Consider the following 58,255-nt stretch of genomic DNA (forward strand, 5'->3'; position numbering starts at 1 on the left):
CTCATTAGGGTATCTCTGACATAGGCCACCAAGGAACACAGGGAGGAAAGATGGGGTCCCGCAGGCTGGCTGGAGGACAAGAGGACCGTGCCTGGCTACCATATGATGCCTGTCCGTGCACAATGCCACCACCCACGTGGCCTGGGCTGAGGCTTAAGCTGCTGCAGCCTCCAGCTATCCATGCTTGATGCTTCCTGTCTCCCCCTACCCTCATCTTCCGTGGGGCTGCATCCCCAAGGAGAACCAGGTCAGGATCACTCATGCCCTTCACTGAACCGCCACCGTGTCAGGCTCTTCTTGGGAGCCCCTGGGGTACTCCCCAGGTGCATAATTGCTGGCGCCAAGCAGCCACAGCAGCCTGGCCCCGCTGCCTGCTACAGGAAGGCCCTGGCCTCCTCTGTGCTCCCCTGCCCTCATTTTGGTTCCACACCAGCCACATGTCCACAAGGCCCATGTGGTCTCTTCTTGGAGGCACCTGTGGACCGCTGTGGGACTTTCTGGGTGAAGGGTCTCCCACTCAGCAGGTCAGGACATCTGGCATGGTGACCCCAGCTCTCGTAAGCATAGCACTTCACAGTATAGATCTCTGCCTCGTGGCTGCCCTGGGAAACAGATCAGCCCCCGTCCTGGATGGGGACCATGACACAGGCTTAATCGGGGCCCTGGTGTTGGATCTGGCATGTTCCACCACATGCTGAACTGGGGAAGACCCCCAGCAGGGTCTGCGGTGGACAGAGGAGGGCTGGGGTCCTCCTAGAAGGCCGGCTCTGCTCTCAGGGGCTTCCAGAGGCCGGCTGCCTGATGCGGAGTCTATCTCATTGTGAGTGAATTAATTGTTGTGCAACCTAGAGCGGTGAGACAAGTTAATTACATAATTACTGCAAAACGACATGTTATTTCATGGCTGCAATATGGGAACTCTGTTGGAAACAATTGTAATTGCCCAGAAACGGCATTCGAGTGGCTCCGTTATCTCTCGATAACCATGTAATTAACTTGTGTTACAACTTCATCTGCAGTAAACTCTGAAGTTAGGAATTGGGGGCCCAGGGGTGGGCACAGCCCTCCTTGACCTGAGGGCCCAGGGAGGGTCTGGCACAGGGTAAGGAGTTCTGCTACCGATCAGGGAAATGATTCGCTTTTCCAAGCTGAGGGAGGAAATTCCTCACTACAGACTCCAGTCCTCAAATTCACGCACTCCGACTCGGTCCCCATCTCACACGGCCACACACAGCTCCCCAGTTCCAGAGTCACATCAGACACATCACACAAAAACCCCACTGCAGCCAGGCCACCTGGCTCTTTGCCACTCTTCTCTGTCATAAGAGGGGGACACGGCACAGATGAGAACCCCTGCGCCAAGATCTTTGGCAGGATCCTGCCCACGGATTGGGCCACTGACCAAAAAACCACCATGTGGGGAGGAAGCTGCTCCCAGGGCCCAAAAGGCCCACCCATGCTCCCACGTCACTCTCAGCAGAGGAGCAGGCCTGGGGCAGGGTGACACGCAGTTCCCCATCCATGAGTAGGTAGAGCTGGAAGCAGCGAGCAGGCTCCATCCGCCCTGGGCTCTGGGCCAAGTCCAGGGTGAGAACAGTCCCTGGAGAAGGAGGAGCAAGTGGCCTGACGGTGGGGTGGGGGAGCCTGTCCACACAGCCTTCCCCATCCAGGCTTTGGATCCAAGCAGTCCCTATTTGTCATACCATTCATTGCCGGGCAGGGCATGGAAAACGCCCTGGGCATCTGGCTGGATGGCTGTCCCCGCCTACTTCTGCCTACACACCCGTCCGCTTGTGTGTCCATGTCTCCTGCCTGCCAGCATGCACATCTGTCTGACTGCGTGTGTCCACTGGATGGGCTGTCTCTGACTCTCCGCGGTTGTCGCAAGTGGTTGTGGTCCGCGGAAGGCCACTGGCCCGTCCCAGGTTTCCCCGTGGGGTTCGTCCTCACTGTGCTGGACTCCGCTTGCTTTCTTGGCTTTCTCCCTCCTTCTCAAGGGCAGGGACTGTGTCTGATCCATGATTCATCCGCATGGCTGGTGCTTGCAGCACGGGGATGAGACAAAGTAGGTTAAGGTTTGCTGAATGAATGAATGAAAGCCTCTAGCCTGCGTGGGTTGAATACAGGCCAACAAGATTGTTCTTGGTCACCCAGGAGTGCAGAAAGTCGGGCCCCAGGGCAGGCCCAAGCTGCAGGGAGGAGACAGCAAAGGCTGTCCATCACCCTGAAATGGAAGAGGGGTTTGTGAAAGGTATTCTCAAAGTAGGAGGCTCGGGATTCGGGGTCTTACTATGAGAACAAGTCAAGGCTGGGTTCCTGGCTGGGGGTCTCAGTGGAGGGAGGTCACACAGGAACCCAGGGAAGGGAGGGTTTCAACTTGCGTCTCTTTATCTTGGGGGCCAGGGTATAGGCTCTTCCAGGAGGAGGGGAGGACACCCCTGGTCCCACCTCTGGCTGTGGGATATGTGGGCTTGTCTCCTTCCCCCCAGCTTCTACCCCCTAAAGCCCACCTGGAGCTCCCCTGCCCGGCCCATCAATAGCACACACTGGAGCCCCAGGTCCTGCTCTGTGCCCAGCTTTAGGGAGCCCAGGGGAGGGCCCTGTTCCACTCCCAAGCAGAGGAGAGGGACCCCCAGGTCTGTATCAGTCAGGTGATCAACGCACAGTAACCTCCCCGGAAACATTCATAAGTTTAATCCACGCCAGTAATAAAATCGCATTACATTTCTCATAAAATAAATGTTCCCATTTATATACAGAAGACAGACTGTACAGGCCCAGCCTGGCCCCAGGAGGGGTCACACACAGACGGGCAGCAGAGGAAGGGCCGTCCCTCCCATCGAGGACGGAGGAGTTCTAATCGGCAGGAGAGTGGCTGGCCGGCCAGGCGGGTGGGCAGACGGGCAGACGGGCAGACAGGCAGACGGACAGATGGGCCTGGAGGCCAGGCGCTGGGCATTACTGAACCTGGGATTCAAAGGTGCCATTGAGCTGTCCCTCCTCATAGTCCATCTGACACAAGATCATGTTGTTCTTCAGGAAGAATTTGTCTCCCACACAAAATCTGGAAAATCCAAGCAGGAGAGAGAGGCCATGGAGGGGTCCCAGTGGATGGTGGGGGCTCCAGACAGGCCCCAGCCCAGCCCAGGAGGTAGACATGTGAGAACTGAGGTCCTGGAGAGTTTTGTTCCTTCAACTTTCCAGAAGGGATCCCTTAAAGGTCTCATAACCAACCCGGTCAATCACCCTGGGTCAGCCCAGTCCTCATCCAGGCCCTGTAGTCTAGGGTGTAGGACAGACAGATGGACAAGTCTGGGCCATAGTTGGGTCTTCCCTGGAGGGGTGGGGTTGGTGGGAAGCTCTAGGAATCTCCTACCCCAGTCCCAGAGAGGGAGAAAGAGAGAGAAGGACAAAGAAACAGAAAAAGACTGAAGAGAGGAGACAGGTGGAGAGAGGTAGAAATGGGGGAGGAGGAAGGGGTAAAATGGTTGATTTTTCTATCCTTCTGCTCTTTTTCCCAACTTAAGAGGATAACTCAGTGAAACTCTTCCTTTGAACAGAATCTGTAGTTTTCCTGGAGCATCCTTCCAGAAGGTGACCCTGTCCTACCATTTTCCCTCCCACCCAGAGAAGGCCTTGCTTTGCTACCCGCCCGCACCCCCCACCCCTCTGTTCTTCTACAGTATGGGAGGATTAGGCTCTTTCCCCAAAGATGTCCCCAGGGTGGCTAGGCCTTCAGCCAGACCCCTGGGTCACAGGCTCAGTCCCAGAAGATCCCAATCCCACCACCAGGTGGCACTGCAACTTCACCAAGCCCTCTTAGCTGCAGGTCTGTCTGAGCTCCCCTCCTGCCCCCGCCCCCACCATCCCCCTAGGCCTTCCCTACAGGTCCCTCTGGACCTCATCCTCTGGGAACACTTGGAGGAGCCCCTGAGAAAATGGCTTGTCTTCCAGTGTTAAGCCCCCAGAGAGGGCTGAGAGGTTCCGGCCCCTTAGGTCCCTGGGGCCTCCCACGGGTCTGGGACATGGTGTAAGGGTTAGAAAGTGGCTGGGCTGGACCCAGACTCACAGGAGTGAGTAGCTGTTCCCATCAGGGCATTCCCTTCCAGGCACAGGAACTCCTCACTGAAATGTAGAAACATGCACATACGTATGGCCCGGTAGACCCCTGGCACATGAACATTTGAATATGTGTGTGTTCATACTCCTTTGTCATGTGCACACAGCACACTCATGCCTGTCCTGTACATGCACGTTTAAAAATCCACACACACGCGTGACACGATGTTCATACACAGTAAGCACGTGCATGCGTGACCCATCACACCCACACAGACATGGGCCCTCCAAACACATACACAACAGTGCCAGAGGGCACACATCCGGCTATGGGGATCAGGCATACACGAAACACACATATATGCACATGCATGCTCACGACCACACGACATCTGAGCCCGTGCATGTTTGCACGTACACGCCGGCAGTGCGCTGGCCCCGCAGGCGGTAGCTGGGGTCTGCTCTAGGTACGCACTCACCTCTGGTTGCAGAGCTGGCAAGCGAAACAGTCGAGGTGATACACATTGTCCCGGGCCCGCATCACCATCTCGAAGGCTGGGATCAGCTTGCTGCAGGCAGCGCAGTTGCCCGTGGTGCCAAAAAGCCTGCCAGGTGTAGGGTGCAGAGGGCTCAGGGGCTGGTCAGGGTTGGGGGGCAGAGGAGCGGGCTCTACCAGGGGCCCTGTGGGTCCCTACTCCTGGGTGCTTGGCAGGTGGGCCTAGGCAAGGGGGAAGGAACACAGAGGGCAGCCTCTGGATTCTGCTAAGAGATTGGGCTTCAGAGAAATCAGTTCAGCCACCCATGGAGAGCAGTGTAGGGGCTCAGGAGTTGGGTGACACTGTCCTTCTCTGGGCTGGGCTGACAAGATCCCCCTCCTAGGCTCCCACTGGGGCTGGACTACTGGGACCTAGGGCCAGTGGAAGAACACTGGGCTGGGCCATGAGCAAGGACTCGAGTCACACAAGCATGAACTCAGGGGCAGTCCACTGGCCCTCAGGCAGGTCCTAGGTCTCTCTGAGCCTCCTTTATTTTGACTATAAAACGGAGACTGAAGAACATTCTTTGCAGGCTTGTTGTGGAAACTTCGGTTAAGTTCTCAGTCCTGGACCACTTAGTGAATGCCTCTACTGAGTGTGTTTGCCACGTGCCAGGCCGTGTTCTGAGGGCTGTACTGAGATCAACTCATTTAATTTGACAACAGCCCTGTGGGGTGGTCTTTTTCAGCAACCAATTCACTGGGTGACTTGCCTAAATCCCTTTTTCCTCTTCCTACATCTCAGCATAACCTTTTTCAAAAGGGGGTTCTAGACTAGGTGATCCTGCTCAAAGATGCTTCTAAAATAGGACAAATGCCCAAAGAAAGTTCCAAGGCCATCTGGCCCAAGGCCTCTTTCACACAGGCATTCCCTCCCTCCTCCTAGCTGCTGGTTGCAGAGCTCTGGGATGGGGGTGCTCACTTTCTCCCCATGTAGGCCAGTCTCGGGCAGGGTATTCCAATGGCTGAAGCCCCCACCCAGGCTCCTCTTTGCTTCTTTTCTGCACACTGGCTGAGCAAGTCCCAAGTGAGGCAAGAGGGCTGAGAGGCAGGCGAGAGACCCCCTAATCCCTGATTTGTCCAGCCCAAACCCAGGTGCCTGCTGCTCAAGCTTGGCTCCATTGTTCATCAGCCTGAGCTGCCTGGTGGCTCAGATTAAGGCAAAGACTTGGCCGCAACATCTGCCTGCCAAGGGGGGGCCTCACTGCCCCCAGTGGCTGCAGGGGGGCAGCCTTCAGAGAGGCCTCTCTGGGGGGAGCTGCCCCAGGAAGCCCCACCCCTACCCCAGCCCATTGACCTACCTGGCCCCAAAGTCATTCCTTGGCCTCTGCCAGAGCCCAGAAACAATACCTTCAGCTCCAGTAGGTGTCAGGGCTCAGAATGCGTGTGGATGCTTAGACTCTGCTGAGGAGTCCATCCTACACTGTGGCCTCTCCCGCCCAGGTCCCCGGGGACCACTGGGTTGGTATGCCAATTCTCCTCAACCTGGGATGTCCAGTCCCCAGGGGCTGTCCGAAATCTTCCAACTTGGAGGTCATCGAGGGGGGAGTCCTCAGAAATATTCTTCCTTAGCCCCTCCTCCTGGCCTCAGCCCTTTCCTCCAGCCCAGCAAGGAGCACTGAGTTACACAGGTCCTAGATTATTGCGATACTTAAAAAACTTCTGGCTGAAGGCAGACGTTGAAAGAAAAGGTGCAGGCAGGTAAACCCTAGGCTCTTCCCGAAAGTAAGCCTGCTGATAACCCTGCCTGCTACCATGGTCCAGACCTGAGCAGTGGGAGGCCCCCCCGCGAAGCCCTTGCCTGACCTGTTAATTAATGCAATGGGCCTTCCTTCCTCGCAAGGCCCTGCCGCGGCCACCCAGCCAAATGTAGATGCTGGGTCTCAGCCAAGGCCCCCACTTTGTGGCCTCCTTCCAGCCTTGCTGATGTCATAAATGGCCTAAGGGAGGGTTAATTGGGGGAGACAGCCCCAGGGAATAGGATCTAGGTTGTGGGGGGAGGGCCGGTTAGAGCTCCACGGAATGCGAGCTGGGGAAGCTTTTGTCTTTATAATTAACTATTCACTCTTTATAATTAACTATTCACGGAGGGACAAACTGCTGCTTGGAGAAGGTCAGAAGCTAGAGGGTTCGGAGCTAGTTCAAACCCAGGTCTTTAAGCTCCAACATCAGTGGTCCTTCTCCCAGGGTCTGGCTACCTGCCAGATGCCCCAGGCACCCAGGTGTCTAATGCCAGGGCCCGCTGGGCACGGGGAAGAGGAGGCAAGAAGACTTCATCAGGCAGGAGGGGCCCAGGGAAGTCAGAGCTTGACCACCTGGTCCTGGAAGGCCTCTGAGGTGTCTCCTCCCAGATTCCAGGGACAGGGTGGGTCAGAAGCACCTGACAAAGACAGGCAAAGCCAGGCTGGTACCCTTGGGAAACTTATCTCAGATGTCCCCTGGTCTCGAAGGCTGGCTCAGGCCCTGTGCTGGGCGCTGAGCCAAGCAGCTGACGGTGTGGCTCTGTCTTTGGGCCTCTGTGGACATCTCGGGGAACAGGGCCGGGCAAGGATGGTCAGGAATGAGCACTTAGGGCCTGGGTCCAGAAGCAGGGGCAGAGCCACGCTGGGCCTGGGGTTGGGGTGGGGGGCGGGGCCGGCGGGAGGCGCACCTCAGGTAGTCGCGCCGGCACAGAATGAGGTTGGCCTTGGTGTAGAGGGTGGAGCCCACCTCGCCCAGGCGGCAGTCACAGCAGGCACACTTGAGGCAGTCCTCATGCCAGTACTTGTCCAGTGCCTTCAGCAGGTAGCGGTCCTTGATCTTGCGGTTGCAGCCCGCACAGCCCTTCTGCTTGCCTTTGGGCTGGACGGAGAGCATGGGCACGCCTGTGGATGGGTGGACAACAGACGGACCGACACGGTATTGACTGTGGCTCCAGGGCTTGGGCCCATCCCCTCGAGGAATGGGAGCCCACTGCTTCTCCCTGTTGCCCTCTCCAGGGTGGGGGCTCCCAGTCCTCACTTGTTCCCCAGCAAGCCTCCCACTGCCCGACCCTGGCCCCGGGGGTCCTGTCCTTTGAGCCACACGGCACAGGCTGTTCCTCCCGCCTGCAGAGGTCCCTTCAGAAGCTGCAGGCAGCCTGCGGAGCCCCACATCAGCTTGGCTGTACAGCACACATGTGGGCGCAAGGCCTAGCCCCCGAGCTATTTGTCCCCATCTGGCCACAGCCTCCTGCGCCGTCTGCTTGCCAGGAGGCCTGAACTCTCCTCATGCAGCCCCATCTGCCTGGCTCTTCTTAGGCAGCCCTAAGAACTGAATCTCACAGTGGACTTGGGTCCACTGCGACTCCCAGATCTTTTGGCTACCTCAAGACTTGCACCTGGGACCCTTTCGCCCTCACTCAGCCTACAGACTCTTGGTTCACTCCTGTGGAACTGTGGTGGTATCACCCCCACGACACTCCCAGTGGGGAGCAGGAGCCCTGGGGGTCCCTGCAGAGTGAGCAGGGAGACAGCAGAGCCTGGCCTCCTCTGGGCTCTCCTCAGCAATTCTTCCAGCTAGATTCAAACTTCCCACCTGCCCTGGCCTGAGGCTGGGGAGGTTCTGAGTCTCTGAACCCTTGCTCCACCCACCAGGACACAGTCTCTGAACCACAGGGTTCCCCCCACCCCAGCCCCAGGGCCCATGCATGCCTCTCAACATACAAGAAAAACTACAAAAGCTAGGAATTTCAGCATGGAGTTTACTGGAAGGAGAAGCTGAGCTCTCAGCAGGTAATGTGCACTCACGCACACCCCATGCACATAGGCCTAGCGTGTAGGCATGTGCGTGCGTGTGCACAGAGACTCAGACTCCTAGCCCCAAGCCATGGGGGCATAAGCAGTGACCACAGGGAGCAACAGCAAGGAGAAGGTGGGGACAGAGGTCATCCTGAGTCTGGACATCCAACACGGAGCCCTGAGGCATGACTGTGGTGAAGACTGATTGGAGTGAAATGCAGGGAGTCTCAGAGTCGAGACCCAGGACTGGGGCGGGTGTGGGGCACCAGTAGGAGCTGCCTGAGAACCCCTCATGAAGACAGTGGGGGTGGGGGTGCGCCTTCCCTGACCAAGGCTCAGGAGCACAGAGGAGTCCCCTCTGGAGGGAAGAGCCCACCCTTTCCTGCCTCCCTAGCTCTCCACCAAGCCCATGAAGTCTGCCCTCCTCCTGGCCCTGTCCTCTCCAAGGGACTCCAGCACTCTCTAGGGTCCCTGGGTTCAGTTCCCTCTCCCTGGTATCCCTCTTATCCTCCTATCCCTGCCTCCACCCACTGCCCTCGGCCCAGAGTTGGAGCGGCTTCCTTCCCCTTCCCTCTTCCTGGTGTCTGACCCTTCCTCAGACTTGAGAAGAGAAGCAGCCTCCAAGAGGCCTCAGCCTTAGAATCCACAGATGTCAGGCCAGAAGGGCTCTCCAAGCTCTTCCAGGCAAATGCTCCAAGGAATGGTGGGGAAACTGAGGCACTGGTCTGAAGGCAAGGTCTAGTATAAGCCACTCATCACCCAACAGGCTCCGGGGGTCCTCCCTGCTGCTGTGCTTTGCTGCCTCTCCAGACCTCTCTTGGGAGGCCTTCTGGGGCCCGGGAGCAGGACAGGTGACAGCAGAGGGGACGCCGCACTGACTGGCAGTGGACTCTCCTTCCTCCTTCCTCCAGTCCCTGCAGGGCCTGTTAGCTGGGATGCCTGCCGCCTAATTTCCTCAATGCAGCTCTAAAGGTTAATTGGTCTGAGAGTGATGAGGCTGAGGATGACTATGTCCTGAGGCCTGCCTGTGTCTCCTCTGCCAGGGTCCAGTCTGGTCACAGACCTCTGAGGAGGCCGAGGGAGCCAGCTGGCGAGCAGGCAGCCCTGAGAGCTAAGGGAGCTCTGAAGGGTTCCTTCCAAGGCCAGACCTACAGGGTGAGGGAAAATGGGGGAGGGGTAGAGAGAGCTGGATGTGAGGAGGTCTTTGGAACGACTGTCCCTGGGTCCTGTGGAGGGAATACCCAGCCAGCACAGCTATAAGTACACACTCACCAGCTTGCAAAATCTCAGGCCGGGTCTCTAGGATAGCCCCACCAAGGCTGGTTTTCCCCTTACGTACCTGGACAGGCAACAGCTTGAGCCCCCCTCCCCCAAGAGAGGTCTGGCATGGCTCCTAGACAGGCTGTCCTTTAGAGCTGAGGCCCCAGCACGCCCAGCCGCAGAGCCCGCCGAGCTGTGATCTGTAGCACTAGCTGGGCCTGGAACCGACAGGACCCAGAAAGGCTGTGAGGAGCAAAGCCACAAGCCAGCCCAGGTCCTCTGCGTCTTGCCCATGCTTGGGCTGGCTCTGGCCCATGGCAGGGCTCCATAAGGCCTGGGAGCTCTGTTTCCTGGGCCCTGGAGAACTTAAGAAGCCACAAGGCTTCTGCCAAATAGTGTCTGATGTCCACCGACACACAGAACTCCAGCCTGGCTAAGGAGCTCCCAGAACATATGGGGACCTTGGGCTTTCTCTGCCTAGAAAGACTGAGGTCCTGGGAGAAGTCTGACTCACTCCTTCCTTCTTTACTGAGAACCCACACTGTGTTTGCTCTTTCACAGGGCTAGTTCAGGAGACCTGAAAACACTCCTGAAAAGGCAAGGAGGTTTAAAGGGGGCATCTCTTCTGTTCCCCAAATGGAGTGAGATGTTCCCCAGAGGGTCAAGGCTTGCCCTCACCACCCTGCCTCCCCAACCCCCACCCAGCCCGCCAGTCAGCCCTGCAGACACCTCTTCCCTCCCTCCCTCCCCTGCCTGGCTCTGGGAGCTGAGCCTCGGGCCATGCACTTTCCATTAAGGAGATAGCATCCCTTTGCTGAAGTCCATTTGGGATCCATTTTAGTGTTATCTAAAAATCAAATCTACATGGTAATCCTTTTAATGTACTCCTGACTTTAGAAAAAAAACAGCTTTGCGCTCCTTCAGGAAAGGTTTTAAAGCATTACCTAGTAATTACTACTCACCCATGAAAACACTGATATTTTACAATGGTTGATGTTTGAGCCTGCCCGCACGCATGGGCACACGCTCAGACACACGTGGGACCCAGCAAAATAAACCAGTTCACAAAGCCCATGTGTTACCCCTACATCTCAGGGTGTGGGGGGGATGCGATTCGAGGGGAGGCAGGCCAAACCCCAGCCCGCCTCTATGCCAGGCAGGCTGATAGGAGGAGGAGGCAGCCTCCGGGTCTGACTCATCGGCTGCCAGACACTTACCCTCGGCTCTTTAATCTGGGGAAAAGCCAGACAGTCCCAGTGACCAGGAGGGACTGCCAGAGGTCATTCAGCTCTTCCTGTACCCACTCTCCAGCCAGGAGAGAAACCCTTCTCTTCACGTGGATCCCCCAGGGGTCTGCAACGTCAGACTCAAGTAAGTCCTCAGTAATCCCTGCCCAGCTATCCCAGGCCAAGCTGCCCCCGCCCCCATATCAGGTATGTGAACTTCTCCAAACTGCCAAGCCCACCGGGTCCCAGTCCCCCTGATGCCTCCCTCCAGCTTGGACAGCAGGCTAAGCCCAGCTGGGGAGCACTCCTGCTACCTCCCACAAGCTCCTCCAAAGCCAGTCCTCCACTAGCCAAAGCCCACCCCACCCAGCCCTGGGTCACTCGCAGGTATGCCCTGTGCCACTGCGGCCACTGCTGGCAACTCCAGCTGGCATCAGAGACCCCCCCTCCCACATGCTAGCTTGTCCTGCTTGGCACTGCGGGATCTGGTCCCTGTAGAATCCTAGAATAATATCCCTCTCCAACCCGCATATGGACCTGGTCTGCGTCTATCCCAGCACCTTCCCTCCACCACGGCTCCAGGAAGAAATGCCTTGCCCTCCCATCCCACCTGCCACCCAAAGTCAGAGTCAGCAGTGGCTGTGAGGTGCAGGGCACAGCGCTGGAAGTCAGAGAGCCTACTTTCCAGCCTGAGCGCTGTCCCAAGGAGCTCGAGGGCCTGGTGCAAATCCCCCATCTTTCTGACTTGGCTTCTGTGAAATGGGGAGCCAAAAAGATGGTGGCGAGGACAGAACAAGGTCACACATACTAAGGCTCAGCAGAATCTGGCTTCCAGGGGGAACGGACACAAAAACTGGTGAGTATTCTTAATATGTGTCCCGGGATGCCCTCCCCCTGTTCCGACCCTTGTTTCCTTCAACTTTTTATCTTGACACAATTTCAAGCCTTCAGAGAAGTTGCAAAATAGAAAGAATTCCTGTCCACCTTTTGCCTAGATTCCCTAAATAGGAACATTTTACCATATTTGCTTTATCCTTCTCTATACAGCTACCTATGATGTTTTCCCCTGACTCATTTGCAAGTTGGGTTCAGACAGGAAGGCTCACACTCCTAAATACTTTGATGTGTTTTTCCTAAAAGCAAGGACATTCTCTCATGTAGCCACAATGCAATTAACACAACCAGGAAATTATCCTTGATCTAACACTATTACTTGCGGACTTCATTCAGATCTGACCAATTCCCCCAATAATAAAATACCCTTTATGGCAAACTAACATTCTGGATCCTGCCTCGCTTTCGCTTGTCAAGTTTAGTCTGTTTAAATGTGGAAGAATCCCCAAGCCTCTCTTTGTGTTTCAAGACACTAGCATTTTTGAAGAGTCCAGGCCAGTGACGGAGTACCCTTCAGTTTGGGTTTGTGACGCCTCTGACGGTGTGACTTTAATTCCTCTGTGCTTCAGTTTTCTTTATCGTCCAATGAGTATGAAAACAGTCCGCATCTCAGGAATCAGGGAGCCAGTCTCTGCGAAGAGTATAGGACTGACGGGACCCGGCAGTCAAAGGTTAGCTCTGATCAGTGTCACTTCATCTGGCGCATGGGAAGGGATGACCTGAGTCACAGCTCCATCTCAGGCCCCTAAAATAGTGATGATCACAAACTTTGAGGCAAATACACGGATTTGAATGTGTGACCCTGGTTAAAGTCACATAGGCACCGGCTCGAGTCCAGCATCACCCGAAGAGCAGTCCTGTGGTCGCGGCAGACGTGTGTAGGAGGAAGCAGCGCTGCCTGGCTGATGGGCAAGCAGGTGGGAAGGGGTCACTATGGCAGCTCAGCGCAGGCCCCCTGGGGGCCACAGGGGGGTGTTCCCTTGGCAGCTCTCGTCATCTCTGTATGTGTCTCAGTGGTGCTTCTAAACCTGTCTCCACACACCGCAGCTTGGCCACCTGGGGCAGAAGCTGGGCTCCCCTGGGGCTTATTATTCCCATTTTATCAATGAGAAAACTGAGGCCCAAGAATGGTTCCAACCTGTCAGGGGACACATGGGTAGAATGGGACAGTGCTGGGATTTGAATCCCGGGTCCAAGCCCTAGCCTCGTTGGCTATGCTCTCAGACTGTGTGCTATGAACCTCTTGAGGTGCTTGTGGACCCCAGGCAGGAGGCATTAAAACAAAGAGCGACAGAGACTCAGGACACGCCTGCAAACATGCACAGCAGCACACGGGTGCTCGTGTGCAGACACGTAAACACATGCACGTACGCCAGCTCCACGAAAGGTGGGACTGTGCCGACTCTCCCCACGACGGTTTCATCCCGCAGCCTGGCACAACGCTGGCGTCTAGCAGCTGCTCACACACACCCCTGCATCTGCGCACACGCATGATGGGCGTGCTCAGGTATTATACACACCTATGCACAAGTGGTCACAGCACCTTCACTGTCTTTTAAAACACAACATTTCCGGGCACCTGGGTGGCTCAATGGGTTAAGCCTTTGCCTTTGGCTCAGGTCATGATCTCAGGGTCCTGGGATCAAGCCCCATATCGGGCTCTCTGCCCAGCGGGGAGCCTGCTTCCCCCTCTCTCTCTGCCTGCCTCTCTGCCGACTTGTGATCTCTGTCTGTCAAATAAATAAACAAAATCTTTAAAAAACAAAACAAAACAAAACAAAAAACACATTTCCAAAAAGTAGATGGTCTCTTGAAATTGAGCTCTGATTTTAGCAAAACCCACGAGGAAGAGGCCCAGTTCTCAACACTACCTTCCCAAGGAAACGGAAGAGTGGGAGCCCTTGGGTTTTACCCACACAGGACCCAGGGCAGTGCTGGGGATTCTCCAGAAAGGCAGTCCTATGCTCTGCACCTGCTCCAGCTGCTGCAGGTGGGGCGGGGTCTGCGGTCTTTGGGGATCTGGGTCACGGCCAAGCTGCAAGGTGCTTGTGCCCACGTGGGCCCACACCTGGGCCTGAGAGGGCAGAGGAGGGTCCCAAACAGAGCCAGCCAGTGGCCCCTCTACAGCATCAGTCCTGTTTAATAAGGAAATTTGAAAGTGTAATCTAATTCTGCAGAATCTCTTTAAATCTCGTTTTCTCAGAAGTAACTTCATTTCGCACGGACACATCCAGCCTTGTGAGAAGGCCTCCATTTCACACCAGTTTTATCTCCACAATTTCTCGTCTCACTGCACTCCTATCCCAGGGCCTTGCCATGCGGCAGGCGAGGCCTGAACTAATAGCATTTCCTACTCATTTGGAATCAAAAGCCAACGAGAACAACTGTTGAAACGCGTGGCTACAGCCACCTAGAGCACATTCATTACCACACCTCCGTGCACCCCTTTGCAGGTGGCGTGCTCATTGCGTGAGAAGAGGAAAAGAAGTCAGGTTCCCGTGGCCTCCAACTCCCCATTGGGCCAGGGGAGGGATGCTGGAATGGTGGCCAACTCACTGGAGGACTGGTCCCTTTTGCCCTGGCACTGCCCCTCAAAGGGGCTGGTGTATAGACAGGTGGTAGAGACACAAAGACGGGGGGCCCTGCAGAGAGAAGGGTTTGATTTGAATTCTGGCTCCATTGCTTCTCAGCTCTGCCTCACTTTCCCTACCTGCTAAATGAGGACAGCCCACTTTAAAGAATTATTCTGAGGGTTAAATTAATGGACAAAATGTACAATGTATGGACATGAAGCACACGGATATCAGCTAAGGGACATCTGAGTGGCTCAGTCGATTAAGTGTCTGCCTTCGGGTCAGGTCATGATCCCAGGGTCCTGGGATCAAGTCCCCCATCAGGCTCCCTGCTCAGTGGAGAATCTATTTCTCTTTCTGCCTGCTGCTCCCCCCTGCTTGTATGTTCTCTCATTCTCTCTCTCTGGCAAATAAATAAATCTTTCTAAAATATCAGCTAAGAAAAATGATCTATGTCTTACAATCCAATAATTCTCTTCCTAGGTATTCCCCCACCAGAAATGACAGCATATGCCCACCAGAGGCGATGTACAAGGACATCCAGGGCAGTTTTCTTCACAAGGGCCCCAACCTGCAAACACCACAAATGCCCATTAACGACAGCAAAATGGATAACACACTGCAGTGCACTCATACAGTGGAATACCACACAGCCATGAAGAAGATGGATCACGGGTACACAGCAACATGGAGAATCGGACAGCATGATGCTGAATGAAAAAAGCCAGCCAGACACAAAAGCTATGTATGGTATAATTCTATCTCTATGCATTACCCAAACAGGCAAAACCGGTCTGTGGTGAGAAATGTCAGAATAATGGCATATGTTATCATGGGGCAGAAGGTTTGAGGAAGCCCGCTGAAGAACTGGAAATGTCCTGGTCTTGATCTGGGTGGTGTTTAAAGGGGTGCACATAAATGCAGAAGCTTGTTGGACTGAACATTTGAGACTTGCACCTCTTACTGCATATACATTCCACCTCCAAGAAAAAAAATAAAGAACTGAGATGGACACGCCTCAACAAAGACTTTGGAGGCTTCTCCATAAAACCCACCATTTACTCTGTACTCACTACACCCGAGATCTCAGGGAATCCTCAGATTCACTCTGACGTCCTAATGATGACCCCCATTCAACAGATGAGGAAGCAGAGACCTAGGATGGTTCAAGTCCTTACCCAAGGTCAAACATCTAGGAGGCTGCGGGGCAGGGACTGAACCCTCCTCTCCTGGCCAACTCTGGGACTTCAGATTCTCACCCAGCCCACGGCCCATGGCTTCTCTGCACAGACTGGTTGGGGAACAGTTACTGGGGCAGCATCTGGGTCCCCCTCTGTGGCCTAGATGCCAGGATGATCCCAGGGTGGGGGCCAGCAGCACTCCTAGAGCAGGACCTGGGTTGAGAACAGGAGAAATGATGGCAGGGCACAGTCCCTATGCTCCGGTGAGCCACAGGCCACTTCTGCTCCATTGGTGGTTCCAAAGGAGCTATAAGCTATAGGTGCTGTGGGACCTTGGAAGGGCTTAGAGGTGGGGCCAGAAGGGGGACAGGGACCAGAAGGGCTGTGTAGTGGCAGATGTAAGATGCCTGCATTGCAGCCTTGAGAGGGACAAAGAAGCCCTGAGACGGCACATGTCCTCATATGTCCTCAGGGCAGTGGGCTGAGCTGTGAGGGGAGGACCGGGGGGCTTCAGACCCAGAACCCAGTTGCTGGGGGCGGGGGGGGGGGGGGACTCAATCAACAGCCAGGGGCTGGTGTGTGAACGAGGGAAGTAGGGGGCACCTAGAACAGGGCCCGACTCAGGGTGAGAAACTGAAAGGAGGTCCAGCAATAATTGCCTTCTCTAAAGTGTGAAGTCCCTTCCTGTGTCCATAGCCCATCACAGTAGGGCTGGTGGGAGCACCATGCAATGCTGTCCCCGTGTACCTGCAACTGCTACAGTCATGTTCAACAGCGGGATGATAGCCTTTACTGCCTACTCTGTGCCGAGTGCTTTACATTCATTAACGCTCGTCTTTGTGATGACCAGGAGGTCAGAGAAATCATACAACCTGCCCCATGGCAAGCCTAGGAGTGGCTAAGTGAGGGGGCCTGGGACCCAGACTGCTGACCCCAGCCCTTTCCTGCTCTAGCTCCTTGATCTGACGGTATGGCATCATGATTTTCCTAAGCATTGGGGAAAGTGAAGTTCTGCTTGGACTCAATCTGGTTGCTGCCAAAAGAAGAAAGTTCTAAACACATCTTGCAGGGTACATCAGGGCAGGTCAGGCCTCTGGGCCCCAGCGCCCTCCCGAGGAGCCATTTCCTATGAGGGTGTATTTCTGCAGCAGGTTTTAGGGGATGAAACCTCCTTAGGAATGGTGTGTCCTAAAGCCTGGCCCTGCCGTGACCTTCGAGTGTCTGGAGGTGAAGGGGCTGAGCTGTCTCTACACACATCTCACAGGCTCTCACTGTTGAGGGAAGCCAAACCCAGCACAGCCTGGTGGCTGGTGAGGGCTTTCGGAGACCTAGTCTAGACCACGCAGGGGCCCGAATGATGCCCTGGAGCAGGTGCAAATGGAAGCAGCTCCCCAGAGACACACGGTTCTCTGCAGATCTTCGGGGCGGGGGTGGGGGTGGGGACTCAGAGACGTCAGAAGCTGCAAGTGCTCTTTGGAGACTGTCACGGGGAATGACACTTCAGTTAACTGCCCAGTTGTCTACAGGATGAGTGCAGGCCTGCTCTCCCAGCTCTCTGATTGTTTCTGTAAGGTCCCAGCCATACCTCAAAAGCAACAGGTCCAAAACAGGACTCGATCTCTCCTCCCTGAAACCTGGCCCCTTTACCCATACCCCAGGCTTCCTCTCATCACGCTAACACCATCACCCACCCAGATGCTCAGGCCAGAGACTCAGAGTCACCTCAGGCCTTCCGTCATCCTCACTCCTGACTGCTGACTCCCACTTCCCAGACTGCCTCCCCTTTCCATTTCCGGAGCCACCATCATCTTTCGCCACGCTATCAGCATAGCTCCCTACCAGCCTCTCATGTCTACTGTCTACAATCCATTCTCCACACAGCAGCTACAGAAATCTTTCAGAACAAAGTAGGTCAGGTCACTGCTCAGCTTGAAACACTTCCATAACTTCCAGTGGGCTGAGAATAACATCCACCCTCTTCAACAAGCTTATGATATCCTCATGAAGTCTGGCCCCTGCCTCCACCTCCCATAGTGTGCACCAGCCACATTCCAGATCTCCCTCCTGCCTCAGGGCCTTTGCACATGCTGTTTCCTCACCACCCCACCCTGTTCCCAGAACACCCTTCTCTGCCTCTTCGTGTGGCTGGCTCCTTCTCATCCTTGGGCTTCAGCTTAAATGTCATCTCCTCAGAGAGGCTTTCCTTGATCACCTTATTTCTTTAGTGATATGACTCCCTGGTCATTTCCTTCTAAGTTTGTAAACATAATTTATAATTGTTTTAGGTTATGTGTGTGTGTGTGTGTATGTGTGATTGTACTTAAGACAATGAATGATCAGTCTTTCTCGTAAGAATGAAAGCACCCTGAGGGCCTATTTTGGGAGTCCTGTCTTATTCACCACTGTGTCTCCAGCACTTAACCCTATAAAAATCACTTCTTAACTATCAGTTCAGTTAATGAACAAAGAAACTGAGCGGAATCTATCCGAATATTATTGGTAAGAATCTCTTGGCCAGAGGGGGCTGATGCAGACAGCAGGCTTCCTGGAGATGGGAACCTCAGTCTGGCTTGTTGCTGGCCCATGCCACACATCGCTAGGCATCTACATCTCGGTGTCTCTACCAAAGCAGGTCAAACCGTGGCAGTGTCTAGGTCCTACCATCCTCAATCTGGAATTATGAGAGGTCCAGCCCAGGGCTCCAACTGACAGCTCTTTTGCAAATATAAGCCCTCTACCCCTTAGATCAAGGGGCAGCAATCCTCTTCTTCAACCCCTGCAGACCCATGAGGAATGAAGTCCCCCCTCTAAATGTCCCCTTGCACATAAATACACCATTTCAACCCTCAGCGGGTAGAGGGAGAGCCCCAAAGTTCAGTCATCTGTGTAACCTCAGCAGCTCAGGCTTCCCCTTTGTGCTTCGTACCTAGACACCCCTCTTCCTCGGCACAGACTGAGCCTCCCCTACTCGCCACCTGAGGGTCCTTTGGGCTTAGGGATGTGACTCCCTCCCTCCTCCCAGCCAAGTCTGAGCCTCTGAGGGCCACGGGGAAGAAAAAAACCCCTGAAGGTTACTACTGAAGAAACCCAGGCACAAGCCTTTCCCATCTGTAGCTTCCACCAAACCCTATCCTGTCCTGGGCTGCTGGAGCAAGCCCCCAGGTCCCTCGACAGGATGCTGCTTGGAGCCACACAGCTGTAGGAAATCAGCAGGGAAGTGTCTGGAAGCTGTGTTCCCCAGACAGCAACTCAGCTGCTCCCTGGGAACCCGCAAAGCCCACGTCACCCATCTAATGAAACAGGGCTCCCAAGGGGCCTGCAATCTCCGCAGAGGAGGAGGAGGGCACGGACTCTCAGACGAGTCTCAATTTCACAGCATCAGGGACGTGAGCACCAACGCGCTGAACCAGAAAACGAGAGTCTGGCAGGAGCTGCAGACACACCGTGAGCGCCAGGGGATCAGAGATTAGGGCCCTTCAAAATCAATTTTGAATTCAAACTTTTAAATGTGTTCTCCAGACACAAGGAGGGGACCCTCCAGGCAGGCTCAGCCTAGCCAGATGCCGGGTTCTGCTTCCTTCTGGAAGCATCCAGAACTTATCTGCTAGCCACAGGCTGGCTGAGGGAAGGGAGGACAAGAGAGCAAGGAGGGAGACTCCGTGCTGGCTCCCAGGGGCCACAAGGACAGGAGCCCCTTTGGCTCTAGCTGACCCAGCACTGCCTGTGGGGTACCCTCTTGAGGCTTCCTGTTGAGACCCTGGGGGCTGCCCCACCCTCTTTTGTAGAACTGGATGAGAGCCACGGAAGGCAAGGCCTGTGTGAGCCAGATCCCTCCCAGTCCACCTCCCAGCCTGGCTGAGGAGACTCACGGGGCACCAGTGGAGGAAGCCATTTAGGAGAAGACCTTGGGAGTCGGATGGGCAGGGTTTGTATATTAGACCAGCCACAGGGCCCTAGAGAGATCTTGGTTCAGAAGTGGATGCCCCTTCTATGGGAAGGGAGAAAGCTTGCTGTGAGTATGAGGGTTTTGAGAGCAGGCCTGTGAAGTCAGAGTGCTTGGCAGCCCCCAGAGTGAAGGGAAAGAAAACATTCTGCGTGCTGGTCAGGAGGGCAAGCTGGCTGCCGGGCCACATCATCCAAGGCATGGTATCTGTTGCCGAGGAGCTGACAATCTGCTGTCAACAGACAAACTATGTGTGGAGCACTGAGTACTGTGCTGGGCCCACACGGGGAGATGGGCAGGGACACACAGGGCAGCAGGCCTCACCAGGCAGCTGAGCAGAACAGACTGCTCAGCCAAACGCCGGAAAAGGGTCTGGGCCCGTCATAGGAAGGCCCTGGGGGATAGGGCTGGCAGCGGATGCTCTTGCCTTGGGTCCCTGATCAGCCCCATTTGTCCCTCCAAGGGTATGATCGGCCCACCACTGCTGCCTTCTCCATCTCTGCATGGAGAAGCAGGTCCACGAAAAGCCTCTCTGGCCCCAATGACCTCATAGCCCCATGCTCCCCCGTTCTCTGAATCTCTGTCCACTCCTCCTTTAAGCCACGCTCCCAAGACATAAACACGAGTGACTGTGAACTCCTCTTCAGCTGAGAGGCATCAGAAGGGGTGGCTGAAGTCTTCGGCCCACAGAGACCTCCAGGGGAGCCCCTTGTGGAACGAGGAGCAAGGGAAAGGGCTGGGGTTGCCAGACCCCATAAGGGAGGTGCAGCCAGGGCTTGCCACGCCTCCCGCCCCCTGGCTCGGGAGCGGGGCTGCCAGCTCGGCAAGGAGATTATTACAACACAGGCCTGGGTAATGCTCCTTTTAGTTACAGCATAAACTGCAGCAATAAAGCGTACCTGGGGAATGTTTAGAGAAAGCACTAATGATTTCTTCCCCAGTGGTTAATAAATTCACTTCCAGATCAATTTGTTCGCGATAGAGCCCGGCGAGCGGAACCCGCGCGGCGGGCACAGCCGAGTGTGTCTTTTTCAGTATAAATGATTTATTACGATGATTAGCGGCACATAAACAATTTAAAATACAACGCTAATTAGTTTGGGGAAGAAAGGAGGGGAAAAGCCACCCTGCCTCTCTCCCCATTATGTTCTACTTCCCTAAGTGTGTACTTTTTAATTAAATCCAAATGTCACAATAAATTTAAAGTGTTTTATTACCACTCGGGGTAAGAAAGGCAGTCATGCAGGCCCCCCTCTCAGGCGTCTATGGGCCTGGCTGGGGGAGAGGAATGGGGGCACAAGCAGGCCTGTCTACACGCTCTCCTCTAGGCTGGGGCTCTTTCATGAGTCCCCTGGAAACCCCTCCTGGTTTCTGGCAGCCCCAGGCTGGGGAAGGCCAGGCCTGCCTGGGAGACCGCCCACCTCTCACCTTCCTGGCCAGCCCAGATGATGCGTCCTCCCTTAGCACTGGTCCCGACCCACCCAGGCACTTCTCCACAGCCCGGCAATTCTCTGTGCCCTCTCCTCGCTCTCCACCTGGGCTAAGTGTGCAGGTAACACCTTCTGTCTTCCTGGCGGCTCACTTGTCCCTCCATATACAGCATCTCAGCACATTCCCCAGTGCGAAGAGTTGCGATTACGGTTTTAGCTTTACGGATGGGGAAATTGAGGCTCACAGAGGTAGAGTGACTTAGCCAAAGACACCCAGCTACAAAGTAGACTTTTGCTGAGTCCTTATTCCTACAGCACAGTTCTATCTTGGAGCCCTTATTGGGCCACATCCAGGCCCTCATTCCCGGCCCTCAAGATGGGGCATAAAACATGGTGGTGGCTCAGGCAGACCTCACCCAGAGACACATGTGAGGCAGGAGTTCAGGCAAGGGAGTTGGACTCTAATGAGGCCAGGGTCAAGATCAGGCTCTGCCACTGACCCCCAGTGTCACTTCAGTCAGGTCCGTTAGCCTCTCTGAGCTTCCCCTTCCCCATCAGCAAAGCAGGAGGGCTAAGGAACCAAAGCAGCCTACACCAGCAGAGTGCTTGCAATCCTTGATGTGCTGTGTGAGTAATAATTACTAACAAGGTCCCTGAAGGTGAGCAGGGATCCATGAGAACCCCATTTCACAGATCAGAAACCTGAAGCCAGCAGGAGAAAGGACTTACCCATGGTTCTGCCAAATCTCAGCACCCCGGGAGGGGCCAGGAAAGGATGCTCAGACAGCCAAGGATTTCTCTCTGATACACTCAGGCGCTGAGCATTAAAATGAAAACCAAATAGCCCTAAACACAGAGGTCCCACATGACCTGGCAATTCCACTCCTAAATATATACCCAAGAAAAAGTAAAACTGTGGGCCCTCACAAAATCTTGTATATGAATGTTCATATCAGAATTGCCTGCAATAACTAAAAAATAAAAATGATCCAAATGTCCATCAACCGATGAGTGGATAAATAAAATGTGGAACATACATACAGTGGAATATTATTTGGCCATAAAAGGGAAGTACTGATTTGTACTACGACATGAATGAACCTTGAAAACTTCAGGCTAGGAAAAAAGTCAGCCACAAATGCCATGTGTTGTATGATTTCACTTACATGGAAAGTTCAGAACAGGCAAATCCATAGAGATGGAAAATAGATCCGTGGTTGCCTGGGAGTGGGTAATGGGGAGTGACTGCTAATGGGTATGAAGTTTCTTTTCAGGGTGACGAAAATGTTCTTAAATTAGGTAGTGGAGATGGTTGCACGACTGTGAGTGCACTAAAAACTACTGAATTAAACATATTAGAAAGGTTGATTTTGCGACATGCAAATTATATCTCAATAAAGCTGTTATAAAGCAAAACAAAGCAAATACTGCTTTGAGAACAGGAGGAACAGTTGATAAGAAGTCCAGCTCTAGGGTCAGGAGTGGGGGCCTGGGAGGCAAAGTCTGCCCTCACAGGGAAGTCAGGCCCTGCTCCCCCCATCTCCCATTGGCTGCTCCCCAGAGCACCTCCATGCCTGCTTTCCTTGCCACCCCATCTAGAAATCTGGCTGAACCCACTTTTCCAGCCCTGCTTCCCAGGGATCCACCATTCTCCTCTGATCTGTCTGCTTTCACCAATGCATTCATGTTTTGTCTTTTTTCATAATTTCTGCATCTTCAGAGGCCTATGCCCTACCCACCAAATTGTGTGTGCTCGTGTATGGGGGGGGTGCCTCCCTTAGGTCTTGAGCTTGTCCCACATTGGGTACCACGAGTTAGCCTGTGTGCATAATGAATAAGATCACAGTGAGACCCTCCAGGCCCCCAGCCCAGGCTCAGTTACGGAATTGTTGCCCTCTCCTAGGGCCTGGGAGCCTCCTGGGACAGAGGTGTGCACATATGGATCCAGGCCATGGAGGCCATGGAGGACCTCTGCAAGGCTACCTCTGGATGAGCGGAATACCGCTGGAGAGAGCACACGCAGTGCCCAGGCTCAGCACCGCTTGCTTTGCAGCTCATCTGAGAGGCTGACTCAAGAAGATGAAGCGTCCTGGTCAACAGGGGGCGCCAGGCCTGCGCTGTGACAGGCATACCCAAGCACCCTGAGCCTAGAGAGATGAACAAGGTTAGCTTCTAAGTTTGGGCACCTCAGGCCTCATCTCAGCACACAGAGCAGCTCCGGGGAGGGGACAAGACAGCTCTGGTGACTAGAGGAGGCCATCTGTGCCATGGGCTGAGAGGACACAAGTCCGTGTTCCAGGCATGAGGCTGGTTCCATGAGCCTCCGAGGCTTCACCATGAGCTGCTGTCTCAGGAAGCCACCCCCTTGGAAAACGATCCCCCACTGTCCCTAAACTTCTCTGAAGTCCTACAGGTCCTGGGGCTGAGGGGACTCCTCAGGGGTAAGGGGTGGAAGCTACCCTTCCCTTTAGGCAGCCACCACGTTCTGACTACTCCTCAGGTGGGCACAGTGCTGTCCAGTTGGTGAAACACATGGAAACATATTCTCCCATTTGAGTTCTGTGCAAGGGACAGGGAGGCTGCTCTGAGCCCTAATGTCCATGTGAGGAAACAGGCTTGGGGAGGACACATGGTATGGCCCAGGGTCACACAATGGTGGGTGGACAAGCAAGACTTAGCTTGAGATCTCACTATCAGAAGGCAGAGCAGGACTGGGGTCCAAATCTCGTGCTGATTACCTCTCTCCAAAGTCCAAAGAAGGCCACCTCTGCCGTAAGTTGTCACCCTCTCCTGTAGCCACTGTTTCTCTTAGAGAATTGGAGAGATTTCTCCACCGGTGCCTGGGCAGAGGCTCTGGAGGCTCCTCTCCCCAAGAGGAGAGAATTAAAAGCCTTCCCTGCTGTAAGAGAAGGCAGAGCTCCTGGGAGTGTAGGCCCTGGAGAGCAGAGGGCGTGGCGCCAAGACAGGATAGAGTAGGCTAGGAGGGTTTTGAGGCCCCGGGCAGCCAGCCAGGGCCACCCACGGATGCCCCTGAGAGCCAGCTCATTGCCAAGGCAAGACCTTCGACTCATTTGCACCACACGGAGGTGCCCTGAGACACAAAGATTCTGTTCTTCTCAGGGCCCATCTTAGATATATATGTAGTTAGGGAGAGGACTATATTAGACACAGAGAAGGCAGAAATACTTAGCTCTTTCCCCCAAATCAGGAGCTCTCATGGAAGCCTATCTGAGAAAGCAAACTGGCCCAGAGCTGGGAGAGCCAACCAAGAAACTCTTTAAGGACGGATCACACGAAGCAGAGTGGTTAGGAGCTGGCCCATGGTGGTGGTTGGGCAGGTCTGGACTGGTTGCTTCCCTACCTTGGTGTTCTCCTGCCTGCCTCAGGCCCACGGGCTTCAGATCATTCCTTTGGAGCCTGGAAAGCTGGGATCTATGTCTGGTCATGGGGCAGCAACAGAAGAGGAAGGGGAGGGTCAGGGGAGGCCTCAGGCCAAAGCTGGGAAGAGCAAGCAAGGGTCCTTGGGTCAGAGGAAGGTGAGGCCCAGTTTGCAAACAGGACCTTGGGGCTGTTTTCCCTGGGGTTCAACTCCAGAAGTTCAGGCCCTGGTACTGGGATCTTGATCCCTGGGAGACGTCAGATGAGCCACCACATTCCCAAGGCCACAGCTCTGGCCATGCCCTCTACCCTTCTTTTCTTGGTCTTCGGCTGCCTCCTCTGATCACCCAGACCTCCAGCCCCACCAGTCCCCTCACATGCCCAGACTGCAGACTCACCAGGAAATGGAAGGAAGGAAGGGGGGGAGGGAGTGAAGGAGAAATGGAGTGAGGAAGGGAGAGAGGGACAGGGAGAAGTCTGAGGCTGGAGGGGTAGGGGCCGAGAGCCTGGAAAGTTCAAAAGGAAGAATACTTCCCCCTCACATCATGAGCTGTTTTTGCTGCTCCTAATGTTATCTCCTCTGATTTATTTTCCCCATAGTAGCTGTGGTATAATGTATTTGGTCTTTGTCTCTGGTTCCTGGCACAGAGCTCCTAAAACCCTTGGTGTTTCCTGAGTGCTAAGGCTATCTTCTGTGATTCGTGAGGAGCTCCTTCTGAGCAAACTTGAATTTATGCTCCTGAGGTGATTTAAGGTGAGCCCCCCAACTAGTCTCGGGATGAGGCTGGGCCTGGCCACCAAAAAGACTAAGCAATAGGAGGGCTGGAACTTCCAGTCCTATGCACTGACAGACCTCCAGGAAAGACAGGGAGGGTGCTGGAGGTTAAGCTTTATAGAAACTCTTGAACAAGACTTAATGAGCTCTGGATTGGTGACTGCATCCAGGTGCCAGGAGGGTGGTAGAACCCAGTTCCCCAGAGACAGAAGCTCCTGGGATCGGAACCTCACCCTATATACCTCTTCATCTGTATCCTTATACAGTGAATGGGTCAATGTAAGAAAATGATTCCAAGTTCTGTGAGCCTTCCTAGAAAATTCTCTACCCTGAGGAGGGGATCGTGGGAACCCTGATCAGAAGTAGAGACGACAACTGGGATTTGTGATTGGCCTCCGAAGTGGGGGCAGTCTCGAAGTGGGACTGAGCCTTCAACATGCAGGGGCTAATACTAGATAGCGTCAGAATTGAGTTAAATTGTAGGACACCCAGTCTGTGTGCCCTGAGAATTGGAGAACTGCTGGTTGGTGCCGGAAAACATGCCTGAGTAGTACAAGTCTTAATACACTGTAAGTCTGGGGCGCCTGGGTGGTTCAGTTGGTTAAACGTCTGCCTTGAGCTCGGGTCATGATTCGGGGTCCCAGGACTGAGCCCCATGTCAGGCTCCCTGCTCAGTGGGGAGTCTGCTTCTCCCCCTCCCTCTGCTCTCCCCCCTGCTTGTGCATTCTCTCTCTCAAATAAATAAAATCTTAAAAAAAGAAAAAAAGAGAGAAGTGTAAGTCTGTCCTCTCTCTAGAACAAAGATTGCTTATGCTTGTGATCCTCCTCTTTGCTCCCCTTCCAACCTCCTTGGCCTGTTCATTCATTCTCACTCACTATTGACTTAATAAATAAGTGCTAAGCATCTACTAGGAACTGGCCCCTAAGCCATATATTTTAGTAAGAATTATACTAACACTGATGATTTTTCATCAAGAAAGTAATTGTTAATGAGCTTCATTAAGTCAGTTTGATTCCTTGATCAATTTTCTATTCACTAATGTTTAAGATTTTTTTTTGCCCTTTCCCTATTCTTATTTTACTGAAGTTCCTCCCCCCGCCCCTTAAAACAATTAAAAAAAAATTCCTTATTACAATTATTTTCATTGGGATCGATTATTTTTAAATTTAAAGTGACTATTCGGTTCCTGATCAGTTTTGGCTCATATTAAATCTTATGAACTACAGCTTTTTTTTTTTTTTTTTTAAGATTTTATTTATTTATTTGACAGAGAGAGATCACACGTAGGCAGAGAGGCAGGCAGAGAGAGAGGAGGAAGCAGGCTTCCTGCTGAGCAGAGAGCCGGATTCGGGACTCAATCCCAGGACCCTGAGATCATGACCTGAGCCGAAGGCAGTGGCTTAACCCACTGAGCCACCCAGGCGCCCCTGAACTACAGCTTTTGACACCGTTGAGATTTCTTTTGTGATAATTATTTCTACCAAAAAAGTATTTCCTGAGCCAACTTTGGCAGATCTAAAATTTCTCAGGAAGAGTTGATTCCTCCATCAATTTTTAGTCAATAACATATTTTGCCAGGTGCAGTGTTAACTGTTGCCAGTTTTGCTTTGTGTTAATTATTTCAACCAATTTTGATTTTTTTTCCTGGATCATATTTTTTACTTTTATGTTTTTGATAATATTAATGCGATGTTATTCTCACACACAGGCATATTTTAGCACTGATCTGATAAAGCATTCTGAGGATCAAAGAAGTGTGTGAAAACATCCATGGGGCAGAAAGGCAGGTCACACTCTGCACCCGGGCTGAGTATGAGGTCAGAACCTGGTACCTGAGAGAAAGCTGTCCCTGCCCTCGGTTCTTCCAGAGCCCTTGCCCCTGCCAAGACACCTCACAGATGGGAAAGAGCTTCTGGCTGGAGTGAGAGCAGCTGCCTTCAAGAGACAGCCTCTTACTGACAGGCAAAAAGATGAGGTACAGCCCTGGCTTCCTGTCATGGGCCAGAAGCAGCCTCTGCTGGGCTTCAGACTCTTCTACTCAGTATCTCCGAGACATTCAGCTGAGAGAGGACACAGAGGCTTCTTGGCGCCTTAGTTTCCCCAACATAAAAGTCGAGGGAGGGGGATAACTACCCAGGGTCTTTTCAGGCCTGAGGCTGTGACTTCTGGTTCACTGGCTTCCAGGCTCTGGGCCTGCTTCAGGGGTCCCCTCTACCTCTTAGCTGAGGCTCTGCCTGGGAACAGCTGGAAATAAGACAGCCCACCTGGATTCAAATGTGGCAAGACCATGTGTGGAAGGCCAGAGGCCACAGATGTTCCCACCTGAGCTCTCTGCTTCTCTGACCCCAGGACAACAAAGAAAGACACGAAACCTGGACAGGGAGGTTTTTCTCCTGGCCTTGGCCTCAATACACACCTTACCCCATGGACCTATCTCCAGACACAGTACCACTGGGCAGCAAGCAGCCCGCAACCCTTGAAATGTAAATGGCGAAGCACAGACCCAGAGAGCTGAGGGCACCTGCCCAGGGACAGACTGAGAGCGGGGGTGGGGGTGAGGGGAGTCAGGCTGTGGATGCAGGAGTTCTGGCTCCTAGCCCTGGGCTCCAGCCCACAGGAAAGCCTCCTTCAGTCCTGCTCCCATGTGAAGAACTGCTCAAGTGATCTCTGCCCAGGCTGCTTCGAAGATGCCAGCTCCCCCTGGCCAGGCAACAGCTAGGGAGAGGGGTTGAGGCCTCAGTCTAATGGCCGCAGGAAGACTGGTTCAGGGAGGAACAACTCTCCCCTCCTCCCAGGGTCCAGTGAGTGAGAAGAGATGCCTCTGGATAACAGAGAGCTGCGTGGCAGGCCCCCAGTGTCCTCCGCAAATCTATCATCTGTGACACGAGGCATCTAACCGTTCCCATATGTGGCCCTGGTCCCTGTGTGTGCTTACAGTCAGTGCTAGTGCCTCTCACCACCAAGGCCAGGGAGGCCTGGGAGTGCCTTTACCACTACCTCCCCAGGCCCACGAAGGCTTGGTTCTCATCTGAACTCAGCCACAGACCGAATTGCTGGGCTATCCTAGCAAGTGTCTTTCCCTCTCTGAGTACAACCTACTCCTCTGCAAAATGGGGCTAGTGTTCAATCTCCCAGCCTCCCAAGGGGGCTGCGAAGATTAAATGAAAAGCCTTGAGATATCTGTGGCCCTCTGTGGTGTAAGGCAGAGGCAATGGGCTTTCCGGGGATGGAGCTGACGTTTCATCCTCTCTGGGGGCTGGGGCCAGAGTTTGCTGACCTCTCACGGTAGGCTGATATCTCAGATGGGGTCCACCAATCCCATTTTCTGGTGTCCATAACCTTGTGTAATCCCCCCATTTCCTTGAGTTCTAACTGGGCTGAGTGACTTGCTCCCAAGGAAGAAAATACAGCCGGAGTGATGGAATGTCACATCTGTGATCAGATGTGTCACATCTTATAAAAGACTGTGATTTCCTGCATGCTAGCAGACACTCTCTCAATGGCTTTAAGGAAACAAGCTGCCATGTTGGAGAGGCCCATGTGGTACGGAAATGAGGGCTGGCCCTGATCCACAGTGAGGAATGGAAGCCCTCAGCCCAAAAGCCCAGGAGGAACCGAATCCCGCCAACAATGAAATGAGTGAACTGGGAAGCTCAATCCCCACATGAATCTTTTTTTTTTTTTTTTTTTTAAAGATTTTATTTATTAATTTGACAGAGAGAAATCACAAGTAGACAGAGAGGCAGCCAGAGAGAGAGAGAGGGAAGCAGGCTCTCTGCCAAGCAGAGAGCCCGATGCGGGACTCGATCTCAGGACTCTGAGATCATGACCTGAGCCGAAGGCAGCGGCTTAACCCACTGAGCCACCCAGGCGCCCCCCCACATGAATCTTGACATGAGACCACAGCCCCAGCCAACACCTTAATTACGGTCTGCAAAAATGTCTGTGCTAGAGGACCCAGCTTAATCTGGACCTGGACTCCTGACCCACGGAAATGAGATTAACAAGTGAGTGCTGTTTAAAGATGCTAATCTGTGAAATAATTTGTTACGCAGCCATAGGTAGCGAAGACATATGCCAACGCATATGTCTTTATGTCAACGAAGCGTTGGCATACCACAGAGGACAGGGGCCTCTCCTCAGGCCACAGAGGGGGCATCCTGCAGACCCATCTCAGCCCTATAAGCCATATTGTTGTGAGTTTCCCTCAGGAGTCCAGTCCTTGCTGTGGGGTACTGTGAGGAACCCAGAGGACAGAGTCCACTGCTCCAGGCTGGGAAGGCAAGAAAGTGGGCGGAGCCGACCCACCTCCTGAAGCCAAGGCTCCTTTCCAAAGAGCGATCCTGCCAGGGCTCCAAACCCCACGTGTGTCTGGAGCAGAGTAAGTGTTTCAAGGTATAACCACATCCACTTTCTCCCCTGCTCCTCACTAAGACCTGACGAAGTTTAGGCAACTATACCAACTGTCTATAAGACTGGCAAGAGCCTGGCCTACTGAAGGCTTGATGGACCTAAAAGGTGGTTCGTGACCACACCCATTGATGGGTCATAACTACTATCGCAACTTACTACTCAGAATCAATAAGTCGCAGAGGTGGGATGTGAACACGGTCTGTCTGACTCAAAGCCCACGCTAGTTCCGCATGCTTTAACAAATGGCGAAGCTGAGAAACAGAGATCCAGCATCCGATGGCACCCATAGGCAGCCCCCACACAATCCTTCCCAGACACCAGGGATCAGGCGTTGAGAGTTTTTAAAGATTCAGGGAATGGAGAGACAGGACAGAGTAGGTGCAGGCCATGGGCTGCAGGAACCCCTTGCCAGAGCTGCTTCCTCTCACGTGGGAAGAACAGGTCTCCCTCCCACACGGGTTTTTCTCCACTGAGACTCTGAGCAGAGGGGCAGCCGCTCCTGCCACACAATATTAAAATGTCAGGAGTTTAAGGCCTGTGTTGGTTGAGTCATAAGTTATCGGCACCCAGTGAGGGCCGACAGAATGCCTCCCTTAAATTATTAAGCAGAAAGCGTCAGACTGTAATATTTTGCTAAACCAAAGTACAGACACAGACAAAGATGTCATTTCAATATTTGAAACCAGCAAGTTTAATTTAAAATAAGAGCAAACCAATAAGCTCAGAACATAGTGGCGTATGAGAGGAAAATTATACTGTGAGAGGAAAAAAAGTGGAAGGACTTAAGAAATTTATAAAAGTAATCTCCAAGTGGAAATTAGAAATCAAGGCCTAGAAACAGAATAACACAAAAGAAATATTACTGTCCACTTTCTAAATCAATATAACACTGCTCCACGCCGGAATTACCATGGTAACTCAAGTAAAAAGAATCAAGCAATTCTTATTATTTCAAAATAAAATCACAGCCTGAAGCCTGGGTTTTATTACAACCACTGATAGATCGCTGGCTTGTATTTATCTGAAATATTGCTTTTCAATCAGCTGGTTTATGAATGTACACAGGCCTCTCACCAGCCCACTTACCGCCCCGTTTTGAGGCGAGGGGCTAACCAATGAATTGATTCCCGCCTGGCTGTATCTGCATATAGACCCAGACTTGAGTCCGCTCTGGCGAGCACTGGAGCTGCTCACCCCTTCCACCTGTCCAGCGGCATCACAGGGCAGAGCAGAAAAACCGGAGGAGGCAGAGGGGGCTGACCTCATTGTGGTTCCCCTCCGGGTCTGCCATCCAATGGCAGCTCCCTGGAAGAACTGCCCTGACCACCAGCCTCCCACCCCTTGTCCCCAGGCATCCTCTTGCTGGCTCCACCCCCTCTCCCTTGAGCCCTCCCCGAGTGTCCCTCTCGCCCACCTCCAAGTCCGCCAGCTGGTACAGGAAGGCTGCAGAGCACACTGCTGCAGTAAGATGGCCTGAACTCTGGCCCTTGCAAGCGTGGGACCCGCGACCAATTACACAGTCTCTTTGTATGGCAGTTTTCTCATCTGTGAAATGAGGATAATACGTGTGGCTTTTTCCTAGGGTGGTTCAGGGTATTCAATGAGATCATACGTGGAAGATGCTTTGGTGGAATGAGTACAGAAATGGCCCCAATTCTCTACCCCTCCTGCTGGTAGTATGCACGCCCTTTGCAATGTGACTTTCCACCTCTTCCCTTCAAGAACAGAATCTGACCACCCCCACCCTGCCCCCAAATTCAAGCTGGCCTTGTGATTTATTTTGGCCTAAGGAATGTGGCAGAAGCGAAAGCCTCCCAGAGCCAAGCCCAGGACTCAGGAAACGTTGTGTACTTCCACTCTCCCTCCTGACCTGTTTCTACTATGAGAACAGGCCAGAAGAGCTTGCTGGACAACAAGGGATGCTCGTACCCCCAGCGTCCAGGAGATTGGCCATCTGCCAGGCACAAGAGAGCCCAGCTGAGACCCGAGAGACCACTCAGCCAAGCCCAGCCTAGAGCACTGACCTACAGATTCAAGAGCTAAATGGATGCTTGTTTTGAGCCTCTGAGTTTGGGGGTAGATGGTTATGCAGCAATAACTTACTGATACACGTGCGAAGCACAACACCCCAGTTTCCAGCAAGAGTTCAGTAACACCATAGCAAGTGTGTTTATAGGAGCCCTAAAGACTGGGAGGCTGAAGCCAAAGAGATCACACTGTATCTGTGCAGAGAACGAGGTCCCTGCACAGAAGCATGAGGCTTCCTGGTTGATCAAGTAGTGTACATGGATATTAGGTGCCAGTTAGGTATTGCTCCCATTACAGAATGTGAAAACTGAGGTCCAGGAAGTTGTCTGGAGTCAGCTGGGACTAGCGCCCGGGTCTCCTGAATCATGCCAGCAGGCTGTGCCTGGAGACACAGGCCGCTCCAGGAAGTTCAGCCAGGAAGAGGCGGAAGGTAGGAGCTACTGATGCAACATGACCCAGCTGGCCTGCTCTTTGGGACAGCTGCCCCGGCAACCTAGACCAGCCTGCTCACTCCTCTCACACCCCCTGCTTTTAATTTGCCCCAAGTTGTGTCGGCCTCTGTGGACACCTGCCTTAGACAAAACACAAAATGAATACCCCAACAGGACACCAGCTTATTACTAGGGAGGGTGGATAGACTCTGAGCCTGGCCTGGAACAGTCTGTAAGAGGCCTTGGCCATCCAGAGGCTCCTGCGAGACCAACTGCTAGTGTGGCAGCAGGTCTCAGGCACCATGACAGGGCAGCCCAGGCCAGGGCCCTGGCTGTAGTGAGAGCTGGGAGAAAGGTGCTAGGCCGGAGGGAGAGGCCGGGTGGTGACAGAACAGAAACAGGGTAGGGCCAAAGCCCCAGATGAATGCCATCCAGTTGTGTGCTGATAAACACTTCACAGTTGGCTCCTTCAACATCCATGGGTTTAATACACCCCCCATGGCTCATTTCCCGCTACCAGAATAATGCCACTGAACTCAAAAGTGGGGGAGAAATGTGCCAGATCAGCTCCCGTAGGCCCATACAAGCTGACCCCACTGGTGTGGTCCTATCCCGCATGCATGCCTGCCAGGCAAACTCACTCTAGCAGCAGCAGGATGAGTTAAGCCTGAGGAGGGGAGGATGCTCTCCGTGCCTCAGTTGTCCTTCCACTCTAGGCAGGGCAGGCAGGCAGGATGGGCTATATGTTATATGCATCTCTGGGGCTGCTCTGAAGACCTGGGCCAGGTTAGTGCCTATCAGCACCTGCCAGCAGGACTTAATGTGAAGATGGAACCGTGTCCTGTGGGCAGTCAGCAGGCTGGCTGGGGCCACAAGCGGGATACTCGGGCACCTGGCAAGAGGACAGGTGATGTTCCTCCTGATCAGACTTTCCTACCACCAGCTTCATCATGCCTCGGGGCAAGGATTAGAGGACATGGAATTTGGGCAGAGAACCCTGAAAGGAACCCCAGGTTCCCGACCTAAGCCAGGCAACCCTCCTGCCCACTTTCAGCCTTGCCTATCCCTCTATAGATGGAAGCACTTGCAGAGAGTGGTCTTGGAAGCTCCTTCCTACAACACTACCTGCCTTGGGGAATCTGGCCAGTGGTGGTAAGTAGTGAAGTCAGCCTCCCTCCTGGACAGACAGCCGTGATCAATGGCCATGATGGATAAACGGAAGAGGGAGAGTGAGTGAACAAGGCACCACATCGGGCAGCGGATTACTTGATCACAGGGTGGTTGGTGGAGCACGAAGTCACCTCACACAGGCAGGAGGCTTCCTGGCTTATCAAGCGTATACATGGACTCCATCTCATTGAATCTTAATTAGCCCCCCAACCAGTTAGATGCAGCTGTTCTCACTGTAGAGATGAGAAGGTAGAGAGGCAGAGCAACCTCAGCACTGGATGAGCATGGGGCACAAACCCACAGTGGACATGACAGACTTGCAGAGCTTAGCAGGACAGTGGAGGTGGCAGCCAGCCCACTGGTTCCTGGCACACTGTGGCACCGATGCCCTTTTCTCTACCTTGCTCTCTAACTCCTTCCTGTCTGCTGGCCCTCCCAATAGGGGGCTCCTCTGGGCCCTGAAGGTGGGTCTGAACAACAGCCTTGGCCTGCTGGCTACTTGGAGGCAGCTGTGCCCTGGGTGGAGGCAGCTCTGGAGGCAGCTCATGTTTGCTGGAAGCCCCACCTTGGCTTGGGCCATGCCCCCAGTAGGCTCCCCAGCTCTGTCTTGGGCTCAGAGAAGGTCCTGTCCAACCACGGCCACTTCCCAACTCTGGCAACCACGCTCCACAGTCCACCGTGCCAAGGCCCAACCTCACGTTCCTCTGCCCAGGACCGCAGAGGGGCAGCCACCAGTGCTGGCTGGCCATCATCTGTCGTCCCAAGGGGAGACAGACCAAAATAAATCTGTTCTTGGTCTTGCTCACAAATGGGCCCTGCTGGGAGGCTCCTTAAATGGGAGTGGGTGGGGTGGCCTCCAGGTCTGATTCTGGACTCTGGCTGGGGTGGGGAATCAGCTCTCTGAGGGACCAGAGACAGACCCGGGCTCTGGGAGAATGCATATTTCCACATGCTAAAAAGCATCATGTGGGACATGTCCAGAAGGAGAGAGACAGTAAGACAGAAAGGCAGCCGCAGAGGCCAAGTAAGTGGCCACACCAGCACCAAGCCCCGGCACGCAAAGGGTGAAGCTTTTAGGCGAGCGGCGGCCAGTGATCTCAGCTTCCCCCAGTCCTAATGCTCCTGAAAGGCTCTCTCCCACTCCCTGTAATTGGGCATCAGTAGTTAATGCAGTATTGACTGCATTACACGCTCCCGTGCCTCCCCTCACTAATGCCAATTGCATCACCTTGTACAGTCACCGGCTTGCTTAGCCAATAGCCGTTAAAAGCAATCCAAATCATGAATCATATGGGAAACTTTTAGCAAGACACTGCCATCCAAGGAGACAATTTACAGTTGAGTTAATCTGGGTACATTAGCGAGACATGGATTCTGGACGACAGACCAATTTATGTTGTTTCCCTGTCCCCCGCCCCCCACCCCCTTAGTGCTCTGTGTGGACAAATGAACAGAAGAGCGGGGAACAGAGAGAAGCACCTGCTTCTTTACGCAAGGCTCTGGGAGGGGGTGAGGGAGACCCGTCTCTATAGGCTCTCCGCCCAGCTGAACTGGGGCAGGAAAGGTAAGCAGCTCGTACATGCTGCTCAAGATTTGTAAAGCCTCATTTCCAAAGGCTGGGAGGTAGCTGCTGCCAGAGCTGCCATAGGCGGTACAGATGGGGACCCTCCTCTTCTAGGCCATGGGCAGGTGTCAGCCCGAGTGCCCCCCACACTGGCCTCACCAGACCTTTACACACCCGCAGTAGGCAGCGGTGCCTTTTGGGCACTGCCTTCCTGCCACCCCGCTGGGGTCTCCGGAGTGGACAAGCATCACGGCCCACTCCCTGCCTCCATCTCTGGGGCCAGGAAGGGTCCTAGCCACACTCTGCTGGGAGAGACGCTGGGGACTCTTTGCACTCCAGGGCATGATGGGATAGCCCAGGAGGTCCTGTTGATGGCTGAGCAAAAGCTGGTCGGTACCCAGGAATAGCCAAGAGCCGCCCTGGCAGGTCACCCAGGTCCACTGTGGAGGCCACACTCGCAGCGGTCATTAACAATTGAAGACTCACTGTCTGGCCTTCCTCAGGCCAGCTCCACTCTCCTTAGGCAATTTTACTTATTCAAAATGCTCTCAGAATCGTGTTTGGTATTTAGTTCTGCAACCTGCCTGCTGTTTCCTGTGGGCAGCCCCGTCTTCCTACGGGTCCTTGGCAGAGGCAGGTTACCTGCCTTTCTCCAGCATGCACCTGGGGACAGGCCAGCAGCCCCCAAGAGGGCACCTGCAACATCCCCTCTTGCCCAGTCCCCCACAACCCAAGGCTCTCCCTGTTCTTGGGGCTGCCTGGACCCTCTGCTGCCTGTTTCTGAGTACTCAAGCCCCCTTCTCCAATGGCCTGAGGGCTAATCTGTTTCAGAGAAGGAGTGCCCTTTGCTCCCCTGAGCCTACAAGCTTCCCCATAAGGCCCCCAGCTGATTGCCAGTTCAAGTACCTGTGCCAGGGAGAGAAGGGCTCTTTCTCCGGGGAAGTTGGAGCAGGGCTTCCTTTGCTGACAGGCATGCCCGACGGCATCTAGAAAGCCCGGACCCTGAGTTCCAGTAAAGTGGAGATGGCTAGGCCAAGAGCAAGCGTCCAAATGAAAGCAATTAATCTTAAAACCAGAAGTTTAACCATTTGCAAAACAGATCTTTCCTCTCTGTGGTGGCCCTTCACTGCTCGACCTAATGGATTACTTTATTAATAATGCACTGTGCTTAAAAGCAAAAAAAAAAAAAAATTTTTTTCTGACAATTCAATACTTCAGAAAGTCTCTTAAACCCGTTGCTACGGCAAAGCGATTGATATTTTATTATCTTTCAGAAGTGCAACATGAAAGCCCTGCAGCCCAGCAGAGCAAGAGCTTTGGTCCTCGGCAGCTGGCAGACCTGACTTCAACCAGAGGAGCCCCGGCCTCTTCCGACAAGATGCTGTCAGGTGGAGAAAAGGCATTGGGGGTGGTTAATAAGGGCCCCGAGTCCCTGCTGCAGCCAGACAAAGGGTGCAGTGCTGCATCCTGGAGGTACATGCTTCTTGGGGGCCCTGGGGGGCAAGGCTGCCACCTAGCCCACAGGGCTGCCTGCTGGAAGGGCATAAGTGCCAGGAAGAAATTAGGCAGCAGGCTCGGACAGACAGGTGAGTCGATCCAGAGTTTTTCTCCCTTCCCCAATGGAAGGTGCCACCTTCAGAGTTTCCTGGAATTAGAGGATACCAGACTCTAATAGGGAGTGGAGGGCAGATGTAGGAGCAGGAAGACTGCTTTTGGAGGACACCTCTGAGCTGGGCAGGACAAGAACCGGATGGCTCCTCGGGACCCCAGCTGTCTACCTTCCTGGTGCTCTGGGCCCCAGGGCTCAGTGGTATGAACTGCAGGAGGCACCACTCTGTTCCGACTAAACTAAGCCAGGGACTGAGAAGCATCACGAGCTCTCCTCTGCAGATCTGGTGGAGACTAGGGGAAAAAATCCATGCCCAGGGCAGCTGCAGTGCACTGCCGTCTGGAGGCAGGAGACTGGCTAAAATGACCTCCAGGTATCTATTCCTATTCAGGGCTCATCTGAAAATCTGGAGTATCGCGGAGCTCAAAAGGACTCTGGGGTGCCTGCACAGAGCACGACCTAGGTGGCAGTGGTGGGGTCATTCTGTTGCATGAGACCAGTCTCCCCGCCTGAGGCCTCCCATGTACAGGGCCTGGGTTTTCTCCAGTTCTGGCTTGATCCTGGGGAATAAGCATGCCAAATAGCCACAGCTAAAGACACGCCTTGAATTCCATATCTCCCATCAGGAGAGTACCCCCACATACTGAGGAAGGGCCCTCTGCGCTGACTTCTGCAAACCCCTCATTTTACCAAGAGCGAAAGCGAAGGCTTGCTCTGGGCATGACAAAATGCCTCTTCCCTCCGTCTGGCCTGACCAGGTCCTTCTCCTTGTCATTCTGTACACACCTGCAGAAGCCTAGTCCTCTGGTGGCCCCCATAGGGATCCTGGGAGAGGGCCCCAAAATGCTACAAGCATACTAGAGATGGAGGTCAGACCCTGGCCAACCTCTTGCAAATGCATCCCCTTTGCCAGAAGCACTTAGTCACCCCTTTCCTCTCTTACTGTATACATGCTGAGAAATAGCCTTCAAGGCCACCCCACATGCCACCCCCAGGCCAGACACCTTAAATGCCCCTCCTTGATGGAGGTCTCAGGGCTGGTGGGGAGGCTAGGAACCCCAGCTTGTGGTAGCAGCGAAGTGCACATCCTGTGTGACCTTGAGCAAGTCACTTAACTTGGAATTTTCACCCAGTGACCATGACAATAACACCACTGACCTGGTGGGCTGAGGGCACAAGCCTAGGGGAGACTCACTAGTAGAAGGTTAGAGAACGGCCACCACCATTAATCCAAGAGGATTCCTGGTGACATGCTGCAAACCACCTTCTCAGCTCCTTACCAGTAGAAATCAGGTGACAGCATGAGTGCCAACAATTCTATCCTCATCTCCCTATAGCACCAACACACCAGGCAACCATCACCTACAGGGCAAGGAGAGCCCCTGCCAGCCAAGGAACAACTACTGTGTGGCCACTGGCCTCTGCGTTTGGGTCAGGAGGCACCCACCCGGTTTTATCTTTAAGTGGGCTATGATCCCCAACCTCTCCTGAACACACCAGGACCCTTTCTGCAGGGCACTCCTAGTCAGGAAGGCTTTAGGGTCTATGGGACCATCTTCGAGAGGCTTCCAGCAACCATGGGCCTTGTGTTCTGACTTCTGGGGTGCACTGAGGCTCTTGACCATGTCAGGTTCATGCCACTCTCCAGGACCTCGCCTGCACAGTGCTACTGGCCAGTGGCGGGACACTTTCTTCCTCTGGGCCAAACTCCCGCCTGCGCGCTCAGGGGACCGGGACCCAGTGGGCCGGCACAAGAAGCGTCTGTCTCCCCAGGGGCCGGGGGGGGGGGCCTTCTCCTCGCTCGCCGGGCACCCCGGGGCCAGCATGGTCTTCCCGCGCGCCCGCGGGCCGCAAGCTCTGGCTTCCTCTTGGGTTACCCGGCCGGCGCGAGGGAGATGGCTGTGGTGAGAGGAGCGGCCGCAAAGACGAGACGCCGCTCGCTGAGCGCCACTGCGCGGAGATCCGAGGGGACTCGAGCCTACACGCGGCCCCGCAGAGCCCCACGCGGCAGGCGCACCGCCCGCCCTCCGGCTCAATCACCCCTCCCCCGGCCCCACCTGGCCGCCCCCGCGCCCCGGCCCCGGCACCCAGCCCGCCTGGCAACCCTGGCGCGTGTGCGTCCCGGCGTGTGCTCCCGCGCGCCACCGCGGGGGGACGAGGGGGTGCGGGGCGTCGACCCCCCGCCCGCCACCTACCGTCCTCCTTGTCCAGCACCATCATCTCAGGCGCTCCGTGTCCAGCCGCAGCTCGGCTTGACCGGGAGAAGGGCGCCGACTCTGGGCGCGCTTCGGCGGGGCGGCCGGTCCTCGGGCAGCGAGCGGGCTCTAATTACCCGCTTGTCCGGCTCTTAACCTAGATTGCACTCAGCTAGAATTACATTCAGGAGCGAAGCACTTCGCAGATACAAAAGCAGTCTCACCTACTTTTGTGCCTCAGAATTGCAAGGAACTACGAACTGCAATTTAGAGAGAGAGAGAGGGAGAGGGAGAGAGAAGGGGGAAGAGAGGATCAGAGCCGTTTCTTTGATTCTCACCTTCTAAATGGCTCAATTTGCCCAGTATAATCTGTCTTAATGTAATTGCATTTGATAGCTCATAACCCTGGCTCTGGCAACGACACAGCTTTCAGCCTCATAAAGTGTTTTCCCCTCGGATTTAATCTGAATCTCAATCTAAAATTATATTCAAAGAGATGGGGGAATCTCGGCGGCCGTCTCCCGCTGCCTTTCTCCCTCAATGTATGAGGTTTGCACTTCTGCTACTGAATAAATGCACACATTTCCCGAGGCCCCCCTCCCTCCCGGGTTAATGGGGAGTGGAGACGCGCGGCTGCCCGGCTCCGCAGCGCCACCTGGAGGTCACTCGGCCCTAGCTTGGCGCTTGGTTCTGCGCAGCACCCAAGGTCCTCATCCTAGATATTTGTCCTGTGGACCACCCTTGTCTTCCACTCCCACCCCGTCAGCCTTAGTTTCTGACCGTCCTCCCAGCCAGGCGATCTTTCTCTGATCTCGTACCCTCCCTTCCTACCAGCGCTGCCGGAGGGTTCTTGTTACCTCCTGGATTGTTTGGCAAAGTTAGCCTTCTGCAGGGTACAAACTAGCATCACGCATACCCCAGCACGCAGCCCCCAACCCCCTTAAGAGCATCCTAATTCCTTAGGGAGCAGAATCCTGTCTCAGCTTCTCTCCGAGCAAGCACAGTGTGGCCTTGAAGGTTTTTCTCCTCCCCAAACTATTTATTGAGCATGTATTATTCTAAGGTGCTGATGATAACACAGTGAACAAAAGATTCCTGCTATTTCGGAGTTGAAAATCCTTGCTCTGTACCTCAGGAGGCAGGAAGGAAGACAGTGCTCATCTCCTCTCTTCCCGAACCCTACTTCTCCTCCAAGAGCTTGGGGTTAGTGCCAGGCTGCCTAGACTAGGAAGACCAATCTTAAATATCAAAAGCTTTTTTTTTTTTTTTTTCTTTTTTTCCCCCTTCACAGTACCGTGATCCAAGAGGATGGAAATATTAACGATTTTCTATAGCTCAAGGAGGGCTTCAGAAAGACATGTCAGAAGTTCATCCCTGGCAGACACTTCTAAGGACTAGACCCAGAAAAGGAGAAGGTAAGGACCACCAGTTGGGATTTCATCCCATCTCTGCCTATTACCAATAGTAATAGGCAAATCACTTTGTCTCGGCCTCAGTTTCCCTGTTTGTGACGAGGGAAAACTGCGCTGCTCTCCAAGGTTGTGGTGGGAGTCAGATGAGCTAATGGTTGTGAACATGCCTTGTAAACTGTGGCACCCCGACATTGCGCAGACTTACTGAGTATACATGAAACCTGGAGGCCAGGCGGTGCCCCTGAAGCCAGGGGAAGGTCCCAAAGCAGAGTGCCTGGCAAGGGTGGGAATGGGAGAGTGGGGCTGCCGCCCATCTTCCTCCAGCCTAAGTGGGGAAGTCAGTCTTCGAGAAAACAGAAGAGAGGCTGCTTCTAATGAGATGCCTCATCCGCAGCTCAGAGGGTTTCGCTTTCCCCTTCATCTAGAATACTTAATCCTAATAGTCCTTGAGTATATTTGATGTTAAATATATCATTTTGCTCAGCCTCACTGTCCCTCAGGACTGTGAGCTTGATCTCTCCCCTGCCACTGCAGCCAGAGCTATACCCCGAGGGTCTGAGGGAGGCTTTGACTCTGCTGGCCACGGGCTCATTTCGTACCAACCCATCACCCCAGCCTGAGCTGGGGGCCAGACAGTGTCACAGGCAATGGGCCTGACAGGCTGGCAAGGGGTAGCTTCTGGCTGTAGTTGCCTCTGTGGGCATTCCCTCAGAATGGGGAGGCATTCCCTTCATGAGGGCTGCGGTTTTCCTCTCAAGTCCCAGGGCCAGCTCCTCCTCCCTTTCAAGGGTCTGGCCCTGACCCACAACCCAGGACTTGAGTAGCTGGAGGCACTTTCCCACTCTCTTGCTCATGTTGGGCTTGGGGATCTGTCCCAACACCAGCTTCCTCAAGCCTCCAAGTTACCCAGTTAGCAGCCGTCTCACCAGCATCCCTCTGGGGAGTCGGGCACCCTGTACCCCACCTCAGGGATGGGAGCAGGCCTGGAGTTCTGAGCCATGGGCTAAAGAGGCAGGTAGGGTATGTCAGCAGGGGGTTGCCACTGTGTGTGAAGGGCTGCTTGTGTCCACAGGCGGCTCTCTCTGCACCCCCAGTTGTGAGCATTGAGCTCCCACAGTGATCTGGAAAAGGGCCTCCAAAGAGTCCTTCCACTTTACAGAGCTACCCAGCAAGTCTTGGAGGGTTTAGATGACTGGAGCTCTTAGCCAGGAAGGGGACCACTGGAGGGACGGAGCCAAACATAAGCCTCACCCATCTGGCAGCCACCCTCTCAGCTCATGGGGAATTGCTGGCCAGGAAAGTAAGTCCTGTGCCGGGGCCTACCTCCACCCAAGCTGTCTCCAAGTCCAGGGGCACACCCACAACACCAGAGTGGAATCCTCAGATCCCCTGGGGCTGGGAGAGGTGGTTTGCACCCAACATAGCCCACAGGCAATGAGCATGTACTCTCAGGTCGATGTTGCCAAGAGTGCTCCAGAATGTCTTTGAGATGCCTCTAGGGACAGCAGAGACAGACCAGCAGCTGATCAGCCCCCAGGTTATGGTGAGGAGAAAGGGGGTACTACTGGCTTCCTTTCAAAGTCTGGGGCAGGTCCTAGCAGTTTGTCCCTGTACTTGGCAGGAAAGTCCAGAGGAAGGGTTCCTGCACTGGATTTGGGAGGTGTGTGGGGTGGGGTGGGAGACTCTTTGCCCCAGGGCCTGGGCAGACCAGATATTCCAGAACTCAGTGGAGGCTGTCAGATGTGCCTCAGCCTGAGGGCCCTGCTTCCAACATAGTGCAGTCGTCTCCAAGATGGGTGGCTTCACAGGTGAAGCTCACAGATGTATTTGGAGTGGCCGCCACAGATGACAGGACAGAGTGACCCTACAGATTTTGCAGTACAATCAGGATGCCTGCTGGCCAAGTTCAGATGCCCTGCTCTTTCCCCTACTAACACAAAAGCAGCCTAAATACAGGAATTTGCAATCACCTAGAATGGAAAAGGTGACGAACTTTCCTCCTTTGTCGAGGAAGCTGCAGTTATATCGGTAAGGCCTGGTGGAGGCCTAGGCCAAATCTGCTCCCCCAGGAAGCAAGTCTCTGGCCAAGCCACCCCTGCACAACAGCTCTGAGGACGTTGTGGATGTAGGCTGACCAACTGTCTTGGTTTGTCCCAGGACTGAAGGGGTTCCCAGGAGGCAGGACTCTCTGTGCTAAAACCAGCTGGTTCTGGGCAAAGCAGGACAGTTGATGACCACAATGGGACAAGGGACTAGTGGGGCCAGAGAGAGAGGTCAGGCAGCCAAACCCTTCATGACACACCAGCAGCTGCGTGGTAGCCTCAAATTTCCCAGCCTCCTGCTCAGGGCTTCATCCCCCAGGCACGGAGGAACTGCCTAGCCCTGGGGAACGGCTCTATGGGGCAGCCTGGCTGTGCCTTCTCTTGCAGATTGGTAGTCACAGTGGGAAAGCTGGGAGTTGGACTCAGCCGTGGATCCAGATTTTTCAAGAACCAAGCTTACTTATGCAATTTAGGGGTTGGGGGTGCTCTTTAAGAAAAGGAATACAAGCCTGCTAACACAAAATGACCATCAAAGGACTATGAAGCTGAAACTTCATAAGCTTCAAGGTAAACCTCCCCCCCACACACACCCCGATATTCTGGATACAGGACCCGACCCTAGCCAGCAGGGCAACTCCCGACACACTTGGTGGAGGAAGGGGGGGGGCCGTTAGGGGTGAAGCAATGTCACCCATCCCGCAACTGTGAAGTTCTAGATCTGAGGGACCCCCAGGCCGTGCGGGTTTGCCTGCAGGCTCTCTGGATATCCCCCTGGGGGAGGCGTTCCGCAGTCGGGTGCGGAAGGGGGGCGCGCAGACACCCAGAAAGCCTAGGAGACTTGGGGGCTGTGGGCACTGCGGGGAAGCCCGCGGCGGCGCGGGTCGCCGAGGCGCTCCCAGTGTCTGCGAGACGGCAAGAGCCTGAGAGAAAGTTCCCGGCCGGAGCGTGCAGGGCTGGCGGGCCCGCGGCGGCCCGGGTGACTTCCCGACCCCGCTAAGGAACCCGCGGGCTGAGCCCAGCACCCCGGCACGCACGCCCGCGCGCACACCCAGCGCCGCGCTTCCGGGAAGCAGCCGAGCGGCCCGAGCCAGCCGAGGCCCGCGCAGGGGACGCTGCCGCCGCGACGCGAGCGGGGTGGCCTCAGCAGGGCCCGCGCCGCCGCCGCCCGCGCCCCCACCCCCAACCCCGGGCACCTACCGTCCTCCTGGTCCAACACCATGGTCCCCCGGCGGCGCCAGCCCGGCACGGGCGGAGGACGCGGAGGGACGCGCGGCTCGGACTCCGCCGCCGCCCGACTGCGTTGCTCACGCCGGCCCCGCGCGGGCTCCGCGCCCCGCGACCGGCGGCCGGGGACGGGGGCGGGAGGACCGGCGCCGGCAGCTCAGCCCCGCGGGCAGGGAGCTCTGGGGGGGGGGGGGGGCGGTGCGGCCGGCGCGTCCCGGGGGCGGGGGCGGGGGCGCGTCCGTCCGCCGCTGGGTCGCGGGAGCCGCTGGAGCAGCCGCTGCCCGGGCCGGGCCGGAGCCGCCGCCGCCGCCGCCGCCGCAGCCGCCGCCGCCGCCGCGCGCCCGTTCTCGTCCGCGCGGGCCGCGCTAGCCGCTGCCGAGTGCAGCCTGCGTTTCCCAGGGCCCCTCAGTTCCCCTGTTAATTAAATCAATTCATTATGCTCAGATCTGATTAGCGGCCCTTCCCCCCCTTTGAATCAATTATTCAATACACAAACATAATTGCTTGGGCCAGAGGTGCCCGCCATTAGCTTATTTAACTCCAAGGACACTAATTACCCGCAGGGCACGGGAACTTTTCTCATTAATTCTGACAAAACACAAAAGCACAGCCAGAGGGTGTGCGTGTGAGCGACTGCGTGCGCGCGCGTGTGTGTGTTCGTGTGTGTGTGTGTGTGTCCGCATGCCAGAGTGAGGGCAGTGTGGGGTGGTGAGCCGCCGCGTGAGCCGAAGATGAGCGTGGGGGTAGAGGAATGTGTGCGATCGCGGGTGGGAGTTTGAGTCTGTGGCCGCGCTGGTGTCAGTGGGGAACCCGTGCTTGTGATTGTGAGTGCATCGGGCTGGGTGTGGCTCTGGGTCTGGGGACTGCGGGCCAGGGTTTGAGACCCAGCGCAGCAATGGTGAGATTGTGAGCGCTTCTCTGCGTGACTTTGTGGATTTGATTCCTTGGATACAGTGGTGGGTGCCCCATCCCCCCAGCCCCCCTTTTTTTTTCATAACTGCCCCGGCACTGCCGGTTGCACATTCAAGCCCACGGACTAAGTGAAGAACACAGAAGAGAGACGTGAGGATCACGAAGTGGTGGCTGGTGTTTCTGCACTGGATGGGCTATGATTTCCCCTCCCCCGCCACCCCTGCTCCTCCAGCCCACCCGCTTTTTCAAACCCCTGGTTCCCATGCTCGGCTTCCTTGGCCCATCTGGGCACTGCCCCCCACCCTACCCCACCCCCAGCCCTCCCCGCCCCTGCCTCTACCCCTATTTCCACAGGTGCCTGCCACCCAGGCACACCCCCACCCAACGCCACCCACCCTCTGCCTAGTTCTTCCCTCCTGTCTGCCAGGCTGAACCGAGGGTGTGTCTGTGGTTGACCAACTTCACATTTTACCTCCCAGGAAATCTCTATTGAGAGAGAGCGAGTATGAGAGCCCACAGAGGCAGGGACAGAGGGTAATTGATTCCCCCAAATTAGGTTTCTGCTTTCTAAAGACCAGTATTGTTCCTGTTCTCAATGTGCACAGAGGTATTGAAGATTTCCTTTTTGTTTCCTCAGGCAATGAATGAGCTTAATCCATTTGGCTTTATAAATCAGGAAACTAATATTCGCTCCTTCCATAGCAGCTTTTTAAAAAATTTAATTGGTGGTGGGGAGGGGCACAGTTTGTCACCCTTATGCTGTCCCCAAGCCACCGCTTATCAAAACACATTCTGACTGAGGGGTAGGGAGAAGGCTGAGGGTGGGGAGTGGGGGGAGTGGGGGTTGCGAGGTGGGGGAGGGGAAAGAGAGGGGGGAGGGGAAAGAGAAAGGGGGGAGGGGGCTGGGATTGAGGGTTGGAGGGGTGGGAAGGCTCATCCTAGGTCTCCCTGCCCTCCACTGTCCTGCACTTGGACCCACACAGTATCTGGAAAAGTTTGTGAAATGACTGAATGATAATCAATTTGGGTGAAGAAAAGGGGAGCGTAGAGGTGCTCTTCAGAATGATCTTCCAAGCCTGCTACTCAGTAGTCTTCCACTGGCACTGAATGTAACCACACCACACCCAGGGGTGGCAGATCTCCTGCTTGCCGTTCTGCACGAGCTGCTAGGGACACCTTCTGTTGTCAGGATCTGGCCCTGCCACTCTCCTTCTCAAAAACCTTCCATGGCTCTCCGTGGTCCATGTGACAAAATCTAATTACTTATCCTGTCATTTCAGGTCCTTCCACAGGATCTGAAGAAGCCTTTGTGGCTACCCCTACCCTTTCTTTCCACGGATCTCTGTCGATAGCCAGCAACCACTTTGACACTCCTGCCCCGCCTTCTGGACTGCTTTCCTGTCCCTGAATGTATGTGGTAGGTTCTGGCTCAAGGGACTCCTCTCAGGGAATTCCTCTGCTTAGGAAACCTGACCCACATCTCAAAAATCCTCTAAGGAAACAGCTCTTCTCTGTCCTTCTAAGTGGGTGTCTCTGTATGAAGGCTCTGGTCTCTGAGGGGTATGTGGATTATTTGGTTGAGGCCTGGGGGATGAGATCAGCCCCTGAGGGGAGTGTTAGAGCTCTCCCCTGGAGAGGGAGGAGAGATACCATATCAAGAGTCTATACTGGGTCACTGGAGAAAATGGGAGCTGCAGAGTCAGGGGAAGGAACTCTGCTTTCCTGAACATGAGATACAGGAATGGTGGCTCAGAAAGGGAGACACTTGGGCAGCATCTTTTTCCCCCCAACCAGAATCTCAGATGGCCTGGGACCAGAACCCAGGAGTGTGCTTCCTCGGTTGGCCCAATATTTGGATCTCCATGTTATTTAGTTAGGCATGGCCAATGCCTACATTCGTGCCAGCTGTTCCCTCTGCTAGAGCAGCCAGCCAAGCGGGCAGGAGGAGGCTGAAATTCTGCCCTCTGCTTTCTAAACCATGGGCTTGGTGTAGGCTGCACCCACTCAGAGAAAGCACACTTCTCTAATCTGTGTAAGGGCCCCATGTGGATGAGCATGGTGCTGAAGTGAGAGTCTCTGCTTGGCCAGAGTTCATACTCAGAAGGGCCAGCCTGAGAGGTCTCCCAGTTAACCCTGTGCCCCAACCCCAGGATCTGGGAGATCGTTCTCCTAGTTTTCGTAGAGAAAAAGAGAGTGCAGAGAGCTTAACCATCACGGAGTCCTCAGGGATACTGAAACAGAAGCCCAGCCCCAAGCCCTGGTAAAAGACACTGAACTGAGTCCACAGCTGAGACTCAGACATGGACAGACCTACCATGAAGACCGAGGTCCCTAACGGCAGCCATGCTGGAGGAGAAAGAGTGAGGTTCCTGAGAAGGGACCGGACAGAACCACAAGGCTTGGAGTTTGGTGGGGCCATAGTTTCAGATACAGCACTAAGCTGGGCCTGACCCACTCCCAACCAGGGCCCCAGGAAGAGGAGAGCAGTGGTACAAATGAGGGACCCAGACACTCTGGGCCCATGGCTCTGCTAGGGGATACCCTCCTGAAAGAGCTGGTCACTAGAAGCAGGGGGTATTTCCATGCTGGGTCAACACAGGTAAGAGCAGCTGGGGTCAGCAGCCTGGTGGCCTTGGCAGCAGCACGTGCATCGCATGGAGGACAAGATGGTAGGAGCATAGAGAGCAGCTGTAATTACATGAGAGGCATCTCTACCTCATGCCCATCTACCCCATGCTTCCAATGCTGGAATTATTAGAGAGAAAGTGACTTTTTTCCAGAACTCAAAATCTCACAGTGCCCGGAGAGTGCTTGGGTTACACGTGTAAGCATTCCCAGAAGGTCTCCCAACTTCTTGGAAAGGAGGCTCCTGAAGAGGAGAATCAGAGGACCAGATCTGGGGGCTAATTTTTATAAAGATTTGAGACCCGATACTTGGTATTTGTGTAGCTTTTATGTTTTGACCTGTCTTAGCTACATGATGGGCATGAAGGGAAAGGCTGTGTGGGCAAGAATGAGCCAGGGCAATGATAGGGGAGCAGCTCCCACTGCGGCTTTGCCTGGTGGCAGTGGAGCTCAGCAGGAGCCACTGAGGGCAGTAGATCAAGGTCATACAGCAAATCAAAGGCTTTGCTTCCACTGCCCTTCCCTGCCTAGAGGGCCTCTTGAGGCCATACTTGCTCTCCCAGGCTCCTGAACTTCTATTTCATTTCCTTCTCATTTCCCCAACCATCTGGTCCTCCTGCCCCATTCCACTTTCAGCAGATGACATCACCTCCTACCTGACTCAGATGAGAGAAGGAATCAGACAGGAAGGCCCACCCCTTCCTGCCTCCAGTTTGCACTCCTAGCCTTACCAACAGCATCAGCAACAGACCCCTGGTCTCAAGCACCTTCTTTCCCCAAGCCGTGGCAAATATGGTCTCCCCCCCCACCCCGCCCCCAGGGCACACCTGCTATCACCTGTCAAGGTGTTCTGTTGGCTCTTCCTGTCCCTTTTGATGTCCCCTTTCTGCTGGACCTTTTCAGCACAGTAGGCAAACAAGCTCTGGGGGCTCATGTAAAACAAGCAAACGAAGTCCCTGAACTTCACAGTTGTTCTTGAGATACTTCCCACCCATTCCCTTTCCTTATCTGACTCCTTCCCTCCCCCTCTCCCCGCACAAACTCCTATCAGGTCTCTATAAGGCTTGCCAAGGTCGCCAGTGACTTTAATGTCATGAAGGGATTATTTTCAGGCCTCTCTTGACCTGACCTCCCAGCATGTAATAATGAAGTTCATTCCCTCCTTCTTGAACATGACTTTTCTCTATACTAACATGCTGTCTGGGTTTTCCTCACCCCCCCTCCACCATAGATGTTGCCTTTTGTCTTAGCTATTGCTGGCTCTCCTCTTTCTTCCAGTCTTTAGCTGTTGGCTTTCCTCAGGACTGGGTTCCGGGCCGTTTTAGAACACCCACCCCTAGGGTACCATCCATAGCTGCCCATGTGTGTGACCTTCGCTAGGATCTCTGCTTTGAGTTCCACTCCAGCATTTCCAAATGCTCTCTTGACATCTCCACTTGGATATCTCAAAGGCATTTTTTTAAAAGATTTTATTTATTTATTTGACACACAGAGAGAGATCACAAGTAGGCAGAGAATCAGGCAGAGAGGGGCGGGGCGGGGGGGGGAGCGGGCTCCCTGCTGAGCAGAGAGCCTGATGAGGGGCTCAATCCCAGGACCCTGAGATCATGACCTGAGCTGAAGGCAGAGGTTTAACCCACTGAGCCTCCCAGGCGCCTGTCTCAAAGGCATCTTAAATTTTAAAATCCGAATTGAACTCTTGATATTTCTTCCAAAATCTTTCTTCATCTTATTTTAGTAAACTGGCCTCCATTTTAAATACCAGAATTTCAATCAAGCCAACAAAAGTAAAAAAAAAAAAAAAAAAAAAGAGAGAGAGAGAGAGAAAAGAAAAAGCTAAGTACATCAGGTTATTACACAGTTAGTTACTACACTAACTGCATTCCCTTATCAAAAGACAGATTGAATAAGTTAACTAATAAAAATACAGCCAAATGCTGTTTACAAGAAATACTCCCCAACAAGGTGACAAAGGAGAGTGAGAAGAAAGCCAATGGGCAAAGATACACCAAACAAATGCAAACAGAGAGAAAGCAGGAACAGCAATATTAATGTCAAACAAAGCGAACTTCCAGACCTCAAACATGAGCTGCTTGGAAATGAAGATATTCTCCCTTAAATTACTAGTGGATCAAAAATAAGTTCAAAACTGAAATTGCATATCATCTAGAAATGAAAAAGAGAACAGAGAGTGCCATGCAGAATTTCTGGGACACAGCTGTACTTAGAGGAAAAAATATAGCCTTAAATGCTTTTTAATATTAAACAAACAAAGAAAGGACTACAGCAATCTTGGTATTTAATCTAAGAAATCAGAAAGAGAACAAACTAAGCCAAAAGAATGTAGAAGGATATTACTAACAAAGTCAAGATCGGAAATTAATTCAATAGAAAAAAATAATTAAAAGAAAAATTAAAACCCGAACTTGATTCCTTGAAAAGACGCACAGAATAGGAAAAATTGGTTGGGGAAAAAAAAGGCAAAAATGTACAATATTACCCAACCATAAAAAAAGAATGAAATCTTGCCATTTGCAACGATGTGGTTGGAGCTAGAGAGTATTATGCTATGAGAAATAAGTCAGTCAGAGAGAGACAGTTACCATATGATTTCATTCATATGTGGGATTTAAGAAAGAAAACAATCGAACGCAGAGGAAAAAAAGAGAAACAAACCAGAGAACAAACTCTATAGAGAAGAAACTAATGGTCAGCAGAGGGGAGGTGAGTGGGGGGATGGGTGAAACAGGTGATGGGGATTAAGGAGGACCCTTGTGATGAGCACTGGCTATTGTATGAAGTTTTGAGTCACTGTATTGCACACCTGAAACTAGTATTATGCTGCATTTTAACTGCAATTTAACTAAAAATTTTAAAAAAGAGAGAAAAGAGATATATCACAGGTACAGAAAAGATTAAAGAATGATAACAATGTGTAAGCCTATGAAAATACATGTGAAGGGACGCCTGGGTGGCTCAGTTGGTTAAGCAGCTGCCTTCGGCTCAGGTCATGATCCCAGGGTCCTGGGATCGAGTCCCACATCAGGCTCCTTGCTCGGCTGAGAGCCTGCTTCTCCCTCTGCCTCTGCCTGCCTCTCTGTCTGCCTGTGCTTGCTCACTCTCTCTCCCTGTCTCTGACAAATAAATAAAAAAAATCTTAAAAAAAAAAAAAAAAAGAAAATACATGTGAACCAAGAAGTGGATGATTTTCAGGCAAAGTAGAAAATTAATAAAATTGAGTGTAGAAGTTGAAATTCTGAATCAGCCAATAAAGAGAAGAGATTTAAAAAGAAATGAAAACTCTGCCATTAAAATATCACAAGACACCATATGATCCAGCAATTCCACTTCTGGGCATATACCCAAAAGAACTGAAAGCAAGCTTTTGAAGAGATATTTGTACACCCATGTTCATGGGAGCATTATTCACAAAAGCCAAAAGGTGGAAGCAACTCAGGTATCTTTTGATGGGTGATGAATAATGAAAAATGTGTGTGTGTATATATAAATATATACATTGTATATACATATATACATTATATATACACTTTGTGTGTGTATATATATACACACATATGTGTGTGTATGTATATATAAAATGAGATATTATTCAACCTTAAAAAGGAAAGAAATTCTGACACCTGTTACAACATGGATGAGCCATGAGGACAATAAGCTGAGTGGACTAAGCCAGGCACGAAGAGACAAATATTGCACAATTTTGCTTATAGGATGTACCTAGAATAGTCTGATTCATAAACACAAAAACCACCATTACTAGGGACTGGGGCGAGGAGAGAGAAATATGGAGTTTTTGTTTAACGCGTGTAGAGTTTCAGTCTGACAAGATGCAAAGAATTCTGGAGCTTGGTTGCTCAACAATGTGAATGTGCTTAACATCACTGAACTTCACACTTAAAAATGATTGAACTGGTAAATTTTATGTTATGTGTATTTCACCATAGTTAGAAATAAAATACAAAATATCACAGGGCACAGTTTATATTGAAAGTGAGTTTTATATAATCTTTGAAAACAGATGATTTTTAATGTTATTTAAACTATTCCAGACAAGAGAAAAAGTTGGAAATCTTCCTAGTTTATTTTATGAGCTAGCATTTTCTTAATTCCCAAACGTTATAAAGATTGAATTTAAAAAGAAAGAAGAAATCACAGAGCAGTTTAAATGCAAAATCTGACATAAGATGTTAGCTAACTGGATATGGGAAAAGTAGCAAAAGAATAATATACCATGTAAGGAAGAGTTGCTTTTTTTTTTTTTTTAAAGATTTTATTTATTTATTTGACAAACAGAGATCACAAGTAGGCAGAGAGGCAGGCAGAGAGAGAGGAAGGGAAGCAGGCTCCCTGAGGAGCAGGGAAGAGTTTATTTTTTAACACTGAAAACATCATTCAGCATCAGAAAATCTATCAATATAAGTCATGACATCAACAAATAAAGGGAATAAAATACAATTAGAGTAATGGATGCCAAAAATCACTTGATAAAATTCAGCAGTTATAACTAATTACATATTAAAACAGAAAGAAAGCTATTTCAATTTGATAGACCATTTACCAAAACCCAGTAGTAAATATATAAACAGTGACATTCAAAAGCTGTTTCCAGAAATTGGGAACAAGATGCTCATTATCATCACTATTATTCAACATATTTTAGAAATTCTAACCAATTCAATAAGACAAGAAAATGAACTAATCAGAATAAGTAACTGGCTTAAAACAGGATGAAAATATGTTTATTTACAAATAATGTGATTCTGTATTGAGAAAATCCAATAAAATTTAGGTCAAAAGCTATTAGATTAATTAGGTCATGGGGGAAGGTAGCTAAATACAACCTAAATGGAAATATGTATATTTTTCCCTAAATGCAATGAGATACTAGAAATAACAATGAAGAAACTGACCATCTGCAATAGTGACAAAACTATAAAATATTCAGGAATAATTTTAAAACAAGAACCACCATCACAAAGTTAAAGATATTCTTTGAAGAAAACCATGAAATTATACTGAAGAATGTGTAACAAGATCTGAACATATAGTAAGACAGCCAGGTTTCAAAGACTTCTTCTCATAAACAGTGAATCCTCTCAAAATTAATATATATAGGTTTAATGTAATTTTGCTTAGAATCCCAAATAAAAAAATTTTTAGAACTGCTAAAAATTCCAATTTGAAAAACATTTGAAAAATAAATATCTGAGGGGCGCCTGGGGGGCTCAGTGGGTTAAGCCTCCGCCATCAGCTCAGGTCATGATCCCAGGGTCTTGGGATGGAGCTCCTCATCACATGGGGCTCTCTGCTCAGCAGGGAGCCTGCTTCCCCCCTCCTTCTCTCTGCCTGCCTCTCTGCCTACTTGTGATCTCTCTCTCTCTGTCAAATAAATAAATAAAATCTTAAAAAAAAAAAAAGAAAAAGAAATATGTGAGGCTAGTTAAGAACACATGAAAAGAAATACTAGTTGGAGAAAACTTGTGTTCTTGGATAATAAATCACACTACCAAGCCACTGTGATTTGAGCGGTAAGGTGTGAACCAGGGAGAGATAAGTAGGTCAGAGGAACAAAGAGCCTAAAAATAGATCCAAATATAGAAAGGACTTTAATATGTGATAAAAGTTGCATTTCAATTCATCAGAGAAAACATCAATAAATGGTACTACCATCTAAATAGACATTTTTCAAAGGAAGATATACACATAAGCCAGTAAGTACCTGAAAAGATGCTCAATATCATTGGAAATACGCATCAAATCATGATAAGATAGCATTTCACATTCACTAGGAAGCTAGAATTAGAAAGTCAGAGAATGGGGTGCCTGGGTGGCTCCGTTGGTTAAGTATCTGCCTTCTGCTTTAGGTCATGATATCAGGGTCCTGGGATGGAGTCCCACATTGGGGCTTCTCCCTCTCCTTTGCTCCTTTTCCCCACTCATGGTTGCTCACCCTATCTATCTATCTATCTATCTCAAATAAACAAAATCTTAAAATAAAAAAAGAAAGTCAGGCAATAACAAATGCTGGTGAAGATGTGGAGAAATCAGAACTCACACATTGTGGGTGGGAACGTGAATGGAGCAGCCACTTTGGAAAGCAGCTTGCTGTCTCCTCAAAAGTTAAACACAGAACCACCATAGGACCCATCAATTCTACTCCGAAGTATATATCCAAGAGAATGAAAAACATACACCTATTCAAACATTTGTACAGTAATGTTTGTGGCAGTAATATTTATAATAGTCAAAAGAGCGGGGGGGGGGGGACAAATGTTCATCAGCTGGCAAATGGATATTATTCAGCCATGGAAAGCAATGAAATACTGGTAATGCCACAAGATGGATGAACCCTGAAAACATGCTAAATGAAAGAGAACAGTCACAATAGTACATTCATATGAAATGCCAAGAATAGGCAAGTCTGTAAAGACAGGAAGCCGATGAATGGATGCCAGGGACTCCGAGTTACAGGGGGTGACAGCTAGAGGGTTTGAGGTTTCTTTTTGAGGGGATGAAAGTGATCTGAAATTGATTGTGCTGAATTCCCTACCTGTGAGTAGACTAACACGTGTTGAATGGGTGAATTTTATGGTATGTGAGTTATATCTCAACAAAGTCGTCTTAAAAAATGGTGCTGCCATATCGGTTATCTATCTGGAAGAAACAAAAGGGGTCTCTACCCACCAAATATAAAGGTTATGGTCCAAATCAGTTAGAGATTTTAACATAAAAGTGAAACAATGAAAATATTAGAAATGTTAGGGGGAAAACTGAATGGATTTGGACAATATAAATGAATTTGGTGGACACCTGCAAAACCAACAAAAGGAAAGACACACTTGATTTGATTTTTTAAAACTTCAATGGCAAGAGATGCCATTAACAAAGAAAAAAGACAATGATATACCAGGAAAATATTTGCAAAGTGTGTAACAGTGAAAGGGAAAGTATGCAAAGAATATACAAAGAATTTCTCAACATTGTAAAGAAAAAAGACAAATGCCCAAGAGAAAAATGGAAAAGGGGTATGAACAGGCCATTCTGGGAGGAAGAAATCTAAATGGCCAAAAAGGATCTTTTCCTCATTATTAGCTGGGAAAAGGCAATTTTTTTTTAAGATTTTATTTACTTATTTGACAGACAGAGATCATAAGTAGGTGGAGAGACAGGCAGAGAGAGAGGAAGGGAAGCAGGTTCCCCGCTGAGCAGAGAGCCCGATGCAGGGCTCCATTTCAGGACCCCGGGATCATGACCTGAGCCGAAGGCAGAGGCTTTAACCCACTGAGCCACCCAGGTGCCCCGGAAAATGCAATTTTTTTTTTTTTAAAGATTTTATTTATTTATTTGTGAGAGACAGAGGGAGAGAGAGCGAGCGAGCACAGGCAGACAGAGAGGCAGGCAGAGGCAGAGGGAGAAGCAGGCTCCCTGCCGAGCAAGGAGCCTGATATGGGACTCAATCCCAGGACCCTGGGATCATGACCTGAGCCGAAGGCAGCTGCTTAACCAACTGAGCCACCCAGGCGTCCCGGGAAAATGCAATTTAAAAAATATATATTTTATTTATTTATTTGTCAGAGAAGGAGAGAGAGAGGGAGAGCACAATCAAGGGGAGTGACAGGCAGAGGGAGAAGCAGGCTCCCCACTGGGCAAGGAGACCAATGTGGGACTGTATCCCAGGACCCCAGGATCATGACCTGAGCTGAAGGCTCAGCGGTTAAGCCTCCCAGGGGAAAACGCAAATTAAGCAAAATCTGCTTTCATTACCTTAATTCATCAGATTGGCAAAAAGTTTTTAAAGAGTAAAATGGTCAGGTCTGCTAAAATATTGGGAAAATGGCTAGTTTCATTTGTTGCTGAGCAAGTAATCTGACACTATCTATTACAATTTGGAGCAAGTCACCTGGCATTATCTATCAAAATTAAAAACGCATGTGCCTTTTGACCCAGAAATCCTCCATCTGGGAATGTATCCTATGGGGGGAAAATCACCTGTATATAAGGATAACCCTATAACTTCTGCATTGCTTGTGGTGGCAGAAAACGAAACGATCTGAATATCACAATCAATCAAGCAGTGACTACCTTGTCGTACAACCTCATGAAGAATATTGTGCTGCTGTTAGAACTTGAGTTAGAGCTACAGCTCCCGACTTGCAGAGGATGTCTGTGATGTACCATTAAGTGAGAATAGTAGGCTACGGTAGCACTAAATAGCTTCCTATTTAAAAGAAAACCTCTTTCTGTTCAAGTGGACATGAAGAAAAGATAACCCCCCGGCTGTCCCTGTTCAAGCTATCGATATGGTGACCTTAGCACGTGAGAGTGAGAGGTGGGAATTAAGGGGAAAGCATTACCTTTCATTATTATATGCTTTTAGACTCTTTTCATTAATCTGTGATTTAACAAAATTTGAAAATAAGTCAGAGTCCTTTTTGGCACTCCCTCCAGTTTCACAGTCACTGCTACTGCCCTGGTCTGAGTGATGGTTCTCTTTTGCACACTGCTTCAAGAGGTTCTTACTGGCCTCCCTGCATCTACCCTGAGCCCACTAATCCAGCCTCCACGCTCCAGATGCAGCCAGGAGTTATTTTGAAGATGCAAATCAGATTTTGTCAACCCCTCCCCTCCCCAAACGTGGAATGGCTTCCCCGTGCTCTTTGCAGAAAGCCCCCATTCTCTGCCTGTCCCTTGGCTCTGCACGTACAGGCTTTCCCGAAGCATCTCCCATTACTGACACCCACCACTTGCTCCCACGAGGCAGCGGATTGCCTTGACATTGAACCAACACCTGCCTCGGGGTCTGCAGCTGTACTGTTGCTTCTGCATGGAATATTCTTCCTCTCATCTTCACTTGGATCTCCTCTTGCTCACTTCTTAGATCTGGGATTTAATGTCATTTCCCTTCTCAGGGTGGCCTCTCCCCTCCAGACTAGGTTAGACCTCCCTGTTATAGCCTGGCATGGCCCTGTGTGCTTTTCCTCCATTGCTCTTATCACAATGATCTAGTTAATTACATAGTTATTTGTATAATTATTTGTGTGACAGGGATAAGAGAAAAACTATTAAGCTGTGAGTGTTCGCATCTTCTCCTCCCGCCTCTGCTTTGGGAGAGAAGTGGGTCAGCCAAGAAGGCTTCTAACCTTGGGTCTAACCCAACTCTGAGATTCTGAACATGCTCCTGCTCTCCTCACCACCATCCTCCCCTCCGCCTCCCAGTTGGGAGAATTTGCCAGGCTTAAATATCACCCTATACTCTGATTTATCTAGCCGACTAGCTCATTCTGAGAATTGGCTATGGCCAAGCCCTCGGAGGTGCTGATGAGTGCTCGGGCTTCCCCAGCCAGTGAGAGTGAAGCCCAGCTGGAGTATGGGACTCTCCCAGTCTCCAAATGGCTTTACTTCTGCACCTCCCACCACTCAGAGACCCTCACCAAAAGAACCCCCGGAGTCCCCCATGGGCCCTCTGAAGCCACACACATTCTAGCCACCAAACCCTAGTCTGTCTGACCAGTAGCTTCAGAATCTCAATCTGAATCCTCATTCTGCATGATGAAGGGCCCTCTGTCCCCTCTCTCGCCCTACTGATGGCCTGTCCATTGAGGCCTGGACACCTGGAGCGATCCTGGGCTGGGTCTCAGGAGCTGCATGGCCTCCAACCGAATGGCCTGTGGGGCTGAGAACTGTGACTCACTCGCAGAGAACAGACTGTTTCCCGACAAGCTCACCAGAGCGAACACACCCACACACAGGTGGTCCCCTTGGAGTTACGACCGCATGTCCCAACAGCACACACGGCTCACAAGCGGTCCCGGATGCTACAGGCTGAGGCTGTGGTAGGTGACGCTGGTTGGGGAGCCCTCCTGGTCTGCTCCCCCCACAGTCTCTACTTGAGTTCTCCAGTTCCGCTCCCTTCCGGATCAAAGAGGCCAAAGGGGTTCCTCCTCACCAAGTGCCCAACCTGTCTTGAGAGATCCTGCTGGCTCCCACATGACATGAGGTTAGAGGAAAAAAGTCCCCTGAAATGGATAATCCCCCCTGCAGCTACGGCTTCCTACAACCTGCCTGGGGTTCTCCAAGCTGGGCTTCGAGCCCTTGCACTCAGGCCACCCTTTGTGGCGAGTCCCAGAAACACTTGAGTCCTCTCAGGGCTGGAGGTCACAGCTGGCCTCCACTCAGAGCCTGTACTAGATAGATATGCCCAAGCCTGGCAGAATGAGCCACCCACAGCCCAGGGGGAAGGGGCATAGTCTGGGGACAGGCTGCCGATTCGAACCCTCTGAGCCAGCAGTGCCACCCCTCGGCCTCTCAGACCTGGAGGAGACGGCTCAGGCCTGGATCTTGATTTTCGTTCTGACTTCACTTCTTGCAGATCTCCAACAGTTCTTCCTATTTCTTGAGTGTGCCAGACAGCGGTTGGTATCCCCAGCCTAGGCTCTCCCCTCCCTCTGGGGCACATGGCTGCTCCAGGGGAGACTATCTTTCCCAGCTTTTCTTGCAAGTAGGTGTAGATAAACTACTATTCTCATCCGTAGGCAGGAGAGATAGACCTACTTTTGCCTCTTTCGTTTAAAAGGAAGTTTTCTTATAAGCTAGAATATGGACATTCTGGGACCCAGATCTGACTATGCCAAAACAACAGCACCCTGAGGAAATTCAGGAAAACAAGATGGGAGGAAGCTGGGTTCCTGAGTGACCTTGTGGAGCAACCCTCACAGTCTGCACTTTTTATCACCTATTACAAGAGAGAGAAAGTTAGTTCTATCTTATTTAAGCCATTGTAGTTTGGGGTCTCTTTGTAATGAACACACTGAGCTTAAGTCCCCATCAATAAAATAGCCTCTGTGGTTTCTTCAAGTTCCAAGTTTCCGATTCCAGGCTCTGCTTTGCCAGATCCCTGGTTTCTTGAGAAGCTGCCCAGGATAGGAAGCTCTGGCCCTTGGCCTGGAGCCAAGGCTGAACCTTGCTGTACCTCCTGATTCCTCCTTACTTCCAGAGGTACCTTGACATTCACCTAAGGGCCTGATGCTGGGAGAGATGAAGGAAAGGATAAGCAAAAGCGTCCAGAACCTCCCTCCCCCTTTTTCAGCTGAGAGTGCAGCTGGGGCAGGAGTCAAGGGCAGGGAAGGGAGAAGAGGCTGCTGCTTCCGTGGAAGGCTGCCTCACATTTCAGGACCTCTGTGGTATGAGCCCATTCAGGTATTAATCCTGACCATGACCATTTTAGCCCAACCGACTACTCCCATTGTAGGGCCTCTGGTGGGACCCAGTTCTCACTCTCCTTTTCTGCTAGTTGTAGGTCAGACTTTCTGAACTTGAAGACATGGTCCAGGCTGTGGACACAAATAGGATGCTTTTCTCAAACTCCGTCCCAAAGGACCCCAGGTGGTCCCTGGCTCGGTGGCACCTTCTACCTTATGCCTTGCCTGGGGACCCCAGCAAGTTGGCTTAGCAACTCTTAGAGCCATGTGATAACATCAGACTTCTGCCCCAGAGGGTAGCCCCCTAGTCCAATGTAGCCCAACCTGACCTTGAGCATTTGCCTAGAGGCGATCCTAATGGAAGCTTGGGATCTGAAAGCTGCTGTCCTAGAACCAAA

General features: G+C 52.3%; 1 protein-coding gene across 2 annotated transcripts; it reads right to left on the bottom strand.

Annotated features, from left to right (window-relative positions):
• Positions 1-2,671: 2,671 nt before the first annotated feature.
• On the bottom strand, positions 2,672-43,235 carry LMO1 (LIM domain only 1). 2 transcript variants are annotated; one of them, XM_059135240.1, is made up of 5 exons: positions 43,075-43,234; positions 38,424-38,683; positions 7,245-7,458; positions 4,539-4,664; positions 2,672-3,064 (listed from the first exon to the last, which is right to left on the bottom strand). In XM_059135240.1, exons 2-5 carry the CDS (start codon positions 38,446-38,448, stop codon positions 2,959-2,961), a joined length of 471 nt encoding a protein of 156 aa, XP_058991223.1. In that variant the 5' UTR covers positions 38,449-38,683; positions 43,075-43,234; the 3' UTR covers positions 2,672-2,958. The 2 variants fall into 2 exon arrangements, with proteins under 2 accessions (XP_058991223.1, XP_058991233.1); XM_059135250.1 differs by lacking the exon at positions 38,424-38,683 and having other exon boundaries at positions 43,075-43,235.
• Positions 43,236-58,255: the final 15,020 nt, after the last annotated feature.

Source organism: Mustela lutreola, chromosome 1 (genome assembly GCF_030435805.1).
Source record: "Mustela lutreola isolate mMusLut2 chromosome 1, mMusLut2.pri, whole genome shotgun sequence".
Lineage (NCBI taxonomy): Eukaryota > Metazoa > Chordata > Mammalia > Carnivora > Mustelidae > Mustela > Mustela lutreola.

Bases quoted from the DNA above. Each gene is read 5' to 3' on its own strand.
- LMO1 (XM_059135240.1), bottom strand. From the start codon at position 38,448: ATGATGGTGCTGGACAAGGAGGACG. The intron at 7,459-38,423 runs GTAGGTGGCGGG...ACCCATCCACAG, and splicing joins GGTGCTGGACAAGGAGGACG to GCGTGCCCATGCTCTCCGTC. The intron at 3,065-4,538 runs GTGAGTGCGTAC...TGGATTTTCCAG, and splicing joins TGCCAGCTCTGCAACCAGAG to ATTTTGTGTGGGAGACAAAT.